The sequence below is a fragment of the Capsicum annuum genome, chromosome 8 (assembly GCF_002878395.1).
Source record: "Capsicum annuum cultivar UCD-10X-F1 chromosome 8, UCD10Xv1.1, whole genome shotgun sequence".
Lineage (NCBI taxonomy): Eukaryota > Viridiplantae > Streptophyta > Magnoliopsida > Solanales > Solanaceae > Capsicum > Capsicum annuum.
Window position 1 is genome coordinate 170,928,735 of NC_061118.1, and position 72,089 is coordinate 171,000,823.

Consider the following 72,089-nt stretch of genomic DNA (forward strand, 5'->3'; position numbering starts at 1 on the left):
ATCACTAATATATTCTGAATTAAGCATGACATGACTTTGTAATAGATCTTGTTTAATAGACGTCGAGTTGCATTTTTCTTTATTAAAGAATCTCCGTTTACTTTAAGTGAGTGCGAGCTAGCTAGAGCTTGGATTTGATATATATATATATATATATATATATATATATAGGGACTATTTGTTTTTGTTATAATTCGGACAGAATAAGCAAACCACAAGTAAAAGTAAATAAGAACAACACACAAATTTACGTGCAAATCCTTGCGGGAAAAAACCACAGGCAGAGGCAGAGGAGGTTTTACTATAACGGAGAGAAAGTAGAATGTGGAGAAGGCTGAATTTTCTGAATAACGAAAATAACCCACTAAATCGCACTTATATAGTACGTGCGTACAAATAAGTCCTAGGCCCACTGTCGGCCCGATCCCTACGCTATTACCACAGACGCCATTGAAAATCACAAACACGAATCGCATCTTGAAACTTTCAGGGCCGGACCAACAAAATTCCACTCACAACTCTTAACAGTTTTGACAGTCCAGTGTCAACTAGATAGCACATATATAGCAAATAAATTAATATACTTTTATATAAAATGAAGTTAATGACATTGTGTTCGATATACATGATACTCATCCACCAATTCAATGACCATATGAAACAAAAAATAAAGAGGATGTTATGTAGTAAATTGAAGGGACGCTGGATATTGTACTGAAGAGGACAATAGTAGCATAGGAATAAGTGGAGGAGGGCAATGCTGATCATGACTTACCCAACAACCAAGTTTGTAGTGCCATACTTGCTTCAGGGTCGGCTCGACGAATTTGGTGGTCTTATGCCAAATTTTAATCATAGGTTTCAAGTATATATATTCAATAAAATTAATTAGCTTTTATGCATCCCACATGTATCTCATATGTCACACGTGTATCTCATGCGACATACGTGCATCTTGAGTTACGTTTTTGTGTGCTATACATGCACCCTATTGTCAGTTAGTAAATTTTTTTAGAAAAAATGGGATCTCCAAAAAGTTGGGACCTCAAGCCATTGCTTTAGTAGCTTTATGATCGAGCCACCCCTGACTTCCTTATATTTTCAAATAATGGTGGTGTCGATGTTAATTTGTACATGCTTCAACTGGTTTATGAATATCTATTATCTTATATCAGCATATCTGATAACTTTATTAAAAATTGTTACAATATGGATTATGACAGTACAATTCTTAGCATACTCTGCTATGTTCGTAAGATATATAGCTGATAGCACGTATTATATGAAATAATTGAGATGTGTAGCTAGGTCAAATATTCTTTCCTTATAAAAGAAATTAAAGTTTGATGCAGAAGCAATATTTTGGGTATGTGTAGGAAGTTGTGGGGGATATATTCAAGGTTCAGAAAATAATAATGAGTAATATATCGATATTTAGAGTAGAGTTTCTGACGGTATATCTCATCAAACTAAATCTAAATGTCAAAACCCCAGTATGTCTTGCCTTTGAAACCTATCGTCTCCACAACTGTATTTTTCATTTTCACGAGAGCATATATAATAATGACCATTTCTCCGACGTATCTACGTGGTGTAGATCTAAGATTTGAAATTTATGATTTTCAGAGATCGATCTCACATTACGAAAGAAAACTTTATTGTTTCAAGCGGCCATGCACGAGGGAAATCGAGCCCTCGTTAAGGAAAGTCGCTTCAGTGAATTCCAATTCCAATCGGGTCAACTTTGTTACTGAATTCCCGAACACATATATATTTCTTTTATATATTTAATAGATTTTTCTATATATAAATACTATTATTACGTTTGTTACCGAGTTCCCCAAAACTCACCCCCAAAATTATGTCTATAAAATAATTGAATAAAATATCAGTTTTTTCTTTTAAAATGTATACACAGAGAAAGTTGGCAGAAAGAGAGTAGTAAAATGAAAAAAGTTTTATTTGACGATACTAGCAATAAAATTAGTTTTTGTGCTTGTGATTGTTGATATGTATGATAAATAAATATCGCGTTAAATGCCGGTTCGTGATTGTTTTACCAGGTCATAACGAAAATTTATACCCTCCATTAATTGTTACTAATGGAGAAATTACGCCTAATGCCTTTGGGCCATATCAAATTTACAAAATATGTACAGAGGGAATTAGTATAGTATACACTTTATATTACATATACATATAATATATATATACACTTTATACGCATATTATACATACGTATACAAAACATATATAACCAAAATGTATAGGTAGTAATACTTCGGTCATATTGGCAACAAAATTAGATGGTCGAAGGATATATTTACGTAAGTTCCGTAATTATAAACTAACAATCCTGCATGATCTACAATTACTAGCAACTATACATACATAATTACCGGAATCGATGACTCAAAATATTAACGATAATCTACCACAAGAAGTTAATTTCACTCATAATATGAAAATATCTCACACTGGTAGTAGGGTGTGGTATTTTTAATAAAATTTCCACAATTGTTCGACCAAGTTTGCACATGAAAGTTTCACTTCAAAAAATAACACGTTCACTATTTTCTAACACTCAAACTGAGACCTCTAGTTAAGAATAGGGTATAGTAATCCCATTACAATATTTGGTGGTAATTGGGATTTGATGAAGATGGGACATTGGGGACAACTTTTCAAAGAAGTAACATGCATGGAGCCAACTACTTATATCATAATAGTATAGTACTAGTCTAGCTATATATATGAACTACCCTCACCAACCATGTATGGTTAACAATTATGGAATAATCAAAAAACGTTTGAGATGAAAATGACTGCCCAATTGTTTATGGTACAACAACATTGGCCCCCATTAATCTTGATTCTTGTGTTGGGTAGGATAGGACTATCTCCCCTTTGTACTGCGTTACGGAATTGTGTTACATTGTTACTATAGCAGTGGTTCTTGATTACCCTTAATTGTAATTTGACGCTTATTAATTTGAATTTTAATCTGTTTAAGCTAAGGAGTTATAAATTAATATATAATATATTTAATAAATTTCTAAGATAAATGCAGTTTTTGAACCAAAAGTACTGTGTTCGGCCGATAAAAATTGCGCCTGCATTTTCTTTAATAAATTTCTTTTTATCATTCTAAACTTTTTTCATATAGAGAGACGAGGACATTTGATCTGCCAACTGAAGTACGTACTCCAAATTCAGTAAAAATAAAGTCGTAATTAGCCTTAGCTATTTGGTCTTCATATGTTAGCCATGAATAAATAGACCTGCAGACACACGGGACCAAGCAAAAAATCATGCATTATAAGTTAGGGAGAAAAAGTAAGGGCAAAATAGATCGGTAGACTTTTATATTTGGCCTGGTTTGTAAAGTGGATATTTCTACTTAGCAATTTATCATTGAACCCTTCAACTCAATAAAACTCAATATTTTAAACCCCTCTAATGGTGTGTGTAACACAACTGCCCCACGTCAGCTTCCACGTTATTTTTAAGTATTACATTAAATTTCATGTCCCACGTCATCTTCCACGTCATTTTTAAGTATTACATTAAATTTCATATCATTTTTAAAATGCTACATAAAAAAATAAATATTAAAATAAATTTTATTCAATAAAAAAAATAATAAATTGTAGAAATTGTAATGTACAAACACAATAAATTTTTAATTCAAATTAATTTAAATTTTCAACTATAAATTCTGAACACAAAGACAATAAATTTTTAATTAATTAAACATCAAATTTATTTTAAATAATTAAAATTTCTCTTCAATTAATTTAAAGTTTTAACTCTAAATTCACACGCACAAACATAACGAATTTTCAATTTTGATATTTTTTTTATCATATTTACATTAAAGCAATTAAAAAATAATTAAAAAAATAAAACAAAAGTCACCGGCCCACCTCCCCCTCCCCAGCATCATTGCAAACCCCATTTCCTCACCTGACGGTACCTTTCCTTTTTCCATTACCCTTTTTCTCTACTTTTCTCGAAAATAGAACACTTAATTCAATCCAAAATTAATTTCAGTTCACATCCTAAATGCATCTTAAATTTTATTGCCACACAAATCTTGAAATTCACTAAAAGTGTGTTCACTTTGAAGCAGCAGCTTGAAAAACGAGCTTGGAAATGGGCAAGAAATGGGAACTAAAATAGTTCACGTAATGAATTTTCAATTTTCATCTTAATGAATTTCTTTAAAAAAAAAAAAAAAGTAAAATGATGGGGGCTGTTGGGGATGGGGGAAGGAGAGTGAGGAAAATAGATCGAGCAGCCATGGGAACTAACCTCAATTTAAAAATAAGGGGGAGGGGGCACTGCAGTGGTGCTGGTGGGGCGCTCTATTGTTGATGGCCATGGCAGCGTTGGAGGCTGCAGGGGTGGGGGGCGGCTTCTGGTGGGAAACGCGCGGGAGAGGGGGGCGTTAATGGTAGTGCTGCTGGGGGCTCTAATGACCATGGCAGCCTTGGGGCTGCGGGGTGGGGGTGGGGGGCGTTAATGGTGGGGCTGAGAGGGCTCGAATGCCCATGGCAGCCTAGGGAGCTGCAGGGATGCGGCGGGGGGACTTTTTTTTAAAATAATTTTAATATAAAATTGATCAAAAAATTGTCCCACACTCACACTTTAGACGTGTCCCGCACGTATTTTATCCTACTCAATTATTTTAATGCCATCTAAGTACGATTAACGGTTAAAGAATTTACATATGAGTTTTATTGAGTTGAGAGTTCAGATGACAAATATATAAATCAAGTTATTTTGTCAAACGTAAGAGAAGAAATGTATGATGAAGAACAAAGAGGGCCATGCATTTATCGATCAGAGACGGATTTAAGATTTAGATTTCACTAGTCAAACATTTAAAGATTTTTAACAGTTCTGATCTTATTGTGCTTTTTATATATGAGTTCCAATTCTAATAGTCATTGAAACTTGAAACTTCATTATTTTTCACATATACGTTAGTTAGTGTATGAAAATACTGAATTTCATTATTTTTCACATATACGTCAGTGAGAAAATATTGAATTTAATTGAATCAATAAGTTCGGTTGGATCACCTATGGCATTGATGATCTTAACTAGGGAAGATATTTTTAAGAGGAAGATAGGAATTCTGTGATGGAGATGAGAAGCAACATAAAATTAAATCAATAGTTATTAAAGCACAAAAAAGGATACAGTAATTAATTCATTTATTCACAATATATATTTAATTTTTGTGGGCACAAAATTAAAAGAAGGCTAGTAATTTGCAGTTGTATTTATGCTAAGTTGCTACTGTCAGAAACTTTTGTGGCTTAAAACAAAAAGAGGTAATGTCCCAAAGAGAGAATTTAAAGAGAGGACCAGCTTGCTAGCTACCTCATTATTATTATTATTATTATTATTGAACTGGTCCTTGGGTCATAAATAAGCTACTACTATATATTAATATTATAAGCATAGCTATCTCAGTATTGGGTTTATTATATCGTTCAAGAATTCACATATGTTATTCATGCATGCCATGATAGATATGCATTACGTGTTTGCATGGTTATATGCTAGTGATTTACAAGTTCTTTTGTGTGTGTATTTTAGTACTATAGTAGGTTGGTATTCGTAATTCGTTCATCTCAGATATTATGTGTCGATCAGTGTTTGATTGGCACAATGTCAGAGAAAAAATTTCATTTATTTTTCTGAAAAAAAAAAACGGTGGTTTAGAATTACGCATAAATATTTATGCGACTAAAATCATCTTATTAAGGGTAATTTGAGAAATCTAAAGTAAAATTATATTCACATAAGAAAATAGGACATTATTTTAATTAAAGACAACTAATTGGGACGGAGGATTCTAAGTTGCATGGTATTATTCAGGGAAGGACGTAGGACCTATACTAATTTTTTGATGCTCTGACATCAATTAAACTCGACGAAGAATAGATATAATTACATAAAAAATATATGAAAATAGATATAAAATATATAAAAGCACCCATTGAAACACAAAATTATTTGTGTGCACTGACATTTAGATTGATCTTAAGGTTCTCCACTGGAAGGGATGCCTCGTGTTCGAACCTCGATGAGGTGATTTTTTATTTTTTCATCTTTTTAATTTTTTAAGCACCCACGATCCTTAATTCTGGGTGTATTATTATATTCTAGAGGGTGTGGCAAATTAAATCAGTCCATTTTTTGGTAACTTGTCCAACCCATAAAAGTTTAATGAGTTGGGTCATGACCCCTTTATGTAATTGATTTGATCTATGATTTGAATCTGTAGTGACCCCCATCAGATTATTGAGCTAAAATGTGCCAAATAGTGTAACTGTAACCTAACGAGTCAAAATGGAACCCATATTTAAACATACAAAAGTAAATTTAAAAATAGGTAAATTTTGTGCTTTTTGCCTTATCGATAATGTTAAAAGTAATATTTACGTAATCAGGTCATATATACAATAATTACATGTAAATTTCTATGATAAACATTAATTCACATCAATTGGAGGTTCATATTCATCTCCGCAGCTGTTCTTTTTCCTCCAGCTAGAACCTCTTTCCAAAATTTGTTTCAAAATTGGAGCTTGTGGCAACTTGCTTGATTTTCTGATGGCCATTATTGAATGTTTTATTTAAGAAATTTAAAGAGAGTTTAAGCTTTAATTTGCTATTAGAGAAAGAGAAAAAATGATGTGATGTTTGGGACAGAGAATTATGTGAAGCTATTTATGGAGGAATTCCCCAATTTTTTTAATTCACTTGCAAAGAAAGGGAGGAGTTTTCAAGGGATTAGAATATGAAATCTTGCGCTTATACAATTAATTAAAACACTTAATTCTTGTGATGTATATAATCTAGAGTAATTTATTTATCAAACAAGTTGAAATACAATTAATTAATTTTGATTAACAGTACCGGTCCTAGTCCTAGGCAAGCTTTGGGTAGTTCGTTAATTAATTTCTAGTTGAAGTACTTTAAAGAATCACTAAGCAATAGACATATTTTAATTTATGCTATAGTTTTTCTATATTTTCAATATACACTACAAAAGAAACAAAATTGAAATTCGCTATGAATTTTGTTGTTAAATTGCTCGAAGCTAACAAAATATTTTGATAACTTACTGTTCAATAAGATTAGGAACAGATTTTTATTGTTTGATTATAAAATTTGTTCGCTAATTCCCATTTTTTTTTTAGCAATGATAATTGTTATGCATTCCTTATTATCTATTTTATTTCTGAAGAAGCCAACGTGTTTTTCTAAAAGAGACAAATAAATATTATTTGGAGTTTGCACAAGACTACTTGGGGTGCTAACAACTTGATACTTTGATTATATATATTTTAATTAACCGATGTGTTGTTCTTGCTGAACGGGAAGTACAGAGGAAATAAGATGTTTACGAAACGACAAAAAATGTAAATAAATTGGTAAACAAATTCAAATAAACTATCATCTATAATATCAATTCATCCTTGAAAGAGTATAACGCCATATATAATAAATTATCAGTCAATTAGCTAGCACTTTTTTTTAACGTATGTATACTTTTTCAAATAGAAAAAAAGAGAGATCGTTTTGGTGTACTAAAATTTTCATTAGGCATGAATCTGGAGAAGAATCAAACCATAAAAATCTATTATCTGTAATTTTATAGTATCTTTGCAAGTTACTACTTTTTCAAATAGAAAAATGAGTGTAATACTCAAACAAAGTACCCAATTGTTTTTTTTTTTTGCTTCACCAAGATACCTACTTGTTTGTACTTGGAATATTAGGGAGAGTTTTCTGTACGTACGGAATCAAAATATTAAATTAGTAATTGCAGTATATAATGCCATTAGATAAACAGATGACACGAAGTATTTGTCCTTGTTTTGATTAAAAAAGTGAAAAAATTGTCCTAATCAAATACAAATCGGTAATGAAAGTATTTATTAACATATAATGCATCTGTAATGTAGGTACTCGACAAAGTTCGGCCTCACATGTAGGTATTAAAAGGATTGTATTTGTAGACTAAACTATTACAACTTCAATTTATAAAATACGAAAATTTTGAGTTATTTTTGTTTATGATAATATTCAAAAAGTTCAGTAAAAAGTTAACATGGGGAATTTTCATAAATAAAAATAATCTCTCTGTTCATTTTTACTTGTTCAGTATTGACTTAGCATGCCATTAAATGTAAAAATATGTTATCGACCTCTCCATCCATCTATTGATGAGGAAATTAGAATAAACTGGTCCGTCCAACACCTCAATAAGGTCAAATAAAGTAGACGATATCTATTTTTTTATATAATGGACAAGTAAAACATATAATATCTTTATAACAATACTATTTGAACGCATGAGATCTTTGTAAAATTATTTTTTTCCATTTCAAATTGTAGGTGAGCATCATTTATTTCTTGTCTACATTTTTATAGATCAATGTAGTATTCTTGTGTCTGCACCTTTAACATAGCACCTCGTTATAGCTATGGTAATTTGGTATTTCGGTTTATTTTGATTAAATTTTTGGAAAACATAAAACATAATATGGACAATGTAGAGGCTAGTAGATCACAAATCAGACCTATTACACTATGCCCAATTTGGATTTACTTAAAAAAGAAAAAGCAAATAGATTGAGACAATTTGTATAGAAAATGGCAAAACAAATAGATTGAAAGACATTCAATTCACTTCTCTCACAGGGTGCTTAAAAACACCTCTGCAAGGAAAATTTTCCAAGATTTGCTCTTACAAATCTGATTCCCACCCATAAAAAACACTACTAATAATATAATGTAGTAGTTCCTAGGTCAGGGGTTAGAGGAAAATTACAAAAAAAAAAAAAGAAAAAAAAGATGAGAGAAAAAATTAATTAATGGATGTTAGAAAAAAGAGAAGCAAAATACACCAAATTTTGCTTCATCTTGAGCTAATCCATCCTTCTTAATTCCCACTAAAATCTTACAACTAATATTCACTCTTATAATTTCTCTAACGAAGCATGGAATATAGTGACTGGAAAACAACTTCTTCACATGGAATAGTAATTCCCATGTCATGGTCGAACCCAAATTCCTCCTCAGCTTGTCTAAGGAGACATTGAAACTCTGGATGAGTCAAAAATGAAATAGGTACGATGTATCGAGTTCGATTTTCTCCTACGTAAACTGCAAAATGTCCTTTGGGCACGTCAACTGGAAGGTGTTCTTCGTCATCATAGGTGTTTTTTTTACCCAAACTCGAACACCTTTTCAAAATTTGCTTCAAGATTGCAGCTTGGGACTGCTTGTTTGGTTTTCTAATGGCCATTTTAGTGATTTTCTTGAAGAAATTTAAAGAAAGTTGAGAGCTTTAGGAAGAAGAAGGATGTGGTGTTTGAAGTAGAAGAATGTGAAGCTATTTATGGAGGAAGACCACAACTTTTTAAATATTTTTAGTGTAGTGTTCTTTTTTTTTCTTTCACTTTTACTCTTTTGCTTCATGAAATTAATTTGACTATTCTTTTGAAATTATAATTTAACTAATTTTTGAAATTAAATTAGATTGATTCAATATATTTTTAAATATTAAAGTTACATTTCGAAATAAAAAAATAGTTATAGGTTACCATTCTTCTCGTATTGAAATTTGGACAAACTTCGTAAAAAAAATTATGTACTTTTTTTTTTTACCACTTCTAACAACTCTCACTTTTTTTTACTTTTCTGGTAACTCGAATTTATAATTTTAAAATTAAAAGTGAATGGTGCTTATCATCTAAATAATTTTATATTATCAAAACGTGACAAATACAAGTGAATCGAGGAAGTTTTTTTTCTTAGGGGGTGGGGGTAAAAGTAGTCAGTCATGTGGGGTGTGAAGGGGCAAAGGACAGAACACGGGTGTTTTGGGGTAAGTGAATTGAGGGGAGTTTGGACAAGAGTGGGGGCCAAAACCCATTGGGTATTAGGGTTCAATGTTGCTTCTCATTATGGCAAAGAGGACCCCTTCTCATTAATTACCCAAACGTTACGACATAAGTACTTACTATTCATATTTGAATAAAAGTATAAAATATTTGATTTATTCAAACATGGCTTTCACTGATCTAGGAAGGTTACAAGTTTCAACAACAAAGGTATTAATGGTACTTGTTTCTATTTCCAACATTCTGTCTCAATGCTTCTGCCTAGCTCGTTTTCTTTTTCAACCGAATACGTACCTCTTCCTCTTCAGTCTGTTTATATACACTAATTATATTTCAACTACTCTTTAATGTCTCTGTACATGAAGACTCAATTATTAGATTAAATAATAATATGATAAAATTTAAAATTTTGACAAACTAAAAAAAAAAATAAACTTATAAAATATGTCAATTTTTCAATATCTATTATTAAACATCAATTAATAATATGAAAAGTAATTAACTGATGTATATACATAATGTTATAAATCGGGCAGAAATAAAGCAAATCACAAGCAGCAAGAGAACAAGAACACACAGATTTACGTGAACATTTTTGCAGGAAAAACCACGGGAAGAGGCAGAGGAATTTCACTGTGCAAGGAGAGGAGTACAATGTGGAGAGACGTAATTTCTGAATGTACAAAACAACCCATTAAAATGCACTTATATAATATATGCATACAAATAAGTCCTACGCCCAAAAACATAAAGGCCCATACCGCGGGGCTTCACCCCGCACCCCATTGGGATCATTAGTGGGCTTCAAGATCGGGCCTACGCTACCACCACAGACCCCGTTAAAAATCACAGACATAAGTCGCACCGTAAAACTTTCAAAATCAGACCAACAAAATTTGATTCACAACTCTAACACATAATGTAATACCACAAGATACAAACCGAAAAGGTTTCTATCGACATTGAAATGTTTACACCCAAATTTACTCAACTTAATATGATTAGGTGATTTATTGAAATAAACATATACATTATCTAATGATATAATTGTATACGCAAAAGTACATATGGTATAAATATTGGGTGCCAGTAATAGCAGTATCTACCAGAGCTAATGCATGATATGTTAGAGAAGATGAAGCAAAGAAATCACGGACGAACAATAAAGTGGTACTGAGAAGTACGAAATACATTTCGAACCTTACTTTTACGAACAGTGTTTGGTTTTTTTTGAATGTTTGGCTTCTGCTTTTCTTTGATTCTTTTTCTATTCAGATAGAAAGTTGAGCAGAAAGGCATGTGCACTCGTCTCGTAAAGTACAAATAATAGACTCTTTGTTGCAGCTTTGACTATTAGCCGTTACGTACATCGTTATTGACAGTTTCACCATACCCTAGAGATTTCTTTTGATTTTTCCATTCTATTATTATAGTTTTGTTGAAGTGGACTTTTTGTAGTGAAAGGACCATTTGGGTAACGGCTAAAGTTGGGATCATCTCATTATAAGATTATGAGTTTAAGTCATAAAAAATTAAAATAGTCTTAATATATTGACTTTTATGGAGCAATTTTTTCTCGAATCTCTACGTAGCAGGAGCTTTGGTACATCATACTGCACTTTATATATACTTTTCTTTTCTCTTTTATTTATTTCTCGAGAATCTTTCTGTCCCTAGTTAATCGAGATTTTTCGTGTTAATCTATATATATATTTTAACCAACTCCAACTACCAAGGTAACTGATTCTTTTGAATTTGTGTGTAAAACCAACGTTGTTTGGAAATTATATTTAATTCAGCTTATGTGAAGTGAAATTTGCATTAGTCTAATAGAGACTTGAACTACTACAAAATAATTGTAATGTTACTGCCCGACTGAATTACTCTTTTGGTAGCTCCGTAGTTTGTTTTGTTAGAAGAAATATACATGTTGCTCATGTCCAAAAGACAACTCAGTGATCAAGAGGTCAGTTCGATACACTAAAATTTTCATTATGCATGATATTTGGAGAAGGATCAGATCATAATGGTCTGTTGTACGCATCCTGATCTTACGTATTTACTTGAGGCTATTTTTACGACATTAATTTTATTAGTTACTCCGCCACTCCCCTTCAATCAATTAGGAGTTTCTTCTTAGAGGCCTCTCATTTAGACGTAAACAGACGAGCATAAAGGACAAGCATTTTAGCGGTGCAAGTTCCAACTTTTCACATTATGAATTGAACTTTCTACATTACCTGATTAACTGTATATTATATACATATCGGTTGTATATGTTTAATTAAATATCAGTATGTATATATTATATAAAGTATGTGTGTTTCTTGATTTGTGTATGTCAATCCTTGCGTAGGATATATTAGTGTATATATTTTTAGGATAAAGTATACACTACTTATACATTTCGTACATATTATGTAAACAAGATAGTAATTTTTCCTATATTATTCTATCCATTAGTCACACGTCTCCTAATTGGTGGAGTATTCGCATTGTTGATGACATAAAAAGTTCTTATAAAAGGGCAAGCATTTTTGATGTGTAAGTTGATGTGAATAAAGGTTATATATGTTATTGTTAAACTTGATTTAGATTGGGATTATTTCTTTCATCAAAGTGGTCCAAGACAGACAATATTGAGCCCCATATAAATCCAAAACTCCAATATGATCGCCACAGAATTAATTAAAATTCTCTAGGATTTAAAGTTTGGGGTGCATCAACATTGTCAAAGACGCGCATAAGTTTTGAATAAAAACTCAAATTTGGGTTGATCGCTCGACTCATTTAATGTGCAGTTTAGGTTCTAATTTATAATATATACTTTCCCTTGTCAATGAGACTTTTCGGGAGATACGAACACTAAACAATTGATATTTCACTTAATTAAAAAAAATCAATTTCTTTATTCATAGATTTGTCATTCATGCTTATATAATTAGTCTTGAACTAGACATATGTTTATATTTTTTCTCCTTTATGCCTTTTTTGTTAAATCTCACGCTTTATTTGTACTTTGTGCTTAAATATAATGGACCTTGAAGCTTTTTTTTATCCTTTTCTGCTTTAGCTAAGGCGATGAGAATTGTCTTTAAAACTAGAACTTGGTTGAGGAGAATAATATCTATCTATTTCAATTCACAAGAATCAATAACAAATTCCTACAAAATAAAAAATTCATCAAGAATATAAGTAAAAATAATTATTTATTTATTTTTAATCAAATCCCATGAACTTAAATAGAAGCAAGAAAAAAGAAATAAATCTATTTTACACACTAACTTTCAAGCAACAAGTAAATATTAAAAGCAATTAACATTACCCAAACTTGAATAAAAAATAAAAAATAAATGAAAGGCAGAAACGTGTACCTATTAGCATCAAATGAAAAATTTCTCCTTTCTCTTTGTTTGGGTACTATTAATTGGTAAATTATAGTGTCGTTCAGGGAGTTTAGAATTGAGGGATTTGGGGAAATACGAGTTGGAAATTGAAATTTGGGGGGAAATATGGAGCTTGGGATTGAAAAAAGTCCTTTTTTAGTACATAATAAATATATTAATTAAGGATGGATGGGGTCAAATGAGGTGACTGTCTAGCTAGTGTAGTGTCTAGGGAGTTTAGAATTGGGGGATTTGGAAAAATATGGGTTGAAAATTGAAATTTGGGGAAAATATGGGGCTTGGGATTAGGAAAAGTCCTTTTTTAGTACATAGTAAATATATTAATTAAGAATGGGTGGGGTCAGATGAGGTGACTGCCTAGCTGGTGTCATTTAAATGTATATAAAAAAGTAGAATGAATCGAACACCGCACGTCGGGCCAAAAGGCCGTCAGCATTTGAGTTCCAAACCAGTGTACCCACATAAGTTTTATTATTAAGGGTGCACAATTAAATATATTAACATTTTAATAGAACATATATATATATATATATATATAATTTTTTAAAAAAGTTACCGAATCCACATGAACCCTCGAAGCACCACGTGGGTCCACCCACGGCAAGAAGGGACACTAACATCTCTTTGCATGTTCTAAGGCTGAGATAGTAATCCACGTATCTATCTTCACTAATTGACATGAGCAATTTTTTTCATCACACCCCACCCACCGCAATAACAAAAAAAAAGAAAAAAAAAAAACAGAGCAATTTTATTGTCAAACAAGAAAAAGCAGTTAAAAGAATATAATGGCCTTTAACTGTTTTCACTTTACCCATGTTCTCTTATACTCTCTCGTCCCGATTTTTATATGATAATAGATTGGATTTGAATCTAGTCAAACTTCTTTATTTTGATCCTTTATTCAAGTTTTTTAAAAGTAATTTATATAGTCCGAAATTATATTAAGGGTACTAGAATAATTTTTTTTTTGTAAGCTTATCTGATGAGGAGCAACTCTCTTCCTTCTTCTTTCCTTTTATTTTGATAATTTAGAGCATAAGAATGTGCCTCTCACTCCTTGTGTTGTAATGTGGATGTTAGGTGCCCCCCCCCCCCCCCCCCCCATGCTCCTTCGACTTTTCGATTGAATCCCCTTTGAAGGAACCTTTGATTTTTTTTAAAATAGAACTAGTATAAGTTACAAAAAGTAATAATTTAAAATATTTAAAGAGCATATAAATTGCTGGGATTAAAGATTTTCTTATTTTTCTCGCGAAATTTGAACTATCTCATATAAATTAATAAGATCGTAGAAGTACTAAATTGTGCGTGGAGTTTTCACCGGATGAAAAGAAGGAAATGCACATGCAAGAAAGAGAGTAGGAGGTGCATGAAGTAAGTAAATAATGAGTGTGCATGAATGAAGAAAACTAAAAAATACACTGCAGCACATTGTATGACAGTATTACTATTTGAGTTGTTAAACAACTTCTACTTTGAGAACAATATTTTGACATGGTGTGAAAATAGATCCTTGCGGAATTTGAAACTTCTCCGAATCCGCACAGAGCAGGAGTTTTAGTGCACAAGTCTGCTCTTTTCTTTTAATTTTATTTTGAACATGCATCCCTTAACTCTATAGTTAGTTACGTTAACCGGGCGTGCGAGCACTGGTGACAATATTCGTGGTGGTGCTTTAGGATTTGAATGTAATCAGGATGAGCTTGCAAGTAGATAATAATTGTAGTCCCATTCTTCGAGACTTACGATCCACAACTAAAATGGATATTTGAATATTCTATGTTGTGGCTCCCTCCTAGTTATTCCACGTTGAGTTAGGGAATCACTTTTGATTTGCTTAGTTTTTTAAAATATGTATATATTTTATTTCCAAAAACTTAAAGTTGGTGTTTAGATTCACACTAAATCTCTCAAAGTAGAATCTTAGTAGCACAGGCAGGATTTAATTCTGCATGTTGTATTTGTTAGGATCGATTAGCAGTTCACACACTAAATCTTTGGAGAGGATAAAGAAAACTACAGAGAGTTCTTGAGGAGAGAGAAGTAATTTCGTGGTAACACCCGTGGATAACCTCCACAACGGACGGATTATTTATATTAATGACTTGGAGTTTGCACATTTACAAAGAGAATGAGAATAAAAGGTAAAACCTACAATTATACAGATTAATATAATAGTACGTCACATATTAATCAGGCTCCACAACCTAACATTAATTTTCTCGAGCATTTTCGCCTTTTGCTAATGAAAGAATGAGAAAAAGGAGGTGGTCCGTGTACTGAGCAAAGCACGGACAAGCGTACAACAAATTATGAGGGAACCACAAATATCATATCTATGGGTTGTATGATGGTGACTCATGGCACATGGAGGCCATGTTACTCTTGAAACCCAAATATGTTTTAGAAGTCGTTTTTCATCATGTAATTTGAAGCTCAATTTTGAAGTTTTGATCTAAAATTTGCGTTTATTTATAATATTTGAACAAAGCCTTAACTTCAATATTAAATCCAAAATTTCCATACGTATAGAATTTCGATTTCATGTTTGCGATTCCATTTTCTAAAAATTAAAACTTGATCCATAAATTTACATTTTATAAAAAAAAAAAATCATCATTTATTACAAAAGTAATTCTCAACCTGCTTTACCTCCTACTTTACCAACCATATTTATTAGAAGACAATACTGTAACGCCCTGTGTGATATCAACATCAACTACGTACTTGAAACTGCCATATTTATTTCACTCCTTCATTCCATATGCTCTATTTTTCAGCCTCAAATTTTAGATGGCCCTATATAATTGATTTTTCTTAAAAAAAAAAAACACTACCACACTTCCAGGACCATGCTTCCTGATATTTTCATTTTAGTAAAGTTTCTATAAATTATAAAACTTGAGGTCAAGGAATTAAAGGGAATTGAAATCAAATCTCAAAATGGGTGTAATTTGATATCCAATGGACCATTCTTTTATTTTAGCTCTCTTTTAGGTAGAACTACTAGATTTCAAGAATCCCAGAAGTTACTCCAAATGAAGTAGCCAATAAGTATAGGTTGTTCTATACCCTATTCGATGTCAAGATTTATAGTTAATTGATCCATAACTTGTCTCTCGTTGATAAAATAAAGAAACGATCCTTTCTTTTTTTTTTCCATTGGGGAGGAGGGGGTTGGGGGGTGCTGGGTGGATCGGAGATAGATTATTCGGGCAAATCTGTTAGTTTTTGCTTAGATCTTATATTTATATCATGAAATTAACTCAATAAATATGTAGAGAAACTTAATTGTGAACCCATTAATGAAGACGAGTTATGGATCCATGGCAAGGTCGAAATTCATAAACTTCAAATTTTGTCTCCATCTCTAATATGTAAGTAACATTTATGATATCTGTTAGAATTCGGACAGAATAAACAAACCACAGGTAAAAAAAAATAAGAACAACACACAGATTTACGTGGAAACCCTTGTGGAAAAAAATACGGGCAGAGGCAGAGGGGGTTTCACTATAATGGAAAGAGAGTACAATGTGTAGAATGCTGAATTTTCTGAATAATAAAATAACCCACTAAATCGCACTTATGTATTACGTGCGTACAAATAGGTCCTAGGCCCAAAAACATAAGGGTCCATCAACCAAAATTCGGGTCACAGCTCTAACAATCTCCACCTTGATATGAATTCTAATTCAGAACTCAAATCCATTTCAAGACAAACTCTCCACCCCTTCCACAAAAGCCCCTAAGGACAGATCTTAACAGCTAACACTAACCAAGTCCAAGCAATGCTCAAACTTGGCACTTGGTAATGTCTTGGTCATCATATCAGCAGGATTATCATGAGAACTACTCTTGCTCACCACAATATCACCACAAGCAATAATTTCACAAACAAAATGATACCAAACATCATTGTGCTTTGTCCTCTCGTGAAACATCAGATCTTTCATAAGAAAGATAGCACTCTGACTGTCGCAAAAGACCGTAGTAATCTGTACGTCTTTGCTAAGTTCACCAAACAGACCCCTCAATCAAATAGCTTTCTTGAAAGCCTCTATAATAGCCATGTACTCTGCCTCAGTAGTTGACAAAGCAACCATAGTCTATAAGGTAGCTTTCCAACTAATAGAACAACCACCAATGATAAAAATATAGCCTGTTATAAGGGACCTCCTTTTATCATGATCTCCTGCAAAATCAGAATCAACATACCCGATTACATCATCTCTATTTCGCCCAAACTGCAAACAAACATCAGCAGTTCCATGCAAGTATCCGAAAATCCATTGCTTTCTAATGTTAATTGCTAGGATTTGCCATGTATCTGCTAACTGTACTGATGGCATAAGATAAATATGATCGGGAATACACCATCACATACATAAAAGACCCGATGGCACAAGAGTATGGAACTTGAGACATATAGTCATGCTCATCATCAATTTTTGGAGACAAAGTGGCCGAGAGTTTGAAGTGAGCTGCCAATGGAGTACTTAAAGGTTTGACATTTTGCATATTGAACCTATGAAACACTTTCTCAATATACCTTTTCTGACTCAAATATAACTTACACTTTTCTCTATCCCGCATAATTTTCATGCCAAGAATCTTCTTTGCTGCTCCTAGATCCTTCATCTCAAACTTCTTACTGAGCTGGGCTTTCACTTTTATTATCTCTCTCATATCCTTTGCTGCAATCAGCATATCATCCACATACAAGAGAAGATACATGAATGAACCATCACTTACATCCTTGAAGTAGACACAACTATCATAGCTGCTCCTCTGAAACATATGCGAGGTCATAATAGAGTCAAACCTCTTATACCACTGCCTGGGCGACTCCTTTAAGCCATAAAAAGACTTTTTCAACAAGCATACAGAGTCCTCCTTTCCTGAGACTACAAAACCCTCTGGTTGCTGCATATAGATGTCCTCCTCAAGCTCTCCATGTAAGAATGCAATTTTGACATCCAACTGCTCAAGCTCAAGATTATGCATGGCCAAATACCAAGCAATGCTCGAATCAAACTATGCTTTACAACTGGAGAAAACACATCTGTGAAGTCAATGCCTAGAACCTGACTGTAACCTTTAGCAACTAGTCTTGCTTTGTACCTAGCATCTTCAACTCTCGATGTTCCTTCTTTCATTTTGAATACCCACTTGCAACGGACAATTTTCTTATCTTTAGGCAATCTCACCAAATCCCATGTGTCATTCTTATGAAGTGATTCCATCTCCTCCTACATAGCAATCATCCATGGGTCGAAATCATCACAACTAACTGCCTCTGAGTAAGAAGAAAAATCTTCATCGGAATCAATACCTTCTGCTACACTCAATGCATAAGTAACCAAATCAGCTTCAGCATACTTCTGAGGAGGTCTAATATCTCTTCTAGGCCTGTCTTTAGCAATAGAATATTGTGGCGCCACTGGTGGTGATGAAGAAATAGTACTACTCTATATCTCCAGACTAGACTGAGAAGTAGGCACCGGTGTAGACTCTGCTCCAATTTGTAATTCAACGTAGGTGCTTGACTGTTGCTGATTCATGCCACTATACTCATTTAGAGGCAAAGCACTAGATTCGAAGGGATACCGAAGCATGACAATTTTATCAAACATAACATCTCTGCTAATTATAATATTTCTAGTTTCTGGACACTAAAGCTTATACACCAGCTTATAACCCATAAATAAGCACTTGACAGGTCTGGGTTCCAACTTTCCATTATCAACATGAGCATAAGCAAAACATCTAAATATCTTCAAATCAGAATAACTAGTAGGAGTACCAGACCACACCTCTTGTAGAGTCTTTTTATCAATTGCAACTGAGGGAGAGCGGTTAATAAGAAGACAAGTCGCGAAAGCAGCTTCGATCCAAAAGTACTTGGGTAAACCAGCATTAGATAGCATACAACGCACCTTCTTTATTATAGTCCTATTCATTCATTCGGCCACACCATTCTGCGACGGAGTATGACGAACTGTCAAGTGCCTCACAATTTCTTCTGACTTGCACAAAGCATTAAATTCATTAGCACAGAACTCTAAACCATTATCAGTCCGAAAGCGTTTTACCTGTTTCCCTGTCTGCTTTTCTTTGTTTTTCAATCTTAATCTTTCACTCCTTGAAAGTAGGCAACACGTCATTTTTTTGCTTCAGAAAGAACACCCAATTTTTTCTGGAATAGTCATCAATAATAGTCAACAATTAATTAGCACCTCCTCTAGAAGGTACTCTAGCAGGACCCCAGAGATCAGAATGAATGTAATCAAGTGTGCCCTTAGTTGAGTGTATGCCTTTAGTGAATCTGACTCTCTCCTGCTTCCCAAAAATGCAGTGCTCACAGAACTCTGATTTGGTAATAATCTGCCCATCAAGAAGTCTTCTCTTGCTTAGTTCAGCCATGCCGTTTTCACTCATATGCCCCAGGCGCATATGCCAAACTTTAGCAACGTCACTTTCTGATAGAGAAGAGGTAGAAACAGCTGCATCACCTATAATTGTAAAGCCTTGAAAGACATACAAATTTGCAAACTTTCTTTGTCCCTTCATCACAACAAGTGCACCTTTAGTAACCTTCAAGACTCCATCTTCACCAGTGTACCTACAACTGTTTGAATAAAGGGTACTCAAGAGAATAAGATTTCTCTTTAGGTCTGGGATATACCGCACATCACCGAGTGTCCTCACAACCCCCTCAAACATCTTGATCCTGGTTGTTCTAATACCAGCTATCTTAGAAGGTGTGTTATTTTCCATCAACACATCACCTTTAGAGACTATTTGATATGTTGTAAATCAATCCCAATTGTGACACATATGAAACGTGGAAGCTAAATCAAGAATCCAATACTCACAGGGTTTGGAGTTACCATCAAAAAATACCAAGAGTTCTCCATCACTGTCGCATCTTCCACAAAACTGGCTTCACCGGACTTCTCTAGTTGATTTTCCTTCGATTTTGGAGCTTCTCTTTTCTCTCTATTCTGTAGCTTCCAAGACTCGGATTTGATATGGCCCTTCTTCTTGCAGTATTTATAGGTTTTGTTTCTATTTTTGGATTTGGACCTAAACCTATCATCACCCCCAGAATTCCTCTCACGAGTCGTTTCTCGAATAATGAGACCATCTCCTGGAGTCTCCAACCCATTCACAAGATGCTTCATCTTTTCCTTAGAGAACAACGCATCATAGACTTCATCTATGGTCAGGGTATCATGACTATATAAAATCGTATCCCTAAAGGTCGTGTATGATGCAGACAACGAACACAACAAAATCAACCCTAAATCTTCCTCATCGTACTTAACCTCCAAAGTCTTTAAATCAAAGACGATTTCTTTAAAGATAGATAGGTGATCTTCCAAAGACTTACCCTCAGACATACGATGGGAATAAAGTCGCTGTTTGAGATACAACTTACTTGTTAGGCTCTTCGTCATGCATAAAAATTTCAGTTTCAACCACAACGCAAAAGCAGTGGTCTCCTTCAAAACATCCTGTGGAATTTAGAACCCCTTGATTCCAAAAAAGATTAGAATTCAGAATTCATGTACTTCAAATTCTAAATTCTTCTCTAAAAAAAGATATTCACACAAATGTATACACCGACCTAGTAAGAGTTGAATGTAATTTTTTCGTCCTTAGTAAGAACTTCCAAAGATGGTGTACTGGGTCGCAAATCGTAATGTCATGGGTCACAATTCATTAAATCAATCCCCACACATACACTCGAGTTTTATGATAAACAATCCAACATGGAGATGCCATATTAGTTGGTCGGTTTATAATATAATGTGGAGTAGTGTACCATATTAGACATCATAGATTAGAAATATGAGAGCTAAAATAGGAAGTTTCCTGGAAATATACTACTTATGTATTAGTATTGAATTTCACCACTTCAAATTTATTCAATTTAAGGATAAAGATATCGTATCATGTATTGTGATCAGCAAAGGTTCCAAGCTAGCAACAATAATAGGTCTACTAGACCCACACAGCGCATGTCTATTCAGCTAATTATAAATCTCAAGCATCAACATATGAAATATCGGAAAGTGGCTTACCTTATATTATACAACTATTGTGTACCTAGATCAAATAATCAACTACGATAGAAACTAATTAATACGCTTTTCCAACTAAGTTAAGATCGATTATATAAACGGTAGTAGTACTTCCCAGGAAGATATTTTGTTTAAATTTATCCCAGGAATTACAAAATGGAAATAGAACATAAAGTATACATACTTGGATCAAATATCGACGTTGTACCTATTTGCTTACATATCCTGTTAATTATTAAGAGCTAGCAGCTGGACGTATGAGATCAAGTGTAAAAATGTAAATTGACAGCACCAGACAGATTAATGATTTGAAGCTTCTTGGTTCCTAACACGATCTCTCAAGTTAATAGGTTCGCTGTCAAATATTTGTTAGATTCTGATGTATAACAAAGTCTATAGGTAAAAGCTATTAAGTTCATCGGAGTTCATAAATGTTCCTCCAGATCCAATCGGAGCTCATAAATGTTCCTCCAGATCAAACTTGGTTTATAACAAGATCACTACATGTTTCAACACCAAATAATGTTGTGATTTGGTAGTGGATTCAAGTTTAAATCCTAGGAACGGAAACTTTTGATTGAGAAATATTTTACCTTCAAAGACTTTCTGGTGCAAATTCAAATTAATCATGCCTGATATCATATACCGCACAATTAATACTGCATTTCTTGTTCAATAAATCAAATTTGTGTTAATTAGGTTAATAGACCATAAACTAATGGAGCAAACCTTTGCATCAACGTGCTGAAAATTATATTATTGCAATTCCTCTGACTGTAGATTGCTACAAGTGTAATAATCTTGCATCAATTTTGAGCAGTGTAGTTGCAAGTGGATTGCAATTCAAACGGAACGTTACCAAATTCAATATGCTCAATTGGATTTAAAAATTGTTGGGTTCAATGTGTGTGTGAATGAAAAATGGAGGGAAATAGAGTCACTTAAATGGACAGTGTACTCAAGGTTCACTAATTCTCCCACATTGTTGGAAGAAGGAAACTTTTAAGTGTTTTTAATAAGGAACACTTACTCCACTTTAATAGTAAAGTAAGAACAAGGTGGTGCCTTGTATTGTCGTTGCCGTTGCTTGCTTTGCTCGTTTTCAAATTTGGATCGATCGATGAGACCTATATTTTTACTTGCTTTGCTCGTTTTCAAATTTGGATCGATCGATGAGACCTATATTTTTAGACGAATTTTATTTGAGACTTGTTTTATAAGTGAAATTTTAATCCAAAAATCTGATAAAATTATTTTTCTCCAAGTGCAGGCGCATCTCTAATGCCATGCAAACGTATGCGCAACGCATCTCGAAGGAATGCAATCCTTCGAGGCAAAAGGCACACTGGTTCGCACAATAGCGTGACCTACGGGCGCAGATGCAACGCAGGTAGCCACTAAAATTGGACAGTGTCACCTGCGGCGTCAGATCAAGCGCAGGTCCAGCATAGACTGAGCGCAAGTGACACAACTGTACTGAATGTGTCTTTTTGCTGAATCAATGCATCCTTTCGAAAAGACACATTAAAACCTATAAGTACTTGATATATTCCTCAGGTATAGACATGATTTTTGACAGAAAAACACTCTTTGTATCTTCCAAAACTCCTTGTCATCATTAGCTGTTGAGTGATGGAGAAAAATTCCATAGCCTCGGGTACAGTGAGGGGAATTATTTCTTAAGGATACTCCGTGAAGTCGGAGGCCTTGGCTTTACATTTCTGTTTCATCTTATTTCTAAAAAATAACACACTTCTTGGATAGATTATTTTTAATCTTGTATTGAAGGTGTTAAGTAACTTCGCAGGTGTTCTTGTTTTGAGACTTGAACTTGTGTTGAAGTTATTTTGCCTACGTACAGATTCTTGTATCCGAAAACATAGAAAATAACAAAAATTAATATAGAAAAATACAGATATACTGAGAGATAATTGAATTGAAAATGACAATCAAATAATTAATTAGTAGATTGAGATACATTCACTTCTCTCACAGGGTGCTTAACAACACCACTGCAAGGAAAAAATTTCCAACCAACCCATAAAAAGACACAACTAATATCCATGTGATTCCTAGGTCAGGGTTAGAGGAAGGCCACAAAAAGAAATAAAAGAAGTGAAGAAAGATGTTTGAAAAAAGAGAAGCAAAAAAAACATTAAATTGCTTCATCTTGAACACATCTTTCTTCAATACTCTAAAATTAACCCTTAAACCTACTATTCACACTTTTTATTCTAGTCAAATAATACTTTACTATCTCAGCATGGAAGTGAGTGATTGGAAAATGAATTCTTCACATGGAATGGTGATGCCCATGTTGTGACCAAAGCCAAATTCTTCCTCAGAGCAACGAAGAAGGCATTGAAACTCAGGATGACTCAAGAAAGAAATAGGTACGATGTATCGAGTTCTGTTCTTTCCAACATAAACTGCAAAATGTCCTTTTGGTACGTCGACTGGAAGGTGGACTTCGTCAGCGTAGCCGTGCTTCTTAACCAAACTAGAACACTTTTTCAAAATTTGCTTCAAAAGTACAACTTGTGGGAGCTTGTTTGATTTTGCGATGGCCATTTTGGTATATGTTTTCTTGAAGAAAAATTGAGAGCTTTTTGTAAGAAAAAGAAAGGCTGATATTTCTTTTTTGCTTTGAGAGAAGATGATGGTGTTTGGAATGGAGGAATGTGAAGCTATTTATGAATCAGTATTTTTTTTTACTTTTTTTGTTTGTTTGTGAGGTGTGTAGTTGGATGTGGGGTTTGTGGATTATAGAGAGTAGGACAAAGTGGGGGCCAAAGCCCATAGGTATTGCGGTTCGATGTTGGTTTTCCTAGTGGCAAAGTGGACCCTTTTATTTCCACTGGGCTGCAATTTCACCTACTTAGGATCAATTTTACCGTATCACTAATTATAATTTGTTCGATTTACATAGTTTAGAGCATCTAAGTAATTTGAAAAAAATGGGGAAAGGACAAATCCCCTAAAACTACAAAGTTATTTCATACGATAGCAAAATGTTTAATTTTCAATTTATAGTCGCATTTATTGAACAAATAGCCACCAACTTTGGTAAGCTTCTTCCGCTTCTTCTTCTTTTTATTTTTGTTTTTTATAATTATCATTTTACTTTCTTTTTTTTGTAGCTTTTATTCTAGTTTCATTTTTCCTGTTGGTTTAGTACAAAAGAAAAATCAAATATAAATTTATAGTTATTCTTTTCTAGCTAGTTGATGATGCTATTTTATTTTATTTTTATGTTTTTATATAATAATGATATAATTTGTATACACCATAAAAGATACTATATTTTGTACAATAACTTTACAGTTTATATACCAATTCTATATGACAATTACATAATTTCTATAAATTCTATACAATCTTTACTTGTAATTATTGTATATATACTTGCACAGATTTCCTCTGTAAAAGGTGTATTTATGTGGTATATATACTGTATCAGTATGGTATAAAAGTGTATCAATCCAGTATAAGAGAGTATCAATTGGGTATATGAACACTGTATATGCATGCATAGGTTTCCCTTCTCTCTTGTTATAAAAGTGCGTCGTTGTGGTATAAAAGAAAATCAATTGGGTACAGGGACTGCATGTGCTTGCATAATTTTTTTTTTTCTCTTTTTTAAAAAGTGTATTGATATAGTATAAAAATGTATCAAAGTGTATTAATTGAGTATAGAGACTGTATGTGTCCAATTGGGCCAAAAGGTTAAAAAAGAAAAATAAATTGGGTCGACTGTCTCCAATTATCCATATTTTTAAATTGTGGGCCATTTTTTTTTCAAAATGGTTAGCCCATATCCTTTCCTCCAAAAAAAAATTAAGTTTAGGATACTAATCGGGCTCTCACAATTTAGGCGTCTTATTGATAGTTTCGTCCTAGTTTGAAGTTCTTATTCCTTATGTGTTGGTGGAAAGTAACAAATACATAATATAATTCTTTTGACCCCTTTGTAGTGATTTCTATCCTCTTTTTATCATTCAAACAATGCAACTTTCTCTTCTCCAAAATATAATAGTTGAAGTGTACGTTTATTAGTTTGAAAAAAAAAAGTGGAATTCGAATATAAGGACATAGTAAGTAATCTTTAAACAAGACGAAAGGGCAGTGCAGAGAAATCACGGACGAGCAAATAAGTGGTACTCAGAAGTACGAAATACCAACCATAATGGTTTTTCGTGGATGTTTGGTTTATGGTTTTGTTTGATTCTAATCATATACTGGAAGAAAAATATACTGATGAATTAACATTTTAACCTGAAACAGGGGCGGATGTAGCACTACGGATGTGGGTTTTCGGGAACTCTAAGTATTTTTATATAACTTGTAATTATATTAAAAATATATTAAATATATAAGATTTATAAGTGAGGAACCATAAATTAAAGTTGTTAGTTTCCTGATTCGTTCAAAAGGCATTTGAAGAAATGCCTCACATGCTATATATACCCCCGTGCAATCCCCTTGGAACGATCTTTTTTTTTTTTTTTTTTATTGAAAATCCACAAACTTAAAATCTTGAATCCGTCTCTGAGCCGAAAGGCATGTGCAAATTAAAAGATTATTCCCATTGTCTCAAATTATCTATCATGTTTCTCTCACATGTTTCAAGAAAATATTAGTCATGGGGAGTTTTTCTATTATTATTTACTCTCATTTATGTCTTAATTAATTTTTTTTTTTTAATTAAATATTTATTCTATAAATTGAGATGTTTGTAGTAATAAGGATGGAAAGATGTAAATAATTTCATTCTAAATTTGTAAACTTACAACTAATTTGAGATAACTATTTTAAATATTACAACATATAATTTGAGATGTAAGGACTAATAATTGCAAGTACATCTTTATTTACAGTTCCACAATAATACCCTTTTGATTTTTCCGTCTTATATATATATTTTTTTTCTCTTTTGGAACATAACTGATTGATCTTTTAAATTTGTCTGTAAAACCAATGATAAGATTGGAATCTTGTGATTTTTTTAATTCGCATTACTTTTTCTAACTTATTTTTTCTTGGCCTAATTATATGGCCGGTTAAGTAATTAATTAAGAGAAGTACTGTACGAAAGATTAAAAATCTTAAGATAGTAACCTGATTTAAAATGGCTACAAATTGATTTTTGAATAAAATTACATTTTCTTAGAATATAAATCTATTCATGCTGTATTTAATCAATGATCTTCCAAGCTTGGTATATCTTAAATTTTTCTCTTTGGGAGTTTAGCTGTTTATTAAAGAAGGTCTTTTTATTTCTCTTGCAACTAATTATGTACCTAATAGATCAGCGTATCAAGAAATTCTTATGAGAAATATTAGATCATGACAATTTAAAATTTTGTTATTGCAAATATTAATTGAAAGTCTAATGCTTAGTTTATAAGATTGAGCAATATTTGAGATAAGAACCGCATGGCCGAATTATTAGAAGTGAAGGATCAAAAACACGTTCAAAGTATTTCGATTTTTGAGTTTTATATCTGAACTATCAAATGTGTGAGTTTCTTGCCTCAATTATCACCAATTATTTATCAAAACATATCTCAACTATCTATTGTTTTCTTTCCGTATCATCCTTCGGGTAGGAAAATGGTACAACTAATAGTTGAATTGTATTTTAATAAGTAGTTGGTGATAGTTCAAATTTGAAACTCGCATTCACCTGATAGCTTAGGTATAAAACTCGAAAAATTGAAATACTTTAAATATATTTTTGAGCATTAAGTCGCCGAATTATATTGCATTGTAATTGCTGAGACTTGTCCAACTGATCGATTAGTCTTAATTTGGGTAGCTGTAACTCCCCATATGCATGGTCTCATAATTAGGGGAAATATCTTTTCAACATAATGTTCTTGTTCCAACTTCCAAAAGACAAGCTCCATCGGGGACTAATATGTTTGAATTCGAGTTGTAACGTCACCAGTTTGAATCCAGCCTGTATTGGGATTGTTGATTATTTAAAACACAGAGAAAAAAAGGCAAGCAAAATTTGTCATGCAAGCTCATGAAAATGTCTAATCAGTAGTCACTATAACAAAATAATTGAGATTGACTGACGAAATCAAAAATTTTATAAAGAACGTTTAAGGTTTAAGATTTGATATGAAGATATAAAAAATAACTTTTATCTTATATATACATGAGCATAATTTTCTCCATACATAGTTCAACTGACCCTCCTTCCGTCTACGTAGCTACATTATATTGAGATGCGTTTATTTTCCTTCTTTAAAGTGGTCCTTTATTTGCAGAAAAGTAGTTATCAGAAAACGATCCCCATTTCAAACTCCAATAAATATAATCACCACAGAATTAATTAATTAATATTCCCAAACAAAAGTTTTGTCTGTATTATCAGAGGAGAAAAAGATAAAGGCAAGCTAGATACACTAGCATCTCTTAGCATGTTCAGAGGCTCAGAAAGTGATTTACTTTGCTAGCTATTGATGTGTTTACTGCTATGCTTGTCTATATGTCTTCTTTTGCTTTACTCAGATGCCCCTTTTAACAGTTTCTTTCTTTACACAAGTACAACAGAGTCCAAAGAAGATATATATATATAGGATGAACATTTGAAAAACAAAAAAAAAATCCAGCCCAAAAAACTCCGATACCTCTTTTTGACGAGAGATCTTCATTTTTATACATAACATATCTGAAAAGGTTTTTTTTTTTTATTCATTTCGCAGAGAGTCGAGAGAGATCCCATTTTCTAAAAAAAAATATATAATTCATTGTGAAATCAATTAAAAATAAAGAGTGTCACGTAAATTTAGAATGGAGGGAGTAATTGGATGAGAAGAAAGGAGGTGGTCCATGTAGTACTCACCAAAGCACAGCAAATCAGTGAACCAAAATTTTATCTGTGTTGTATATGTGATGATGATCATATAGCACATGGAGGGCATGTTACTCTTGCAGCCCAAATATATTTCACTCACAATAAGTAGTTTGTAGTACTAGAGACAGTATATACTGTGTGATATCAGCATCAACTACTTACTTCAAACTGCCATATCTTTACTTCACTCCTTTATTGATAGACTCTAGTTTTCAGCCTCAAATTGTAGAGGCTCCTATAACTGATTTTTTTATTTTTTATTTTTTTAAAAAAAACTACTCTACTCCCAGGACCATTGATATATTGTTGATATTTTCATCTTAAAACTAGTTATTTCCATAAACGAAAAAAATTGAGGTCAAGGCATTGAGGGGAGTTGAAATTAAATCTGAAAATGGGTGTAACAGGTTTAGGCAAATGGACCATTTCAATTTCACCCCTCTAATATGTAGTACTATTAAAATTCAAGAATTACTGAAAATGATGTAGGTATAGGTACAACAACATAGAAGTGGGATCGTGTCCTCGGCAAGCTGAAATGATGTTATGTCCTGTCTTCTTACCTCTCTCCAATTATTCCTCACTCTACCTCCACCTTTTATCAAACCTATCACTGCCGATCTCATACACCTCCTCACTGGAATATTTGTACTGCTCCTCTTACTTATCTAAACCATCTTGCCTCTTGTATCTTCATTCCTAACCTTGTTTCTCCTTATATATACAACTAATCTATTTGAGCATATCCTCATCTCTGCATCATGTGTCAGGTATAGGTAGTTCTTTTACAGAATTAATATCAAGATTTGGAGTAATTAATAGACCCATAACTTGTCTCGTTAACAAACTCTATTGTTGTAGGGGTGAAATTCAAGGACAGATGCATTGTTTATGAAACGAGTTTGCTGGTAGAACTGAGTAGGTTTGATCCAAAATTTGTGAATGCACTAATTTTAAAAGGTTAAAATCCAAATTCATAAATTTCAAACTGAGTCTGTACAGAAAAATGAAATATTCACAAAGTAAAAACAATCCAACATGGGGTGTTTTCACCATATTACTTGGTCGATGTCCAATATATGGAGTACCATATTGGAAGACATCATAGGTAAGAATTATAGTAAGAGATGAATAGATCAGAGAGAGAGGGACCAGAAACAGAAATGCTAAAAATAGGAAATTTCGAGGAAATCAGGTCTCATGTGGTATTGAACTTACTTTCCCACATCAAATATTTAATTTCTGCAAATTTAAGGACAAGGATATCATGAGTTGTAACCAGTAACAACGATTTACAAGCTAACAAAAAGAACAGGTTTAATTTAATAGACCCCAGACAACGCATGCCCATTCATACGGACAATTCAGAATATCAAATTAAATATCAACATATCAAATAATCGATGACTCCAACAAATACTATGCTTTAGTTTTAGTTCCAAATAAGTTGGTATCGACTGCATAATTTGCCGGTTACCATGATTCTCTTTTTATTATTATATTACAAAATACAAATAAAAGTGGAAAGTACATATTGAAGTTCTGACGGCCTTGGATCAAATAAGTGGCCCTGTCTCTAATTACATTTCCTGTCATCATTAAGAATTTAACCTATGGGACAAGTGGGAAAATGTAAATTCACAGCAACTTTGGGATTTGGTGGCAAGTACTACTTCATCTTTAATCGAATTTAAATGCCAGAAATGAAATCGTTTTTCCCGGGAACAATTTATTCCAAAGTTGGCGTTAATACCAAGATTTGTTTACACTACAATACAAATATCCATGTGATTCCTAGGTCAGGGTTAGAGGAAGGTCACAAAAAGAAATAAAAGAAAGTGAAGAAAGATGTTTGTAAAAAAAGACTAAATTGCTTCTATCTTGAACACATTTTTCTTCACTCCAAAATTAACTCCTACTATTCACACTTTCTCTTGTCAAATAATACTTTACTATCTCATCAACATGGAAGTGAGTGATTGGAAAATGAATTCTTCACATGGAATTGTAATTCCCATGTCATGATCGAACCCAAATTCTTCCTCAGCGCAACGAAGAAGGCATTGAAACTCGGGGTGAGTCAAAAATGAAATAGGTACGATGTATCGAGTTCTGTTCCTTCCACCGTAAACTGCAAAATGTCCTTTTGGTACGTCAATAGGAAGCTGGTTTTCGTTAGTATAGACGTGCTTCTTACCCAAACTCGGAACACTTCTTCAAAATTTGCTTCATAAGTACAACTTGTGGAAGCATGTTTAATTTTCTGATTGCCATTTTGGTATGTATTTTTGTAGAAATATAAACAAAGTTGAGCGCTTTAGCAAGAAAAAGAAAGACTAATAGAGTACTTTTTTTTTTGCTTTGAGTGTTTTGATTAGAGAAACGTGAAGCTATTTATGGACAAAGATCCAACTCATTTTTATTTTTTGGGAGTATATAGATTAGAGGAAAAAAGACAAGGTGGGTCCCAAAGCCCATATAGAATAATTAGGAATGGTTTGGTTTGCGGGTTAAGATTATAATCTTTGGACTAAATTATTTTGAAATTATAGTACTTCGACAAAAATTATCCGGGAATTATAAGTTTTTTTGGTGACATTTCAATACAGGTACACTGATCTTTAAATTGTTGTTTCTTTGTGAATATTTGGTTTTTGGTGTTGTTTGATTCCTGTTTAGATTGAAGAAATGTTTACACACTAGCAGGCATATCATATGGACTTCTCTCGTAGAGTACAAATTAAAGACTATAGTTTTCTTTTTAATTTCTCGTGTAAATCAATAAATTTTATTAGTACGTACTGACTAATTTCAAATACCAAAGTAACTGATTAATCTTTTGGATTTGTCTGTAATTAGCTTGGAATCATTTGAAGTAACAGTTTTGTGGTTTTTGGTTTTGGACATCAAAATTATTTCTTCAAATAAATCTATTCCTTCTAAATTTAATCTTAAATTATATTTGTGTCATTGTGTTGTGACTTGTCCAATTAATCAGTTGGTCATTAATTTCGGTAGCCCATGCATGGTCTGTTAATTAGGGGAAATATATCTTGTCAACACAATGGCTCTTGTTCCGTCATTGCCTAAAATGCTATACAATTTCGAATACTAATAATGTCACTAGTTTAAATCCAGCCTGTATCAAGATTATTGATGATTAAGTTAAAAACAAGGACAAAAAGGGCAAGCATTTTTGCCATGCAACTTGATGAAAATGATATATAGTATATGTATATATAGTTGAAAAAATAACAGTCCAATGCACTAAAACGCAAAATCTGGAGTAGGGCCCGACCTTTTGACCATAAAAGTCTATTGTATGAACCTTACCTTGTATTTCTACAAAAAGTTATTTCCACAGCTTAAACCTATGATATTCTGGTCAAATGGTAATAATTTTAGGAGTTACTCCGAAGCTCCCCTTCTTATATACTACTAGTTGCTAGAAATAAAATGAAATTTTGGGATATATATTTATTTCTTTTTTCAAAGTGGTCCAGAAGAGTAGTTATCAGAAAATGATCCCCATTTAAAATTCCAATATAAGCACCACAGAATTAAATCTCACCAAACAAAAAGTGTTTGGATCCACTATAAGAGGAGAAAAACAAGTAGGCAAGTTAGAAACATAGTAGCTCTTAGCATGTTCTAAGGCTAAAAATGTAATAGACATAGCTATCAATCTTTATTAATGTTTTACGCCTATATATGTCCTGCATTTATATCTCTCTTATACTTTTGTAGGAGTTCCTTTCCTTACAAAAGTACAACAAATTAATTCAAACAAGAGAAATTGATTCAGAATTTTAAATTTAATATTTTGTAAATGCGTAATTATATATTTATATTCTCAAAGAAATTAGAAAAGATGTAGTTGTTTCTTTAACCATTTACTTTATCTAACGGTTCTTCCTGAGGGATTGGGCTCTGTTGAAGTTATGTTATATGACTATATATTAGTTGAAAAAAAAAAGGAATGTGGCTTGTGAGATGTTCAAGAATCTAATCTATATAGAGAGAGACAAAGCTAGTCTTATATCATAGATTTTGGATTAAAGTTTAAAAATTTATCTTCAAATATATGTTTGACATGAAATTTAGTAACCGTTTGGCCATGAGTATTTTTTTACTTTTTTTCGAAAAATTATTTCACTTTATTGAAAAAAGTGAAAACAATAGTTTTTTATCATAAAAATTCCAAATATAATTAGTAATTGTATTTGAAGAAGTGAAAACAAGAAAAACTTGTTTTCACTCCTACTTCTCTCATAAAATTTCAAAAACAACTTCAATTTATATTTATGATCAAATACAACTTCAACTCCATCTTCAATTTTAACTCTATTTTTAATTTCGAAAAATTATGTTTTCATGGTCAAACGGGGCCTACTCAGATTTTGAAAGTTGATCTTCAAAATATTTTCAATTTCCGAAAAATGATTGTGAGCCTGTTGACAGTCTATGGCTCGTTTGGTCATCAGAAAATTATAATGTTCGGCCATAAGAACTCCAAATACTTCACTATTTTCACTTTAACTTCTCTCATCAAAAATAAAAAAGTAAAGCTGCCAATACGGGCTGACCCAATCCATCCAGGCTAGCCCACACGGACTTTGGAGTTTGATGGGTCAGGCCGGGCTGACCCATCAACATGACAGGCCAGAAAATAGCAAGTCCAATCCATCACACTGTGGGCTGCGGGCCTCCACGCGTCAGCCCACTTTTTAAAATATATTATTTTATAATCTTAATTTAAATTTTTAATTGTTAATTGTATAAATATTTACAACATAATATTACATGAAGCTACTACTTGTTAATCAAGTCTCAAATTTACAAAAAACTCTAATAATTTGTGAAATTAAATAACTTTTGACTCTTAATTTAAACCAAATAAGATATGTTGAAAAACAAATGAAAGTATTAATAAGTAATAATATAACTAGCTAAATAGCAATATTAACCTAATTTTGTTTTCACTAGTCACAATAAAACACAAAGAAATGTCAATATTTAATCCATTAAAAGTGAAAATGAACTCCTCAAAAAACAACTCACATGACACATATGGCGTGTTCAACATCGCCACATCATCTTCATCAAACATATTTAATTTCATAAAAAACTTTAGTATTTTATATTTTAATTATTTATATATTTTATAAATATATTTAATATTTAAATATCTATAATGGTTCAAATAGACTTTGAATTTGTACTTTTTTTTCTTCTTTGTACTCTATTCTAACAATTTACGGGCTAAGCTGGGCCCGGCCAACGGATCTGATTCATATTGACGGCTCTATAAAAAAAATTATAATTCATTTTGTTGGTCAAACACAATTCCAACTCCAAGTCTAAAAAGTTCCATGGCAAACGCAAACTATATTTGGGAGAAACTTTGCTTCCGGTCACGAAACTTCCAAATGTTTTCCAAGTAAATTGCAAGTCTAAATAAACTCTAAACAGAACTTCACATTCTAAAAAATACAACTTAAATAACTCAAATTTTCAAATTTCTAACTTCAGAATCTATTGCCTAAGGGACCTAAATATCAAGAAACAAGCAGGAATATCCTCTGAAACAGAAATTGAAGAATGGCCTTTCCGTTTTCACTTTACTCATATTCTCTTATAATACCGAAGTGGTACGTGCAACTTTGGAGTAAAAACTGGGAAATGCACATGCAAGAATCAGAGCAGCTGGAAATGGATACTACTACTGAGACTCATCAAGAAAACTGAGCTGAGGATCACGAAGAGGAACTTTACTACTATTTGAATAGCCAACATATATATATATATATATCTTTTTTGAAAATTATTAGTGTTATCGCGCTGGTGATTCAGGATTTCAATGTACTACTACCTTAGAACGAGCTTGTTGGCTCAATAAGTAATATATGAGCTTTGCGATTAGAAATTCATAACAGGCGAATATTCCCCACGATGTGGTTCCTCAATTCATGTTTGCTTCTTTAGGGAAATGTGAATACTTTTATGATATATACAGAATAGAAACAATAGCATAAATTTCAAATCTCAAAACGTATAATTCTTTTTGAGACGAAAGAAAGTAATTATAGTATGACAATAAGGAGGGTGGTACCTGTACTCAACAAAGTACAGAGAAGTGTACAATAGATAAGAGTGAGTGAACCACAATTTCATGTATGTGTTGTGTTGTATGATGGTGACCTATAGGTCTCCCCATAGCACATGGGAAGCCATGTTACCCTTGCAGTCCAATTCCCAGTTATGGATATATATATATATATATATATATATATATATATATTTCACTCACAATTAGTAGTAGTAGTACTAAAGACAATTAATACTGTAACTACGCCCAGCGTGATTGATATATATCAGCACCAACTACTTGAAACTGCCATCTTAACTTCGATACTCCTTTTATAGTAAGGTGGGGTTTGGACTTTGGATGTAGCCTTCGGCAATTTGATTTATCTCAACTCATAACTTTCGATACGAAATATCAATAAATATTATATTTAAACCCATAATATCAATATAGCAATGAGTGTAATTTCGCAAAAACTTAAATGTTGAATTCATTAAATTTGAGAATTGAATATGTCTATGGTCATATACTCCCTTCGTTTTAAAATAGTTGGCTCTGTTGCTAAAAATATTCGTTTAATTTAATTGTTTCATTTATGAAATCGATGATCTTTTATTATGTTCTTTCAATATTATTCCTTTATTAAATTACTATATATACTTAAATTTATTATTTCAAAACATAATTAATAAGGTTAATTTTATAAAATAAACTACTAATAAATATTTTTTAAAAGAGAATGTCAAGTCAATAAGGTTCAATTATTTTGAAACGGAGGGAGCATGTGCTCTACTTGCCACAAATATTATGAAGTCCTTTAATTGATAAAAACATAGTACCCCACTTACAGGACCATGATGCTTTTTGATATTTCTCTCTTAGTATAGTTTCTATAAATGATGAAACTTGATGAGGTCAGGTAATTGAAGGGAGTTGAAATCGAATCTCATTTATGAATGAAAAATGATTAACAGTTTTTAAACAAGAGCTTTTGACACAGCCACATTTGACTCAATCTTAACTGCCTTCCCCATGGGAACTTTAATGTAGACTCTCTGTTCTTTAATTTACGCTTTTTACTTTCACTTTTAGTGAAATTTTTAAAAATATCAACTTAGTTACACTAACTTGTTAAGTTGTTGTCGTGGAACAGAAGATCACAGATTCAAGCCCCTTGCAGAAATATAAGGTGAGACTGCAATACACCTTTTTGCTCCGATTTTTTCCTAAACCTCACACATAACGAAAGCTTTAATACACTGAGTTGTATGATTTTAATACATTATACACACTTTTTGTTTAACATCATAATATTCAAAACCATAATGCAGATAAATTGAGGGACATTTGAAAAATGACAATAAGTTAATTAGAAGATTGAGATACGTTCACTTCTCTCACAGGGTGTTTAAAAACACCACTGCAAGGAAAATTTACCAACATTTGCTTACAACATCTGATTCTGACCCATAATAAACACTACTAATAATATCATGTATTACCTAGGTCAGGGTTAATTAAAGGAAGGTCACAAAAAAAAATAAAAAAATAGAAAGTGAAGAAATATGTTACATAAAAAAAGAGAAGCAAAATGGACTAATTAAAATTGCTTCATCTTGAACCCATCCTTCTTCTCTATAAAATTTAAACTTACACCTAATTAATATTCACTCTTTTTTCTTCTTGGCCAATATTTTACTATCTCATCAACATAGATGTGAGTGATTGGAAAATGAATTCTTCACATGGAATAGTAATTCCCATGTCATGATGGAACCCAAATTCTTCCTCAGCTTGTCGAAGGAGGCATTGAAACTCAGGATGAGTCAAAAATGAAATAGGTACGATGTATCGAGTTCGATTTTCTCCCACGTAAACTGCAAAATGTCCTTTGGGCACGTCAAGGGGAAGGTGGTCTTCGTCCTTATAGCTGTTCTTCTTAATCAAACTCGAACACCTTTTCAAAATTTGCTTCAAGATTGCAGCTTGGGACTGCTTGTTCGATCTTCTGATGGCCATTGTGGTAAGTTTTAATTTCTTGAAGAAATGTAAAGAAAGTTGCGAGCTATAGTAAGAAGAGTTACCAATACTTCTTTTTTACTTTGAGAGAAAGGAATGATTGTAAAGAAGTGGTGGTGTTTAGGATAGACGGAGGTGAAGCTATTTATGGAGGAAGTTCCCATCTTTTCTTTTCCTAGGCGAGGTGTGGGAGTGGTTGTTTGGGGTGGGGGTGGGGGAGCATGTGTTGGAAAAAAAAAAAATGGCTTATAAAGCATTTTTTTTTATGTTTAAAGATAGTATTTGATAAAGATAAAAAGTGATTTTAAATACTTTATTTTATATTTAAAAAATGCCCCCGGAAAAGCCAAAAGTCAAAATAGGTTACATCTTTTAAGTTACTTTAAAAAGGTCATCCAAACATCCCCTTAGTACATAGTCTCTTAAACTTTCTATGATATTTCATTTAAACATTCGAAGTATCAAGTCTTGAAAGCCTCAACTTTTAATAAAATATTTTAATTAGAGACTTATGATTAAAATTTTGAAAAATAAAATTTGTATGATTTCATCTTTTTATTAGATAGTTAAATTAAATTAATCAGATAAATGTATCGTTCTCATAATTATACACATCTACCTCAAGTAGAAAATACTTCTCTGTCCCAAACTAATCGTCCCAAATTGAAATGACACATTGATTAAGAAAAATAATTAATAACATGATTAATTTACCATAGTGCCCCTATTAAATTATGTTTATATTTTAATTAGAAGAAAAAGTAATTAATGCAAAGGGTAAAACATGGATAAAAATTTTTTATCTTTTCTTGATTAATGAAAAAAGACAAGTAAAATGGGACATCAAATTAGAAAATTTGGGACTGATAATTTGGAACGGAGGGAGTATGTTGAGTTTTACAATTTATTGAGATAAATGCATATAATTAAAATAAATGACATATTTTATCTAATTAATTTAACTAACTAATTAAAATTAAAATCTAAATTTAAAATAAACTAAAATACTTTATTAGAATTTGAGGTATTTAATTAAAATATGCTTTGTTGGAGGTAATTTTAGTAAAATTATTATTTTATTTATTATTTTTCGACGACGCTCGTAACCAAGTACTACGTACATGTTTTTGTTGCATCATGTGGGTGGTAATTAAGAAGCAAAGGTCAGAACATGGTGGGGTAAATGTATTACAACAAGGACAGTGTCAGTGTGGGGGACAAATCCCAGTTCTAATGGCAAAGTTTCTTTAAACACTCTTCTATGGAGTATAATTATTTTATCCACATATATATTTGAATTATTGCACCATGTTTTATTTTTGTTGTGTTAAGGTTTACTTTGGACTAGGGGTGTATATAGGTCGGATTGATTCGGTTTTTTATTAAAATATAACTAAATCAATAATGTCGGTTTTCTAAATCTATAAACCAAACCAATTTACAATCGATTTTTTTATTTCGATTTTAGTCGGGTTTTTTCGATTTTTTGGTACAATTATAATGTGATTGAAGAAAAAAATTAATTGTTTTCACTAAAAAGATAAAAAAAAAAAAATGATCAGAGAGTAGTTTCAATAAAAATTAAGTTGGCAAATTACTAAGACGTCTAAACAACTATTTCTCGAAGTAATATTATATGGATACCCAAGTAGTTCAATTTCTAAGTCACTAGTCACAATAGCTTGTCTGAAAGTTTCCTTCACATAAAATGTGAGCATACAAAAGCGAAAAATTGGAGACAACTTATTAAAAACTTAACTCCATAAAGTAATTAATTATAACATAATTCCATAAAAAAATAAAGAGAAAGAAGAGAAACAAACCTAAATCACAACTTGACGAATGAGAAAAGTAAAATGAAAATAAGATGAGAAAATAATGAGAACTCTCTGAAAACATGGAAAATAAAATATAAAAAGTAAAGCAATTAAAGAGTTTTAAGTTTTTCTATTAATATTGAGTTTTGTATTAATTTGTTATTAATAGAAAAATACTATAATTAAAAGCCCAATAATATATATCTATTTTTTGAATATAAAAAAATAATAAAAGTAATTAGAAAGTAGATTATAAGTAGTATTTTTTACGTATAAAAAATTAATATTATATATTTATTACGTCGGTTCGATTTGGGTTCAGTTTGATTTTAATTTTGCTAATGCCAAACCAAACAAAAAATGATCGGTTTGTTTTTGCCAACCCAAACCAATCAAATCAAATCATAAGTTCACTTTTTTCCTCGATTTGATTTGATTTATCGGTTCGATTTGACTTAACGGTTCAGTTTCTACACGAAACTTTGGACTAACAATTTATATTGTGGCCAGAAAAATAAAAGGCTTTAACTGTTGAAGGAAAGTTACAAGTGATCTCAACAACAAATAGTATTAATGTTACTTGTTTCTATTTCCAACATCCTGTCTCAAACTTATGCCTATTTTCCTTTTCAAGTGAATACACCATCAGATTCTTCATATCAACTTTTCTTTTGTGGTTACAAATTTATTTCTAATACTTCAGCACTGTTATTGATTTTTTTATATTTTGTTTTTGTTTGTTTCTTGAGATATTTTTTATGAAGTTTCTGATTTTTCTATGCTGAAAGAAGGATGGTAAAGTATTATTATCTTTTATATATTCTGTTAGAAGTGTAAAAAGAAAAACATTTAGAGATGCCAAAAAGTTATACTATTTGGTTTAGTACTTACAAATAATTAATGTTTAGATTTTCATTCAACTAACAGGCTGAGTCATTGTAAGTTTAAGCACTTCAAAGGGGTGTCTAGTTTTTTAAAGTACTTTGAATGTCATGTGGTTGTGACATCATATGTAAAGACTCAATTATTAAAATATTTTGGTTTAAAGTATTCAATTTCTCATGATGAAATAAAAGAAAAAGAAAAAGAAAATAAAATGAATTTAGACTTGCTGAGTTCTATGAGAAAAGTATTTAGTTCCGTACCATGAATTTAGGTATAGATTTTTAAAAATATTTCAAAATAAAATTTCGGTATTTAGAAGCTACACTAAAAAAATATTACTAGTCAACATAGGTAATTGTTGGACGATAAAATTTTTGAAACCGAAAATTAAATAATTCAAGACAAAAAAATATTATAATAATTAATTTATTAATTTCAATATGTGAGTGTTACAATCTCTATGAATCCTCTGATTCTCTGATTCGCCTTCTCAAATATAAATTCAAGAGTTTAAAACTTGATCTTAAATTTGAACTTGATTTGATGGACTTGAGAGACTTGATTTTGACTTGTGTTTAAATTCAAGGGCTTTTGAACTTGTTCTTGAATATTGCGGTCTTGATCTTGATGAACTTGATTTGAATGCTTGAGCTTTGTAGAGAAATTGCACCATTTGATCTACGAGCGTTCTCTTGCTTCTTGTTAGAGTTTTGGAATGTTCTTTTTCTGAATTATGAGACCACTACTTATAGTTGTGGAAAAGGAAGAGTAATGACGAAGATGAACTTCCTTTGACCAATCAAATTCAAGTGACGTGACGTCTTTTATGAGTTTTGATTTCATTGGATCTGCTTCATCATTTTGACACGTGGCATGGTCCTATATATTGGCTCCTTCACTTGACTTGACATGCCACGTCATTTGACACGTGACGCTTATTTGCGCCTCTAGAATATGACAATATCTTGAGTTTAACAAAGTAGGCTCCTCATTTGTAGCCCAAATCAATGGGCTAGCCCAATAAAAATTAGACTTTAATTAAATTCACATATGTTTGCACTTAAATAATTAATTCAATTATATTAATTCGCAATATTTATTTAGGACTAATCTATTTTGAATTTAACATAATTCAAATTTTGTACGGATTTAAGTTTAATAAAATTTATCCTCCACAGTAATGACCAATTTTTTTCAAAGAATTATGAGAAAATTACTATAAAAGAAATTAGTTAATTACCCTATAACACTTTCGCCTAAGTTGAGACTAAGAAAATAAAACATATTTTTTCCAGTTTAAAATGAAAATGTGACAAGATAAATTTGCTTAATACTCGTGCTTGCACATAACAAGTACTCCGCCTATACCAAAACAGTGGTGGCGTAGCGAAAAGGGGCTGCCCCAATCTACCCAGAGGTCGAGGGTTCGATCTTGAGTATGGGCAAACACTCTATTGGGAGCTCTCCCCTCAAATGGGGCCCGACGCAGGGTGAATCCAAATATAATCGGATTCCTAAAAAGCGGGTGTCGGACACCGGGTGGTTTAAACCAAAAAAAAAACAAGTACTCCGCCTATCCTTCCTACCAAAAACAAAACAAAACAAGTACTCCGCTTGCCCCATGATGAATACTACAATATACTTTTAAACGTAAGTCATAATTTATACTTATCGTTCAATTCTAAAAAAGTGAAATATGACATGTACTTTCGGATTAAAAAAATAATTAAAAAATTGTTAGATACATGAATAAAGTGAAATATGACATGTATTTTTGGGTAAAAAAATAATAAGAAATTGTTCGATACATGAATAAAGTGAAATATTTCATGATTAAATTTAATATAAAATTATATTACATTTGATAAATAGTATAAATTTATGATGAGATCTTCCCACTTGTCTCATCAAATTTGAGAGATTATTTTATTTCCTATCCCAAATAAAATAATTTATTCTAGGGATTATAATTCTAAACTATAATCTGAATAATAGTTTCAAGATAATTTAGTTCGTGTATGAAAAGTGCAGAGAAATCACGGGCGAACAGCAAGTAGTGTACTGAGGTCTGAGAAGAACGAAATACGAACCTTACTTTTTCGATCAGTGTTTGATTTTTCTGAATGTTTGCTTTCTAATTTCTTTTGATTCTCTACTTCCTCCTCTCCATTTTATTTGTTAAGTATATAATAATTGGTAAAAATAGTTGATTTAAAATAATTATTTAAAAATTTATTTTGAAATGTAATTAATTCTTTATTTTTATTTAATAAAAATATATAGAGAGATTATTTGGTGAAATAGGAAGTAATATACTAAATTGAGATCAAAGGTTTAAATGAGGATCAAATTATCGTATTTAAGAAACCTAAAGAAAAAGATAGAAAAATAAAATGGATAATTGAGAGCATTTCTAGGAACTCTCTTCCTTGACTTTTACTTGTGCACTAGTAAATAAAGCTGAGGTAATTTATCATTTAATTCATAGTTTATTGATGGAGTTACTTAGAATGACAAGTATTCCTCATTTTCGACTTGGAGGTGTGAGTTCGAACACCGAAGAAGAAAAAAAAAAATATAAGATTCTAGGAAGGAATAGAAAAATCATAATTTATTATTTTAGTTTTATTAATAATTATAGTCATTTTTTAAGATACTAAATTTAATATATTTAAAGAATAGTATACAAAAATGATTATTTTATTTATTATTTTTTAAAAATGTGTCAAATTATACTGAATAAATAAAAATAAACTGAGCAAATAAAAGAAAAGTCATACTGATGCATAACATTTTAAGCGGAAGACGTGCACTTCTCTGGTAAATGAAAGTACAGATTAAAAATAAAGTTCTGATAATACCTGTTTAATTTTGGAAGATAAATAAATAATGTACCTTTTTATTATTTTATTTTTATTATTAAATAATATTTATTATTTAATATATTATATTTATTATATTTAAAGTCTTAATACCTTTTGATCTTTCCATCCTGTTTTTTTAATTTATCTAGTATCTTTTGAGTCCTAGGTATCCAAGTTTTTTCGTGTAAATCTATACAGGAGTACTGAAATTTAACCAATTCCAACAACCTAGGTCACTGATTCCTTTGGATCTGTCTGTAAAACCTATGTTACTTAGAATTATTATATTTAATTCAAATTAGATTTAAAATACATTTTGTATTTGCAATTCGCATTCTCTAATTAACAATTTTATTAGAATCTCCAAATGGACCACATTCCCTGGTTAACTATGTGAAATAAAATAACATTTGATGCTTTATTTAAAGGCGAAAAAGTCTAGTGTTGGTAGAAGAAATGATCTCTTATAATCATGTACAAATTAAATAAAATTATAAAGAATTTTTGTTTTTCAGATCTCTCGTATGTTTTAAATATGACGTTCTAAAAAAGACGCAAAACTAAATGTTGTATTGGGATTGTTGATGACATAGGAGTATATAATAAAAAGTTGATGAAAATGATATAGTTAATGAATCTAGATATAGACTGATGAGTTAGTTAAACTAGATTATGATTCTGATTTCCTTTTTCAAAGTGGTCCTTTATCAACATCAGTATCATTTGCAGAAGAGTAATTATCACACAATGAGCCAGCCCCATCTATGTACAACTCCAATATTATAAGCTCCACGGAATTAAATTAAATCTCCCAAACAAAAGCTGCCTAATTGGCTCCATTAATATAGGGGAGAAATTTAAAAAAAAGTTAGAAACTCCTAGTTGTAAATACTCCCTCTGTTTTGTTTTAGTTGACCTTCTTTCTAAAAATATTTATTTCAATTTAGTTGTTCCTTTGATGAAATCAAGAAAATTTTATTATGTTTTTCAATACTACCCTTAACATGAAATGACTAAACAAAGTGTATTTACTCAAATTTATATTCTCATAGCCTTATTAATAAGACTAATTTGGTAAAATAATTTTCTAATTAATATTTTCTTAATGAATGTGTTAAGACTAATGGATGTGTTAAGTTCATAGGGATAAACTAATATGAAACGGATAGAGTATATGATACATCACATCCATTCTAATTGACTCTTATTATTTTGAATTCATGATAGTAGTAACTATCAAGACCAACAAAAGATTTGAGTTTTTTTCCCCCGGTTTTCACTCTACTCAGTATATCATTTTCAATTCTAGTTAATTATAGGTGTAATTTTGGAACGAGAAGGGGGGAAATGCACATGCAAGAAAGAGATATGGGTAGCTCAAAATGGAGTGTACTGAAAAAGAGACTGATATTGGTATACGAAAATGATCAGTGTGAATGAAGAAAACTAAGCATGTCACAATTGTTTTTCTTTAACATTCGGTATTCGAAATTCACCAACAGACTAGGGACCACTAAAAGAAAAAAAGTTTCATATTAATTAAATTCGAGACATTTGATTAAAGATATACATGTGGTGTTAATTATCGATTGCATATATAATCCGGCTCGAATGAAAGTGGTCCATGTACTCACCGGAGCACGGAGATGTGTACCACCCAACAATATCATAGCTGTGGGGGATGATGGTGACCAAGGGTTCCACATAGCACATGGATGCCATGTTACTCTTGAAGCCCAATATATGTTATGACTAGACAAACAGTACTACCAAAGACAACACTATAAGGCCCTGTGTGTGATTTTAGCACCAACTGCCTCATTCATTCATACATATTCTGTTATTGCCACATATATTATATAGCCTTATAAATTGATAAATAAACACACTACCCCACTTCCAGGACCATGCTTCTTGATATTTTTCATCTTAGTATAATTTCTTTAAATTATAAAACTTGAGTTCAAGTAACTGAGGGTAGTTGAAATTAAATCTAGTAATGGGGATAAATGGACAGGCAAATTTCAAGAATTCAAAAGAATTACTGTCAATATTGTAGGTATAGGTGATTCTTTACTTATTGGATGTCGAGATTTAGAGTTTTTTTTTTTTAATAGGATTTAGAGTTAACAGATCCTCATAACTTGTGTTGGATAAATAAATCCTGTCTAATTCACTAATTCGTGGGAAGATATTTTGTATTTGATAAAAAAGATTTTCCTCAGGTGACAAAAACCACTCACAAAGAAAACGACAAATAAGGCAAGCGATCAAGCTGGCAAGTTAAAAATACAAAATGGACTTTTCTTGAGTACTTCTTGAACTTCCTTATATATCCTTAGCAAAATGTTACTGAGCACGATCCACCAAAAACTAGATTGGACAATGCATGTCATGATGATAAACCATCAAACATGGGGTGTTTATATGAGAAACATAGACAGAGGGCCTTTAAACAGGATTGTTAAAGGTAGGAAGTTTCGAGGAAATATACAAACTACTAGGATCCACAGTACACATCAAACATAGTTCTGCAAAATTTAAGGATAAGGATATCATGTACGGTATATACATATATGCAGTAACAAAGGTACAAGCTAGCAACTGGATATGTTTTAAAGCCACCCAGACAACGCATGCACATTCCTAGCAATTCACAAAACAAACAAAGCAAACATCAGCTTTTAATTATAAACTACCCACACCTTAATTATAAGAAATAAATTAGAAAAGACTTGTTTCACTCTCAAATTATAGTAGTACGACGCTTGTATTATATAACTATCCCACCATAAGATCGAATAATTAATTAACCCTATCAGTAATTACCATATCTAGTTCTTTATTAAGACCTCGGTCTCTACCTCACAAAGGTAGGAATAAGGTCTATTTACGTCCCATCCCTCCTAAAGGCTAAAACTAGCTAGTTGAAGATAGTAGTACTACACATAGTTGATGTATTGAATGGTGGCTTATAAAATATAACTATCCTACTAAGATCAATTAGTTAAGGAAAATACATTGGTTTGTTAAATAATTAAGACAAATTAATAAGAATTAAGAAAGGCAGAAAAATAGAAAAAAAATAAAGGGAGATGCCAAAGAACTTTTACCGGACAGTACTATAATTTACGGAATACATGTGCTTATTTAATTTTAGTGGGACAATTCAGTCAACATCAATCCATTGCATTTGTTTGCTTAGTGAATCTTCACCTAGAAATTACCCTATTTCCCAAAGTTTTCTTAGTCTAGGACCACTATTAACCCAAAGTGGTAGTGTTTGATTTTTTTTTTACAAAAATTGAATGAGATACAACACGAGAACTAAGAGATCTAATTGTGTTAGTATGTCATGATCTTATAGATTCTAATTCCTTGAAAATTCCCTCCTCCTTTTTATTGCGGCCGTAGGAAACTGGAATTAACTACGAACTTTTTTGTCTGTAGCAAAATTGCTCGTAATTAACATAATTTTTGTTTATGTATTGCAAATCCATCGTTAAGTAAGATTTGTGTTGAATATTGATGTTTAGCTACAAAATTTGTTGGTCGTTTATTCCTATTTTACAAGTAGTGAACTAATCACACAAGAGATTAAAATAGTTGAGGCCTTCCTCCATAAATAGTCTCACATCTTCTCTGTTCCAAACATCACCACTTCTTTAGTACCTTCTCTTTCTTAATTCTCCAAAAGTTGTCAACTTTCTTTAGATTTCTTCAACAAAACATATACAAAAATGGCCATCAGAAAATCAAATAAGTTGTCACATGCTGCAATTTTGAAGCAAATTCTAAAAAGCTGTTCAAGTTTGGGAATGAAGCAGGGATACGATGATGAATACCACCTTCCCATTGACGTACCTAAAGGACATTTTGCAGTGTACGTGGGAGAAAATCGTACACGTTTCATCGTACCTATTTCATTTTTGACCCTTCCCGAGTTTCAAAGCCTCCTTAGACAAGCTGAGGAGGAATTTGGCTTCGATCATGACATGGGAATTACAATTCCATGCGACGAATTCGTTTTTCGATCACTAACTAATTCCATGCTCCGCTAGTGAATGAAGTATTTAATACAAAGAAATTATAAGAGTGAATATTAGGTGTTGTGAAGAAGGACCGGCTATCTCAAGATGAAGCAAATTTGGTGTTTTTTGCTTATCTTTTTTGCTTATCTTTTTTTTCTTTTCTTTTTCTAACATCCAATTTCTTCATTCTATTTATTTTTATTTATTGGATTTTATTTCTTCTGAGGTTCTACTCTAATGCTATTACCAAAAATAATATGGTTAAGGAATGCTACAGATCTTAGCCAAAACTTGCACTTACCGAATTTAGCGAATAGCTGGTGATCTCTGAGATTCTGAAGAACAATCTTGAGATGGTTTGAATGATCACGCTTTGTGCGGGAATAGACCAAGATATTATCTATGAAGACTATGACGAACATATCCAAGTACTGCTTGAACACATGGTTCATCAAGTCCATGAAAGTGGTTGGGGCATTGGTAAGACCAAAGGACATAAGTAGAAACTCGAAGTGACCATACCGAGTACAAAAAGCTGTCTTCAGGATGTCACATTCGCTGTCTTCAGGATGTCACATTCTCTAACTCTGAGCTGATGGTAGCGTGATCTGAGGTCTATTTTGTAGAAATAACTGACACCCTAAAGTTGGTCAAACAAGTCATCTATTCTGGGAAGAGGATACTTGTTCTTGACTGTAACTTTGTTGAGCTGATGATAATCAATACAAATCCTGAGAGAGCCGTCTTTCTTGCACACTAATAAGACTGGTGCACCGCATGGGGATAAACTGGGCCTGATGAATCCCTTACCTAAGAGATCCTTCAACTAATCTTTCAGTTTCTTGAGTTCTGCTGGTGCCATTCTGTATGGCAGAATAGAAATAGGTTGAGTATCTGGAAGAAGATCAATGCCGAAGTCTATTTTCCTTTTGAGAGAAATGCCTGCAAGATCTTCGGGAAACACGTCTGAATACTCACTTACAACAGGGGCTGATTTAAGACTAGGGGATTCAGAACTGGAATCTTTAACATGCACGAGATGATACACACACCCCTTAGAAATTATTTTCCTTGCCTGAAGGTAGGAAACAAGTTGGCTCCTGAAAGATGAAGTACTATCCTTTCACTCTAGGACGGGCTCATTCTGGAACTGAAATTGAACAACCTTGGTTCTGCAGTCGACTGTGGCATATCAGGAATGAAGCCAATCCATATCGAGAATAATATCAAAATCAGTCATCTCTAACTCGACTAAATTTGTTGACGTGTCTTTCTGAAATATCATAACCAGGCAGTTCCTGTATACCTACCGAGCTATAATGGTTTTATCCACTGTGGTAGAGACTGAAAAGGGCTCTGCTAAAATTTTGGGACTGATTCCAAAATCGCCTGCTATATTAGGAGTAATAAAAGACAAGTATGCACCTGGTTCTAGCAAAGCATAAACATGAACATAGAAAATTTGTAACATACCAATAACGATATCAGGAGAATTTTCCTGATCCCGTCGGGTCTGAAAAGCATAGAGTTTGTTTGGGCGTTGCCCACTAGTAGCACTGGAAGTGGCACTCTGCTGATTTGGGTGACCGGATGGGCTGTAGAGCGATTTTGCTGACCCTGTAGACCTAACTGCAGACACTCTCTAATCCTGTGGCCTGGCTTTCCACAACCGAGACAAACATCACTACCAGCTCTACAGGTACCCTTGTGGTTCTTACCACAAGTCTGACACAGGGAATTAGTTCGGGCACTGCTGACACTGCCCTGAGACATAGATCCTGGTGCTCGATCTCGATTGCTATCTCTAAATTTTGGCACTGGGGCGCTGGCGGAGGAAGGAGCTAGAATTGTTGGCTTTGGACAAAACTGCGAACGATTTTCTCCTTCTGATTTTGGTTAAGCAAAATTGAAACTGCCTGACCTTGCTCTCTTGTTCTGCCTCTCCCTAGTCCTAATATTCTGCTCCTCTATTTGTTGAGCATGAGTCATGAGCCTGGCTAAAGTTATATCACTGTTCAGCATCGTAGACCTACACTCATTTACAACACTATCATTCACCCCTGACACGAACTTGCTCATCTTAGCCCTGTTGTTTACAACCACATGAAGGGTATATCTGGCTAGCTGAGTAAATCTAAGAGAATACTCCTTAACCATCATATTTCCCTGCCTGAGGTTGATAAACTCTAGAACTTTTGCCTCTCTCAGCTCTTGGGGAAAGAATCTGTCTAAGAAAGTCATGACAAATTCCTCCTACTCTATAGGACCTGTATCCTCTAACCTCTCGAAATTCCACTGTTTGTATCAAGTGTGAGAAACATCTGGTAACTGGTATGTGGCTAACTCGGCACTCTGACAAGAAGCAACTCTCATGATGTCTATGACCTTCTGGACTTGGCCAATGAATTTTTGAGGGTTTTCATCTGACTTAGACCCAAAGAAAGATGAAGGGTTCATTCGGGTGAAGTCCCGAATCCTAGTTGCGGCTGAGTTGGCCACTAGATTGGCCGGAATAACTGATGGCCGTTTATTTTGGGCAGCCACAGACTGAGTAAGTGTGGTGAATGCGGCCCTAAACTCTGAATGAGAAATATGTTCTCCTAAAAAATCTTCGGGCTGAGGAGCTGGCTGGTTTCTTCTCTTTGGAGGCATATTCTGAAATAAGAGAAGAACGGATTAGACTTAGAGTTTAACTTAAGATTATGCTCACTAGAAAGATATGAATACCAAAAGAAGGGAAACTATTCCTAAAATATCTTATAGCCTCTTGCACATAAATATGGTGTGCAACACACTCATGCACAAGTTTGTAATGCCCCAATTTTCTGAACTGGATCGCTACACGATGGTCATGATCCCGAGGGACCACAAGTTAACCCATGACTGATATCTGTACCTCTATACTGCAATATATGACGTAATAATGCGGAAAACATAAACAATAGGCCATAAGGTTCAACTGCATAGAATATCTGACAAATCATACATCCATATGGGGTAACGAATACATAAAACAACTGAAATCTGAATCAAATCTGAGCTAAATCTGAAAGCCTCTAAATACTATCTGAATAAGGAGTTGAAGGAACATGTCTCCAACTAACTCCGTCTAGCAAAACCGAATTGAAATAAATAATGTCGTCCTCGAATGGATGAGGACTCACTGCAACTCTGTGGCTGGAATGCTACTGCTACTGCTGATCTGGAGCTCGTATTTGTGAACCTATGGTGTAACGTGAAAGAAAGCACCATAGCGCAAATGCGTCAGTACAACTGGGAGTACTGAGTTTACGAGTGAGGTAGGTTAAATGCAAAAGGGTTTACATGCATGAACGATGCTAACTGACTGACTGATATGAACTTAAGAGTGCAAACATGAACGTGTCATGTGACGACCCAACTAACGGTCCGTCATTTCGACTGTCATACGTGGACAGAAATGGGGTTGACCGGATAAGAGTTGACGGCCTGGATGATGGTCCGTAAAAAATCTAACGGTCCGTCAACTCGTTCGTCAATCCTTATCCAGAATATGGCCCTACTGCCTTGGCTGTGACGGTCAAAGTGTCGGTCCGTCAACTTAGACGTGGCACCTGGGCTTTTCGGTCAGTTCTAAGTAAAACATCCATAATTTCCTTGTCTGGTGTCGGATTTGGACAAAATTAGTATCGTTAGAAAGCTAACTCAATTTTCCACGTGATAGAAAGTAGAAATCTCAAAAATACCACGGGTACAAAAATAAATTTGTATTTCAAAGCAATTACAAGCATCCTTAAGATGATTTCTAGCTAGGAACAAGCACGGGTATTACACTATAATTGAACATTGAAGAAAACAAGATTTGAGCTCATAACGATGGAGGTTTTGGATAACAATGGAGGTTTTGGATATTGAAGAAAAAGAAAAAAAACTGAACTCATAAAAATGGAAGTTTTGGACAACAATGGAGGTTTTGGATATTGAAAAAGAAAGAAATAGAATTTAAATTAAAATGAAAAAAATTTATGAAAATAATAAATTTATTATTTTTTTTCGTATCATGCTGACGTGGTGCTGATGTGGCAGGCGCGTGTGCAACAGCACACCACATGCAAGTGGTATAATGCTTTACAGGGTCTAAAAGTTTCACTTTTATATAGTTAAGGTGTGTAATATGTCACTTATATAGTTTAGCTGTGGATTCGACTTTTCTTGCATAGTTTGGGGTGAAAACGATGCCTTTTTCCATTAATAGAGTAGTATGATAAAATAATCATATCAATAATAATTTTTAATAAGTGTGCCAAGTCAAAATATGATAGATAAAATTGAACGGGGGAGTAAATTCCTTAAAACTTATTGAAAATACGAATGTAGATATCGAAATCTTGTAGAACTCTACAAAAAAAATTCAAATTCTGTTAGAGTTCTTGGAGGCTACTCTAAGTCAACCCCAAATTATGCCTATAAAAAGGATGGTTTACTTCCTTGAAGAATCATCTTGAATATCCCATAAACTCATGGATATTCGTAAAGAGATCGAAATTTTCAATATCCCACAAAATCTTGAGATCTTCATAAAGAGATCATACACTACTAACGACCCTCAAATTATGGAGAAATCAAGAGAGAGGAATGGAACATTACTAACTTCCCTCAAATTACAGAGAAAACAAGAGGGGAATTAAGGGAGGAACAGATTTGTATCCATATCGTTTATTAATAAAATATATTATTTTTTCATCTTTTATTTATAATTGTAATTTATTTCTTTCATTATAAAATTTGTTGCAAACAAATTGGCATGCCCGGCAGGGCCAAATATGTCCTTCATCTCCTCTCACAAACCAAATCTGTAGAAACAATACACCCTTAAATTACGGAGAAATCAAGAGAGAGTAATGGAACACTACTAACTGCCCTCAAATTATGGAGAAATCAAGTGAGGGGAATTAAGGTAGGAACAGATTTGTATCCATATCGTTTATTAATAAAAATTCTTATTTCTTCATCTTTTATTTGTAATTGTAATTTATTTCTTTCACTATAAAATTTGTTGCAAACAAATTGGCATGCCTGGCAGGACCAAATATGTCCTTTATCTCCTCTCACAAATCAAATCTGTAGAAACAATACCATAAAGATGGAAACTCTATGAGTACTTCAACACTCATCTTTGAGTTTCATCAATTCTACACTATGACAAGTCTTAAAGTAGGGGTATTTATAGACATCAAAATCTTGTAGAACTCTACAAGAAGAATGCAAATTCTTTTAGAATTATTGTAGGCTAATCTATATCAACCCTAAATTATGGCTATAAAAAGGGTGATTTACTTGAAGAATCATCTTGAATATCCCATAAACTCATGGGTATTCATAAAGAGATCAAAATCTCCAATATCTCCCAAATCATGGGATATTCATATTTTCCTGTATCCTTGGTTCGAGAAATGCGCTATTAACGGTTGTCGAATTACGGAGAAATCAAGAGAGTGAAATCAAGGGAGAAACAGATTCCTACCCATATTGTTTACGAATAAAAGCTCTTCATATTTTATTTGTGATTGTAATTTATTTTTATCACCATAAAATTTGTTGCAACCACTGAACACCACATATAAATTGAGATAAATACTTTCTCCATTCGATTTTAGTTGTTACAAATATGTGGTGTTTTAGAAAGGAAAAATTTCAGAAATAGCAACTCTTTAGCCTTAATTATAACTTTTATAGCAACAGTTTCATAATTACGAAAAGTAGCAAATTGTATTTTGTATTTAAGTAAATGCTGCTATATAAATACATATACAAATATATATGTATTACTCATAAATACATATGTACAAATGAAAAATACATATTCTTCCATTACTATGAGGTGGGTAAAATATTGCTACTTTTGCTATAAGCTGTAATTTTTAAAAAGTGTTGCTATTTATTAGACTATAGTCGTAAGGATGCTAGTTTCTGTAATTTTTCCTTTTAGAAATTTAAGAAAGAATTAGAGTATTCTCTCAAAATTAACCCTTGTTTTATTACATGAAATTTTATACTGTTAAAAAATTACTTTTTTCTTTAATAAAATGATTAACAGTGAACTTTTGAAATAAAATTATGAGATACTTTCTAGCTAGAATTATAGGATTGGCAAATCTAGAAAAGTAAATAAATAAATAATTTGTTATTTTAATCACGATTAGGATCTTGATTTAGGTAATTAAATCTCAAACTTTAATTCTTAATTCTAACATGTAGCTTTCATTCAAGTAGAAACATGAGAAAAATAGAAAGAGAGAAAATAGAGAGTAGCCAAATTCAACAATTTTTTTTTAAAATTATAAAATTTCTTATTTTATTGATGTGTATCTTCTTTGTATCTTGGACAATGGTACGTAGTTCAAAGTTAATATATTACACAAAATATTGCTATCAATATTGATCAAGTATCAAGAAAAAATTGAAGGAAAAGTGTTTTTTAAGTCTTGAATGAAGGATTAGTGACGTTGACCAATTTAAAGGGTCAAACATAATTAAAAAACTTGATTAGGTTAATTGTGGACTTGATTAATATTTTCTAAATTTTTTAATCTTTTCAAAAATATAAATTAACCCACACCCACAAAACTTCCCTCACTCTGCAAATCAATCTCTCTCTCTTCTCTCTTTCTCTCGATAGTTTCTCTCTCTAATTTCTCTCAACCAACAACTTTTCAAATTTCTCCCTTCAATCTTGTGCAACTTCAACCTCTGGCAACAAATAGTTTTGAGTTCTTGCCCATTCCTTTTTAACTTTCAACCGTCAGTCAACGTGACAACATTTTCCGACGACAAAAACTTCGAGTTCTTCATCGTTTCTTTTCGATTTTCACAAGTAAAAAATTAGGGCTTTTAAGTTATGGCGAAAATGAGGAACTTGATTTGTTGGTGTTTGTTATTTTTTATGTTTTTTGTTATTTTTTTTAATGTTTGTTATTTTTTAGTTGAATTTCTCATCTGGATGTATCTGCTACTGCTGTTTTTTTAATAATGGATAAAACATGTAACGTGAATCCAACAGATGAGTATTTGTTGCAACATATATGACTAATCTGTTGCACAGAGTAGTAATCTGTTGCACAGATTAATAATCTGTTGCACAGATTAATAATCTGTTGCAACATATATGACTAATCTGTTACAACATATATGACTAATTTGTTGCAACAAATGAGTAATATGTTGCAACATATATAACTAATTTGTTGCAACAAATGAGTAATCTGTTACAACAAATGAGCAATCTGTTGCAACATATATGACTAATCTGTTACAACAGATTACTTATCTGTTGGATTCGTTTTGTAGTGTTGTAATATGAATCCAACATATGGGTCATCTGTTGCAACAGATTAGTCATATATTGCAATAAATTACTCACTTGTTGCAATAGATGACTCATATGTTGGATTCATGTAGTAGGTTCTATCCATTGTAGCAGTAGCAGATACACCAAATAAGAAATTCGACAAAAATTATAATTTTACTTACAAAATAAGTTATGAAGTAATGTCCAAGTGATATACGAACAAAATTTGACCTAAATTTTTTTTAAAAAAATTTTAACAAGGGCACAACGAATAAGTAAAACACATGTAAAATTTCATGAAATAGGTAAAGAAGACAAAAATAATATACCATACATCAAATGCCAAAGGATCAAGGGGACAAACTTTTGAGTTCTCCTAAAAATGTTTAAGTTCCCTAATATTTTAATTGCTTTCTAATAGTTGACCCATCTGTTACAATATATTTTCTATCTGTTTGATAATTTTCAACAGATGAATCATCTGATGCAACATGCTAGTCATCTGTTGTTTCAAATTAAACAATTATTAGTAATAACTAAATTGATTTAGCTAAAATTAAAGACGTTTCTACGACAATGGGACAAACATTTGTGTTCTCCTAAAAACATTTGAGTTCCCTAGTATTTTAATTATTTTTCAATAGATTATCTATTTGTTGTAACAAGTTAGTCATCTATTGCAACAGATGTTTATAACAGGTTAGTCATTTATTTATTCAAATTAAACAATTATTAATAATAACTAAATTAATTTAATTAAAATTGAAGACAAGTCTTTAATACAAGACCTTAGACAAGGGGACAAATGTTTGAGTTCTCCCAAAAATATTTGAGCTTTAGTATTTTAAATTACTTTTCAACATATATCGAACTCGGAACCAAAATGAGTCACGGAATTAAAAAAGTGATCAAAATAGGCCACCTATTTAAAAAGTTACCAAAATAGGCTAAACGTAATAATTTATTACATTTTCTACTTTTTTCTTAACAGTCAACTAACGGAGTTGACTTTTACAAAAACGTAAGAATTTCTTATATTTTATATTTTTTTGGTAAAACGTATGAAATTCTTACGTTTTATAAAAAAATATAAAATATAAGAAATTCTTACGTTTTACACGATAACCGAGGAAAAAATACAATGAATTGCCAAATCAATTAAAAAGGTACTAAAAAAAGAGTTGTTCAACGTAACAAAAAGTTACGTTCTTAACTTTTTTATAGCAGTGGTCCCGCACCCACAATTTCTTTTTCCACAAATATCCCATCACTTTTACTTTTCCCTCTTTTTACATATGATAATTATGAATTTTTTGTTAGTTAAATTTATTTATATTTTACATGTAGTTCAAATAATTTATTTTTTCTAATAATTTTTTACGTTTACATAAAAAAAATTTAAAAAAAGAAGTATCAATTACCTCATTAACTTAACAATTTTCTTATATTTATTTTATATCAAAAGATAATCACTTCTATCCTTAATTATCCGATTTCTCTTTAAAAAAGTTATACTTTTAAGTTTTTCTCTACTTCAAAATAGTGAAATATTGAATTATCGTCAATCAAATATGCTACTATTTACAAGAATTATATTTTTTTAGGAATGTTCCAAAAAAATATATTTTCTTATATTAATTTAGGAGTGTTCCTAAATTAAATTATGATTTTTTACTCCATTAATTATAATATGAAATGTATTTGTGCATGTGAGTCTCCTCAATATCTTAATCGAAACACTAATCAAAAACTACGATGAATCACTATCCAAAAAAATTAATTTCATATTTTTAAGACACCAAAAAAATATAATTCTTGTATATAGTAGAATATTTGATCGACGATAATTCAACATTTCACTATTTTGGAGTAGAGGAAAACTAAAAGGTATACTTTTTTTTAGAGAGAAATCGGATAATTAAGGATAGAAGTGATTATTTTTTGATATAGAATAAATATAAGAAAATTGTTAAGTTAATGAGGTAATTAATATACTTCTCTTTTTTAAATTTTTTATGTAAAACATAAAAATTTATTACATAGAGGAAAAAATAAATTATTTGAACTACATGTAAAATATAAATAAGTTTAACTAATCAAAAAAATCATAATTATCATATGTAAATAAAGGAAAAAGTAGAAGTGATGGAACATTTGTAGAAAAAGAAATTGTGGGTGGGGGACCACTGCTATAAAAAAGTTAAGAACGTAACTTTTTGTTATGTTGAACAACTCATTTTTTAGCATCTTTTTTAATTGATTTGATAATTCACTGCATTTTCATCGGTCATCGTGTAAAACGTAAGAAATTCTTACGTTTTATATTTTTTTTTATAAAATGTAAGAATTTCTTACGTTTTACAAAAAAAATGTAAAACGTAAGAAATTCTTACGTTTTTGTAAAAGTCAAATCCGTTAATTGATCGTTAAGAAAAAAATAAAAAATGTAATAAATTATTACGTTTAGCCTATTTTGGTAACTTTTTAAATAGGTGACCTATTTTGGTCACTTTGTAAATTTTGTGGCTCATTTTGGTTCTGAGTTCACATATATCTTGTCTATTTAATAATTTCCAATAGATGAGTCATATGGTGCAACTAGTCATCTGTTGCAACAGATGTCTATATATGTTTGATCATTTTCAACAAATGTCTTTAACTGTTTGGTCTTTTCCAACAAATTACTCATCTATTGCAACATGTTAATTGAAATCGTAATTGAACTTATCAATTCATCTTTAATTTTAGTTAAATCAATGTTGTTATTACTAATAATGTCTTAATTTGAATTATTTCAAATAAAATTGGCCAATTAACACTTACACATGACGAATACACTTAGATGATCATGTAATTATTATGAGATTAATTGAAATCATAGTTAAATTATCAATTCATCTTTAATTTTAGTTAAATCATTTTAGTTATTACTAATAATTACTTAATTTTAATTATTTCAAATCAAATTGGTCAATTGATCATTCTACTTAAGACGAAACACTTAGTTGATCATGTAATTGCTATAAAATTAATTAAAATTGTAAGTGAACTTACCAATTCATCTTTAATTTTAGTTAAATCAATATAGTTATTTTCTAATTATGGCTTGGTTTGAATCATTTCAAATAAAATTGGTCAGTTGATCACTCTACTCAGGACGAACGCACTTAGTTGATCGTGTAATTACCATGAGATTAATTGAAACAGTAATTGAACTTATTAATACTAGTTAAATCAATTTAGTTATTACTAATATAATGGATTAATATGAATCAATAGATGACTAAGATGTTGCAAAAGATAAGTAATCTGTTGAAAATGACCAAACAAATAAAGACATTTGTTGCAACAGATTAGTCACCTATTGCAACAGATTAGTAATCTGTTGGAAATAACAAATAGATAAAGTCATATGTTGCAACATATTGATCATCTGTTGGAAATGACCAACAGATAAAGACATTTGTTACAATAGATGACTAATCTATTGCAGCATATGTGTATATCTGTTTGATAATTTTCAACAAATGACTCATCTGTTGCAATAGGCTATACACTTAAATGATCATGTAACAACTATGAGATTAATTGAAATTGTAATTATTAAATCAATTTGGCTATTACTAATAATGGCTTAATTTGAATCATTTCAAATAAAATTAGTCAATTGATCACTCCACTCAGAATGAACACGCTAAGATGATCGTGTACTTAATATGAGAATAATTGAAATCGTAATTGAACTTATCAATTCATCTTTAATTTTAGTTATATCAATGTAGTTATTACTAATAATATCTTAATTTGAATCATTTCAAATAAAATTGGTCAATTAACATTTTACTCAAGACGAATACACTTGGATGATCATGTAATTACTAACTATGAGATTAATTGAAATCATCATTAAAATTATCAATTCATCTGTAATTTTAGTTAAATTAATTTAATTATTACTAATAATTGCTTGATTTTAATTATTTCAAATAAAATTGATCAATTGATCATTCTACTTAAGACGAAACACTTAGTTGATCATGTAATTACTATAAAATTAATTGAAATTGTAAGTCAACTTACTAATCCATCTTTAATTTTAGTTAAATCAATATAGTTATTTCTAATTATGGTTTGGTTTTAATCATTTCAAATAAAATTGGTCAACTGATCACTCTACTCAGGACGAACACACTTAGTTAATAGTGTAATTACCATGAGATTAATTGAAACTGTAATTGAACTTATTAATTCATGTTTAATTCTAGTTAAATAAATTTAGTTATTACTAATATAATGGCTTAATATGAATCAATAGATGACTAACATGTTGCAAAAAATAAGTAATCTGTTGAAAATGACTAAACAAATAAAGACATCTGTTGGAAATGATCAAACAGATAAAGACATCTGTTGGAAATGACCGAATAAATATAAACATATGTTGCAACAGTTGACTAACTTGTTGCAATAAATGACCCATTTATTGAAAATTATCAAACAAATATAAACATCTGTTGCAACAGATGACTAAGCTGTTGCAACAGATGACTCATCTGTTGAAAATTATCAAACATATAAGATATATAATGGAAAATAATTTAAAATACTAAAGCTCAGACGTTTTTAAGAGAACTCAAATGTTTTTCCCCTTGTTTAAGGTCTTGTCTTTAATTTCAGTTAAATCAATTTAGTTATTACTAATAATTGCTTAATTTGAATTATTTTAAATAAAATTTATCAATTGATCATTCTATTAAGGACGAATACATTAATTGAAATTGTAAGTGGACTTATCAATTCATCTTTAATTTAGTCAAAATCAATTTATTTATTACTAATAATGACTTAATTAGAATCATTTAAAATAAAATTGGTCGATTGATCACTCTCCTCGAGACGAATACACATAGTTGATCATGTAATTACTATGAGATTAATTGAAATTGTAAGTGAACTTATCAATTCATCTTTAATTTTAGTTTTATCAATTTAGTTATTACGAATAATGGCTTAATTTGATTCATTTCAAATAAAATTGGTTAATTGATCACTCTAATCATGACGAATACACTTAGTTGATAATTTAATTACTATGAGATTAATTGAAATTGTAAGTTTATCTTTTATTTAGTTAAATCAATTTAGTTATTACTAATAATATCTTAAATTGAATTATTTCAAATAAAATTGGTCGATTGATCATTCTACTTGGGACGAATATACTTAGTTAATTATGTAATTACGATGAGATTAATTGAAATTGTAAGTGAACTCATTAATTCATGTTTAATTTTAGTTAAATCAACATAGTTATTACTAATAATGATTTAATTTGAATCATTTAAAATAAAATTGGTCAATTAATTATTCTACTAAGGATGAAACACTTAATTGATCATTTAATTATTGAGATTAATTGAAATCATAATTGAACTTACTAATTCATCTTTAATTTTAGTTAAATCAATGTATTTATTTCTAATAATGATTTAATTTGAATTATTTCACATAAAATTTGTCAATCAATCATTCTACTTAGTACGAAACACTTAATTGATCATGTAATTACTATGAAATTAATTGAAATCATAATTGAACTTACTAATTCATATTTAGTTTTAGTTAAATCAATATAGTTATTTCTAATGATGACTTAGTTTGAATCATTTCAGATAAAACTGGTCAATTGATCACTCCACTCAGGACGAACATACTTAGTTGATCGTGTAATTACCATGAGATTAATTGAAACTCTAATTGAACTTATTAATTCATATTTTATTTTAGTAATCAATTTAGTTATTACTAATAATGACTTAATGTGAATCAATAGATGACTAACATGTTACAACAGATGAGTAATATGTTGGAAATGACCAAACAAATAAAAACATCTGTTGAAAATGACCAAACAAATATAGACATCTGTTGCAATAAATGACTCACTTGTTGCAATAACTAATTCATCTATTAAAAATTATCAAACAAATATAGACATCTGTTGCAACAGATGACTAAATTGTTGCAACACATGACTCATATGTTGGAAATTACTAAATAGACAAAATATGTGTGAAAAGTAATTTAAAATACTAAAGCTCAAATATTTTTTAGGAGAACTCAAATGTTTCCCCCCTCGTCTAAAGTCTTGTCTTCAATTTTAGTTAAATCAATTTAATTATTATTAATAATTGTTTAATTTGAATCAACAAATGACAAACCTGTTATAAGCATTTATTGCAACAGATGACTAACTTGTTGCAACAAATAGGTGATCTGTTGGAAAATAATTAAAATACTAGGGAACTTAAATATTTTTAGGAGAACTCAAATGTTTGTTCCATTGTCTTAAAGACTTGTCTTTAATTTTAGCTAAATCAATTTAGTTATTACTAATAATTGCTTAATTTGAATCAACAAATGACTAACATGTTGCAACAGATGATTCATCTGTTGGAAATTATCAAACAGATAGAAAATCTGTTATAATAGATGGGTTATCCATTAGAAAGCAATTAAAATACTAGGGAACTTAAATATTTTTAGGAGAACTCAAACGTTTGTCCCCTCGATCCTTTTGCATTTGATGCATGATACACCATTTTTGTCTTTTTACCTGTTTCATGAATTTTTTCATGTGTTTCACTTATTCGTTGTGCCCTTGTTGAAATTTTTAGAATTTTTTTAGATCAAATTTTATTCGTATATCACTTGAACATTACTTCATAGGTGATTTCGTAAGTATAATTATGATTTTTGTTGAAATTTTTATTTGGTATATTTGCTACTGCTACAATGGATAGAACCTGCAATATAAATTCAATATATGAGTCATTTATTGTAATAAGTGAGTAATATGTTGCAACATATGACTAATCTGTTGCAACAGATGACCCATATGTTGGATTCATGTTACAACACTATAATATAAATCCAACAGATGAGTAATCTGTTGCAACAGATTAGTCATATATGTTGCAACAAATTACTCATATGTTGCAACAAATTAGTCAATATGTTGCAACAGATTAGTCAATATGTTGCAACAGATTACTCATCTATGCAACAGATTACTCATCTGTTGGATTCACGTTGCATGTTTTATCTACTGTTAAAAAAACAGCAGTAGCAGATACACCCAGATGAGAAATTTAACTAAAAATTATAATTTTACTTACTAAAATCACCTATAAGTAATTCCCAAGTGATATATAAATAAAATTTGATCTAAAAAAATTTGATCAAGTAGCAATAGTAGCGGTAACAACAATGTTCAATGAGAAGAAGATGATGACGATGAACAAGAAGAGATGATAATGAAGAATAAGATGATGATAATGAAGAAGAAGATGATGAATAAAACAACAACAACAATGAACAACAAAAATCACGAAGAGAGAAAAAAATTCAATAAATGAGAAGAGAGAGAAACGTGTCTTTTTTTCCCTCCATTTCTAGTTATATTATGTTTTATATTGGATCAAAGTGTAAATTAAAAAATTTGTGAGTTATTTTCAAATTTTTCTTACTTTCTTAATCCTTAATAAAGTAATTATCACCTTCATTTAATTATTAAAACTTGTATCACCCACACTTTATTTTAAAACTCTTTTGTCATCTAGAGTCCAAGGCCCAAGTATCAAGCTGTTGGCGGCCTAACTCTTCAAAAAACAAAAATGAACAAAATACAAAATAATTGAAAAGGAAAGTGCCAAAGAAAATGAATGTAGCAAAGCTGTAATTGTTAAGTATGGACCTAATAACAATAATGATTCTTGGAACTAAATTCAACGAAACAAAAGTTCACGTTAACAGTAGGTTCTTGGAGCTACTTTCGTCAGTTTCAATTTATTTGTCATTTTTTTCTTTTATTACATGCTTAAAAAAAAAAAAATATATATCTCCTAACTTAATTATATGTTAATTTTAACATCTCACATAATACATTTTGATACATTAAATATATAGTTAATTTAAGATATTTAAAAGCCTTCTTTACTTTTTAAATGCCGTGTCAAGTAAAAGGAAGACAATCAAATTAAATAGAACTCCTTTCGTTCAATTTGTTTGTTTGATTTTGATTTGACATGGAGTTTGAAATTTGAGTAAAGAATTTTTTTGAATTTTATTGTCTTAAACTAAAGATATATAAAATACACTAAAAAAATCTTTTAATCTTGTGATTTTAAACAAAAGTTGAAATTAAAAGTTAACAAGAAAACATTCTCTTTAAAATAAATTACATAGAAAAGACAAATAAATTAAAACAAATGACCTAAAAAAATGAGGCCCAAGGCGACACCTTATTGTTTAACGAGTCGCTTGGTAGTTGGTAGTGTATAAGAATAACACGAAATATGAAATATGATTATTAGTAATGCAAGTATTAGTTATGTTGTTATAATTTTTATGATGTGTTTGATTTGGTGTGTTAAAAAACTTTCATTATATATTTATATATTTTTAAAATAGAAAAAGTTATATACAATAATACTCTCCACAAATATAATGAAAATAATGTGGAAAAGGTTTTAAGGAGTTATTGTGTCTTTGTCCATGCCAATTCATGCATTAAAGTTCATTGCATTGTTAATACCAAGGGTTTCCCATATATTAATTATGCATAGCATAATACACAATAGAATATATAATTAATGATTGCATTAGTTATACGTAGATTGAAAAAGTGTACCAAATAAAATATTAATAATGTTAATGTATACATTAATATTACTTTTTCTAATGCATCCTCCCAAACGACTCCTTAGGCTTAGAGCATGCCTAGTATCAAGGTGTTCGCTGCATAACCCACCAAATCAGGATTATGGTGAAGTGATAAGAATCACTTCATTCTTAATCATAAATCTTGGATTTGAGTCTCCTTAGATATAAAGTTTCCTTTGTTAGGGAGCATTTTACTCCTCAATATGAGATATTCCGACACAAATACAAATTAATTAATTGAACTCCAATCCAAATATCGAACACCTCATAAAAAAAGAAGAAGAAGCTGAATTACTCTTGCAAAGCCTATGGAATCTAGTCCACACAATACATTGGTTTCTTCATGAACGAAGATTAATTACAATGCTCAAAAATTGAAAAGGAAAGTGCCAAACAAAAGTAGGTTCCAAGGTTTTTAATTGTTCTAATTTTATGAAACCAAAATTCGTTAGGGGGGGACGAATACGTACGGTAAAGGTCATGGAGCTTTGCCTTCCTCTCCACCAAATGCCTAATTTTGTCCTCTACTTTTACTTCACCATACTCCTCATCTTAGAAGAATAGTGATTTTTCATTTTATTTGTTTGTCTGATTTTGACTTGACAAACGATAAAGAAAATAAAATAAAAATTAATTTATTTGGACTTAAACGAAATATACATAAAAAGAAGTACTATCTATTCTTAAGATTATGTTTGTCAAACATATCAATTTGAAAAGTTGAAACTAACTAGTTGCCAAAAAAAAATGACACTTTTTTAATTGGAATAAAAATGAAAATAATATAAACAAATTAAAACAGTGAAAAATATTAAAAAACATTGTTAGTATCATTCAAGTGTCAAGGTGTTTGTTGTCTTAGTACTAAGGTGTCAAGAAATTTTATTGAACTGTACGAAATCGACGGAGTAAATGTTGTAGTCACCCAAGTAAATCAACATTCAGAAGCACAATTTACTTGATGAATTTATTTGCTTACTGAATCTTTCAATTAATTCCACCTAGAAATTATCCAAATTATACAAAGCTTGCCTAGGACCTCCACTCTTAACAAAAAAATAGGCTGGGTTAGTGCAAGATGCCAAGGTATCTCATTGATTCTAATGATCCTTTGATAACTCCATCATTCTTTTTTTTATTTTATCCAAATTGTACTGTCACGAATATCTTTTTTTAAAAATGAATTTAGCTATATTCCTCCATAAATAGCATCACATTCCTGTATTCCAACCACATTGTCCCAAAACAAAAAGAAGCACTTGGTCTTTCTTTCTTCTGAATTCTTTCCGTATAAAGCTTTAAACTTTCTTTAGATTATTTTCTCAGCCAAAATTTACACAAAGAATGGCCATGGGAAAATCAAACAAACTACCACAAGCTGCAACTTTAAAGAAAATTTTGAAAGGGTGTTCGGGTTGGAATAAGAAGAACGGCTACAATAATGAATATGAACTTCCACTTGACGTCCCAAAAGGACATTTTGCAATTTACGTTGGAGAGAATAGAACTCGACACATCGTACCTATTTCTTTGTTGAGTCACCCTGATTTTCAGTGCCTCCTTCATTGTGCTGAGGAAGAATTTGGCTTTGATCAGGACATGGGCATCACCATTCCTTGTGAAGAAGTTGTTTTGAGCACACTAATTTCCATGCTTCGGTGAAAAGATGGTGAAATATTAATTATAATTAGGTGTACAAATGAATCCTAGAAGTTTTTTTTTTCACCCTTTGAGGGAATTGAAATGTCTCAATCTATTTAATATGCAATTTTCAATACCAATGTCTCTCAATCTATTTGCATTTTTGAATTTACTGGGTCTTTTACCTTTAAGACTAGAGGTTTCCCTTCACCCCTTGGGTTAGAAGCTTTGGTGAAGCTCTTTATTCCGGAAAAAAAAAAAGTCTAATTGAACATATTGGAATTAATAACATTCCTTTTAATTTGTAATCTTAGGCCTAGCGAATGCATTATATTGGCGTTATTGTATATTACTAGTAGGATATTGGGCATGAATAGTTGTAAGAACGAAAGACAACCACTCAAGAATTTAACAAAGTCTAAATGAAATTCGATCCAATCTCTTGTTGAAAGTGATTCGTAATCTGTGAAAAGATTTTTACTTGAGAGATGAATTTTTGATTGCAAAAATTAGGTTTTGTTCATGTAACTTTATTCTTTTATAAGAGAGAATAAAATAATAACATCACGCTATTGGTCCAGCCTCTGCAGCAGTTCCACCAATCAGCTGCAAAAAGGTACTGTTTACAGTTGTACACATACGACAATAGGGCAACACAGTAGTTGATGGATCAGGTCCCTTAATGGAGTTTGTCAAATCATCAAAATCAAAACTATAACAGGTGTGTTTAAATAAAAAAATATCATTTATTTTGAAACGAATAAAAAATTATAGGCAGAAAGTGACTTTCTTTTTAAAAATAAAAACTAAAACAAAACATAAGATGAACATGTTGAAACAGGCCCAACTGAATTTCCTATCCCAAGCCAAGTACAAACAAGTAGAGGTATATATTGTTCCATATTACCCTCATTTTTTTCAAAGAAACAAAGGGCTCGTATGACGCATGTTAGTCAAATAATGCTAATTGACTGGTTTTCTTTCGAGGAATAATGATATATATTAATTTATAGATAGTAATTCAAAGTTAATGTGTTGATTTGTCATGATTTATTGAGACATTTGTTTTCAACATAATTTAATTTATGGAAAATAAACTTCAACCACAAATAAAAATATGAAGAAACAATAACTTTTATTGATAAACGATGGGGGTACAAATCTGTTCCTCCTTTGATTTTCTCTTATGATTTTCTCCATAATTCAAGGGTTGTCAGTGGTATATTTCTTGAACGTAGGATTTGATATGAATTTCTCCGTAATTCGAGGGCCGTTAGTGGCGTATTTCTCGAATGTAGGAACATTTGGATTTGATCTCCATGAAAGGAGGGTTTGTCTTCTTGAGGTATTTGATTATCAAGAAGAGAGGGTTTTGATCTATAAATATCCATGAATTTATTGGAACTTTGAAGATCGTTGATCTCTTTGTGAATATCCCGTGAATTTGTGGGTTACTGGAGATGCCTCTTTAAAGGATATTTGCCCCTTTATATAGGCATAATTTAGGGTTTAGGTTGAGTAGCCATCAAGCTAGATTTAGGATAAAATAGCCCCCAAGAACTCTAACCAAATTTGAACTCTTTTTGTAGAGTCCATAAAATTTCAATGTCTACATATGCCCCCTACTTCAAGGCTTGTCGGAGTGTAGACTTGATGAAACTCAAAGACGAGTCTTGAAGTACCGCTTCCATTTTTACTATCCTGCGGCTACAGATTTGCATATTTGATTTATGAGAGAAGAGATGAAGGGCAGATTTGATCCCACTGGGCATGGCAATTTGTTTTCAACATAATTTAATTCATGGAAAATAAACTTTAACCAAAAATAAAAATATGAAGAAACAACAATTTTTATTGATAAACGATGGGGGTACAAATCTGTTCCTCCCTTGATTCTTCTATCATGATTTTCTCCATAATTCGAGGGTTGTCAGTGGCATATTTCTCGAATGTAAGATTTGATATGTATTTCTCTGTAATTCGAGGGCCGTTAGTGGCGTATTTCTCGAACGTAGGAACATTTGGATTTGATCTCCATGAAAGGAGGGTTTGACTTCTTGAGATATTTGATTATCAAGAAGAGATGGTTTTGATCTATAAATATCCCATGAATTTATTAGGACTTTGAAGATCGTTGATCTCTTTGTGAATATTCCGTGAATTTGTGGGATACTGGAGATGCCTCTTTAAAGGATATCTGTCCCTTTGTATAGGCATAATTTAGGGTTTAGGTTGAGTAGCCATCAAGCTAAATTTAGGAAAAGTAGCCCCCAAGAACTCTAACCAAATTTGAACTCTTTTTGTTGAGTCCACAAAATTTCAATGTCTACAACATTATAATAGAAAAAATGCATCTATTAGATGCCTCATGAAGATAGATCTCAAAAAAGGTTATGATATGGTTCTTTGAGATTTTTTGGAAGAAGCATTAAAAGGATTCAAGTTTCCCGATCAGTTTATCAATTGGATAAAGCTATGTGTGACAACCACTAAGTATACAGTGAAGATCAATGATAGTAATCATGGGTATTTTGAAGGAAGGAGGGGGCTTAGGCAAGGGGATCCAATGTCTCAATTGCTATTAGTTCTTGTGATGGAGTATCTAACTAGAACATTACAAACTATAAGCCTTTTGCCTGATTATAGATTTCATCCAATGTGCAAGGACCAAAGGCTAGCTCATCTAGTTTTTATCGATGATTTAATGATATTCTGTAAAGGAAATGTAGCCTCGGTTTATAGAGTTGTGGAAGCTTTGAAGTATTTTAGCGCTGTTACAGGTCTTAAAGCTAATCTGGAGAAATCTAGTATCTTTTTAGCTGGGGTTGAAGACAATACAAGAGATCAAATCCTTGCTCTGATTGATTTTTCAATAGAAAAAATTCCTATAAGGTATCTTGGTTTGCCTTTATCTCACAGGAAATGGAGGAAGATGGATTGTCATTCCCTAGTAGGCAAGATCACTGAAAGAATCAATGTGACCTACTCCAACAAACTCTTTTATGCTGATAGGTTGCAAGCGGTAAATGCTGTGTTATTCTCTATTCATAGTTTTTGGGGGGGTTTTTTTCATTCTTCCTCAATAGGTACTTAAGGAAGTTGATAAAAGGTGTAGAGATTATCTTTGGGGTAGTACTGAAGAGAACAGGAAAATGGCTTTATTTTCCTGAGAGACGATATGTCGTCGTAAAAGCCAAGGTGGACTGAATATAAAGGGAAGTAGTAACTGGAATATTGCTTCAGTGGGACAACTGGTTTGGCAATTATCTACGAATAAGGAATCTCTTTGGGTTAGATGGGTTCATGGGATTTACATCAAAGAAAACTCAAGAATATGGGAGCACAAGGCACCTGTTGATAGCAGTTGATATTGGAGAAAGCTTAATGCTATTAAACGATTGATGAAAGATTGGTATATACAGGACAAATATAGACTGACACATGATGGTAATTACTCAATTTCAAGGAGCTATATGGAGCTTATAGGGCGTAAACCCAAGTTGAGGATTGCAGAACACATTTGGACTTCCATTGCCTTGCCCAAGCATCGATTCATAGTGTGGCTAGCTGTACAAGGAAGACTGCTTACACAGGAAAGAAAGATGAAACTGAATATCCAGATGGATGATGCAAATTGCTACTTATGTGTTGCACACGAGCTGGAGTCAAGAGTGCATATTGTCACACCCTTTTATTACACTCCCAAAAAGAATTAATTTTTAAGTTTCGAAAGGATTTTTATTATTAAAGTGACAAAGAGATTGAAAATTGTTTCGAAAAGAATTCATTAGTTTCAAAACTCAGAGTCGCCACTTGGCATAAATCGGGTGTGCCAAGTCACCATTGGAAAATCCTTTTCAACATGGTTTGACTCTTTAAACTAGTTTGCGAATATAGATTTCGGCTAAGGAATTCTGTTGACCGAGGGGAAGGTGTTAGTATCCCTCGATCCTGTGGTTCGACCACGGTCGCTTGGTGGAGTATATCGGCTAATCTGACATTACGAATGTATATACCATATAAGACACACAAAAATTTAAACAAAATAAACGATAATCCAAAAGTTAATGTCCAGTCCAATTATTACAAACCCAAAATATAAAGGTACATAAATGTAAACCTACACTAATTGATGGCACCCAAAGGGTGGCCACCTATCTTGGGTTGGCCTTGGTTGGGGGTGTGGGTCGGGTTCATGCCCCGTATGGTACAGGGCCTATAAAGGGTGGGTTGCGCCTTTCTCTATCAGCTATAGATTTTAGTGCAGTTGGTTAGCGGTTCACTCTTAAGGTTTGGTATCAGAGCGGAGGTCACGGGTTCGAATCCCGCTTACACCATGCGCAGGTTCGAGGACGAACCTTTCCCAAAGAAAAGGGGAATGATGGCACCCAAAAGGTGGCCACCTATCTTGGGTTGGCCTTGGTTATGGGTGTGGGTCGGGTTCGTGCCCCGTATGGTTCAGGGCCATTAAAGGGTGGATTGCGCCTCTTGAGCTCACCATAAACCCAAGAAATACAACCTCATGGACACCAAAAGAACACTTTTCTAGATTAGCATAAAACTTCTCCTTTCGGAGGCATCAAACACACATTGTAAATGCTTTACATGCTCATCTAAAGACTTACTATACACCAATACATCATCAAAATAAACAGCAACAAACTTTCCAATAAATGGCTTCATCACATGATTCATTACCCTCATGAACGTACTTGGAGCGTTTGTTAGGCCGAATGCCATAACCATCCATTCATAGAAACCGAATTTGGTCTTGAAGGCGATTTTCCATTCATCACCCGGTTGCATACGAATTTGGTGATAGCCACTCCTCAAATCAATTTTAGAAAACAAATACGAACCACTCAATTCATCAAGCATATCATCTAACCTAGGAATAGGATGATGATATTTTACCGTTATCTTGTTGATGGCTCGACAATCAACGTACATATGCCAAGTCCCATCTTTCTTGGGAACTAGTAGCACCGAAACAACACAAGGGCTTATACCCTCCTTGATATTTCCTTTGTTGAGGAGTTCTTCAACTTGGCGTTGCAATTCCTTGGTATCCATCGGGTTGCTCCTATAAGCCGATTTGTTGGGCAATTGTGAACCCGACACAAAATCTATTTGGTGCTCAATTCCCCGAAGTGGGGGCAATCCTTGCTGTAATTCCTTTGGGAAGACATCCTCGTAATCCTGCAAAACATGAGAAATAGGAGGAGAAATGGAAATGTTAGTGGCGTTAGTGTTAAAACAATGAACTAAGAGGAGCATCGGAGTATCCTCGTCATGATCCACAAATAATTCTTTCCTCCTAGCCATCATCACCACACTTCATTGCCCCTTTGAAATTAGGAGCCCCTCAGTTTCCCCTACTCCCTCACTCTCGAGTTCCCCTTTTTTTCCCTCACTCTCGGCCTTCTTTCTCTTTTCCCTCAATTTCCGCATCTTTTGGTATAATTCATTCACTTGGGAAGGCAATAATGGATGAAGAGCGACCTTTTGGTCCATCCTTCTCAAATGTATACCGATTGGACCTTTCATCATGTTTGGTCGACCTATCATATTGCCAAGGCCTTCCTAACAATAAGTGACAAGCTTACATTGGTATCACATCACAAAGTGCCTCGTCATGGTAGTTGGCTACCTTAAAACGTATCACACATTGCCTTGTGACCTTTAACTCTCCGCATTCATTCAACCATTGCAACTTGTAAGGACTAGTGTGAGGTGTAGTCGGCAATTTCAAGAAGTTCACCATTACAACACTAACCACATTCGCACAACTTCCACTATCTATCACCATAGTACACACACTTCCTTTCAGAAAACATTTAGTATGGAATAAATTCTCCAGTTGGCTAGGGTCATCTATCGCCTTACTAATCATGGCACGCCTCACTACAAAGTTTGGAACCACACACTCCCTTTCTTGCGGATAAGCATCCTCACAATCATTATTATCATGTGGCTCATTTTTGAATTTCTCTCCATCTCGAGGCTCGGCCTCATTCTCTTCTTTTTCAATACCCACTTTCTCACCAAGGTAATACAATCTCCCTTCCCTTAGGATCACATTGCCCCGGTTTGGACATTCATTGGCTTTATGTCCCCAACCTTGGCACTTAAAACATTGGAACGCTTTAGGATTAGTATACTTGTGAGCTTCTTGCCGGAGAGGAAATTTATGGACTGTTTTAGGCTCGGACAGCCTTATAGTGGCGGGTTGGTCCTTGTTTTTGGGCCAACCCAAAGATGGTTGAACCATATCTTTGCTCCTTGGCCAACTAGAGGTTGATGGTCCCTTTTCCTTGAACGATGACCTCTCTTTAAGCTCCCTTTCAATCTCAAGAGCCGCTTGGAAAATCCCTTTAACGGTATCAAACTTGTGAAGCGTCAAATGAGTGGAGATCTCTTTGTTTAACCCACACTTAAACCGAATGATGTCAAGGCCAATTTGTTCTCCCCGATGATCAAGCTTCAACATGAGTTGTTGAAACTCGTCTTAGTATGCCATAACACTTCGATTCCCTTGTCGCAAATTGTACAACCTAGCAAGCAACTCATGACGATAACTTTCAGGAAGATATCGTTGCCTCATTAGGTACCTCAACCGAAACCATGGTGGTGGTTGTCCCTCTACCAACTCGTTGCCGAACCTCTTGACGTATTCCCACTAAGTGTTAACATAGCCTTCAAAATGAGCTATGGCATAACAACTCTTCTTCTCCTCCTAGATATCATTCACTTGAAATACCCAAGCAAGATACACCTCGGGGTCACTTTCACCCTTAAAGATAGGTAGGCTTAATTTGATGGTATTAATGCCTACGTCTCTCTCTAGGTGTCGGTTTCCCCTTTCTCCATATCCTCGGTATCTTCTTAGATCCACACGACCTCCTCTCATCTCTTTCTCCCTCATGTAGGCATCGTCAAAGGCTCCATACCCTTCATAATCCTCTCTACCATTTTCCTCAAGGTGGATAGGATGATTTTGGACATTTGGAACTTGACTCGGAAGAATTGGATTTTGTGTAGGTGGTGGTCTTTGGTTTAGTGAAGCTTGGAAGGGGGGTTTGGATTTTGTAGAGGCATTTGATGTCCAAGTACCTCTTGTGGAACTTAAGACATTTGGGAATGGGTTGGTCTATTGGAGTCTCGATTTAGAGGGTTATAAGTGGTTTGGCTTGCGGCATTTAGTGGAGCTAGTGAAGGATTTGGTAATTGTGGCCATGTTTCGGGAGTAACGGTGGCGGAGGAATTTCTATCATGTCCACTTGACGAAACATATTGAGGAGTAGAAGGACGAGAGTTCCTTTGACTCTCCACTTGTTCTAACCTCCTACTAATAGTTGTCACTTCTCCCCTTATGGCTCCCACTTCCGTACTCAACCTTTCAAGAGCTCGGGTCATACCTCAAGAGTGACCCTCATATTCTCCATTTTATTAGAATCCATGGTTTGAGACATGGTTTCCTCCATTATCAAGGTATCACCTACACAAGCAACAAACAAGTTAGTTTAAAATCCCTCTCTTCACTCACACTCTCTTGGTTCACTCACACTCAAATTCCACAAGAGTTGCAGCTTGGCTAGGAACCCGTGAATTCGTAAGGTGTGAGTATGCTCTTGATCGGAATGGATTCTTGTTTGAAACTCAAAGAATTCTCGTCGGACTAGAGCCAAGAGTTACAACATATTCAAACGACAAAAGCACACAAACAAACGTTGACACGAATACAAGGCTTCAAGTGACTAGTTGACAAGCTAGTAGGAATGTACTAGTTTGTTAATTAGTTCTCAAGTCAATTAGATGAAACTAAGAATCAATAATTAGAAACTAGAACATCCAAATTTGAGCTTAATTATCACGTGAACAGTAACTAGGGTGACCTTTTCAAACTCAAAAGGTGATGTTTGACCTCACTAGTCCCACAAGACAAGGTTCCTTGTTTTAAGGAAACGTGGTTGTCAAGTCTTGAAAAGGTGATGTTGGCAAGTCTTCTCACAAACAATTTTCAATTTTGTCTTACAATATTTTTGGATCTATTTATCTTTATAGAAGTTAAGACATAAGATGAGGAGAAGTTTAGGATGAACACAACATCAACACCTTCAAGAACACAACAACAATACACCACAATGGTCACTTCCAAGGTTTTTTTTTCACAACACAATTCTCTTTTCATTAAGCTCAACTTTAGATTTAGACACCTTTTGTGTTGATGAGAAAGAAACCAACACAAGAAACAACTAAACAAGTAAAACTTTTGTAGATCTACAACCAATTTTTTTTTACCAAAATTTTCAAGAACACACTTTTTGGTAAGAGCTTTCCAAGATTGTTTTTGTAAGAACAAAATCTAGCCTTGAGCTTTGATACCAAATGAT

At 32.2% G+C, this 72,089-nt stretch overlaps 5 protein-coding genes, 1 long non-coding RNA gene and 1 pseudogene across 6 annotated transcripts; 2 read left to right on the top strand and 5 right to left on the bottom strand.

Annotated features, from left to right (window-relative positions):
* Positions 1–3,093: 3,093 nt before the first annotated feature.
* Positions 3,094–4,622, bottom strand: LOC124886508. The gene is made up of 2 exons (XR_007043816.1): positions 4,315–4,622; positions 3,094–3,281 (listed from the first exon to the last, which is right to left on the bottom strand). It is a non-coding gene; the product is annotated as an uncharacterized LOC124886508 (long non-coding RNA).
* A 4,262-nt stretch (positions 4,623–8,884) lies between these two features.
* On the bottom strand, positions 8,885–9,416 carry LOC107840499 (auxin-responsive protein SAUR50). Its single transcript, XM_016684381.2, has one exon. The coding sequence runs from the start codon at positions 9,332–9,334 to the stop codon at positions 9,017–9,019; it is 318 nt and encodes a 105-aa protein (XP_016539867.1). The 5' UTR covers positions 9,335–9,416; the 3' UTR covers positions 8,885–9,016.
* Positions 9,417–23,363: 13,947 nt separating this feature from the next.
* On the bottom strand, positions 23,364–24,153 carry LOC107840500 (auxin-responsive protein SAUR50). The gene has a single exon (XM_016684383.2). It carries the CDS (start codon positions 24,001–24,003, stop codon positions 23,686–23,688), a length of 318 nt encoding a protein of 105 aa, XP_016539869.1. The 5' UTR covers positions 24,004–24,153; the 3' UTR covers positions 23,364–23,685.
* Positions 24,154–30,012: 5,859 nt separating this feature from the next.
* On the bottom strand, positions 30,013–30,707 carry LOC107840501 (annotated as a pseudogene).
* Positions 30,708–35,939: 5,232 nt separating this feature from the next.
* Positions 35,940–36,573, bottom strand: LOC107880012 (auxin-responsive protein SAUR50). Its single transcript, XM_016726935.2, has one exon. It carries the CDS (start codon positions 36,405–36,407, stop codon positions 36,087–36,089), a length of 321 nt encoding a protein of 106 aa, XP_016582421.1. The 5' UTR covers positions 36,408–36,573; the 3' UTR covers positions 35,940–36,086.
* Positions 36,574–45,647: 9,074 nt separating this feature from the next.
* On the top strand, positions 45,648–46,252 carry LOC107880013 (auxin-responsive protein SAUR50-like). Its single transcript, XM_016726937.2, has one exon. The coding sequence runs from the start codon at positions 45,714–45,716 to the stop codon at positions 46,032–46,034; it is 321 nt and encodes a 106-aa protein (XP_016582423.1). The 5' UTR covers positions 45,648–45,713; the 3' UTR covers positions 46,035–46,252.
* Positions 46,253–63,201: 16,949 nt separating this feature from the next.
* Positions 63,202–63,856, top strand: LOC107880014 (auxin-responsive protein SAUR50-like). Its single transcript, XM_016726938.2, has one exon. It carries the CDS (start codon positions 63,400–63,402, stop codon positions 63,715–63,717), a length of 318 nt encoding a protein of 105 aa, XP_016582424.1. The 5' UTR covers positions 63,202–63,399; the 3' UTR covers positions 63,718–63,856.
* Positions 63,857–72,089: the final 8,233 nt, after the last annotated feature.

Coding starts and splice junctions, on each gene's coding strand:
- LOC107840500 (XM_016684383.2), bottom strand. CDS start 24,003: ATGGCCATCGCAAAATCAAACAAGCTCCCACAAGTTGTACTTTTGAAG.
- LOC107840499 (XM_016684381.2), bottom strand. CDS start 9,334: ATGGCCATTAGAAAACCAAACAAGCAGTCCCAAGCTGCAATCTTGAAG.
- LOC107880013 (XM_016726937.2), top strand. CDS start 45,714: ATGGCCATCAGAAAATCAAATAAGTTGTCACATGCTGCAATTTTGAAG.
- LOC107880012 (XM_016726935.2), bottom strand. CDS start 36,407: ATGGCCATCAGAAGATCGAACAAGCAGTCCCAAGCTGCAATCTTGAAG.
- LOC107880014 (XM_016726938.2), top strand. CDS start 63,400: ATGGCCATGGGAAAATCAAACAAACTACCACAAGCTGCAACTTTAAAG.